Source organism: Wyeomyia smithii, chromosome 1, assembly GCF_029784165.1.
Source record: "Wyeomyia smithii strain HCP4-BCI-WySm-NY-G18 chromosome 1, ASM2978416v1, whole genome shotgun sequence".
In the NCBI taxonomy this organism is placed as follows: domain Eukaryota; kingdom Metazoa; phylum Arthropoda; class Insecta; order Diptera; family Culicidae; genus Wyeomyia; species Wyeomyia smithii.
In genome coordinates this window covers 89979879-90047378 of record NC_073694.1, presented here as the reverse complement: position 1 = coordinate 90047378, position 67500 = coordinate 89979879, and the positions used below count along the sequence as shown (strand labels likewise).

The 67500-nt window shown below is 36.8% G+C and overlaps 1 protein-coding gene across 1 annotated transcript; it reads left to right on the top strand.

The window, feature by feature from the left end:
• Positions 1-29777: 29777 nt before the first annotated feature.
• Positions 29778-57645, top strand: LOC129717686 (uncharacterized). The gene is made up of 2 exons (XM_055667780.1): positions 29778-30873; positions 57538-57645. Exons 1-2 carry the CDS (start codon positions 30329-30331, stop codon positions 57617-57619), a joined length of 627 nt encoding a protein of 208 aa, XP_055523755.1. The 5' UTR covers positions 29778-30328; the 3' UTR covers positions 57620-57645.
• Positions 57646-67500: the final 9855 nt, after the last annotated feature.

Here is a 67500-nt window from a genome sequence, read left to right as displayed (position 1 = left end):
GTTCGTAGTTTACTTCAGGCCCATAAAGAAGCCTCTAAATATAATTCAAATCGGCAAGGACCTGGCAAAACAGTTTTCGGACGTAACCGAAATTACAAAGGTTAGACCGAACAAACTGCGAGTTGTTGTGAGTAGCTTGAAGCAAGCAAACGCAATTGCTAGCTACGAGCTCTTCACGAGAGAGTACTGCGTTTACATCCCTGCCAAGGACGTGGAGATCGACGGTGTGGTTACCAAAGGAAGCCTCACGGTCGATGACATTTTGCGTCACGGGGTTGGCTGCTTCAAGAACCCCCTGATTCAAGATGTAAAGAAACTGGATGTCAAGCAATTGCATCCAGTATCCATCGAAGAAGGGAAGAAGAAATTCTTCCCTTCGGATTCCTTCCGTGTAACATTCGCCGGATCCGCACTGCCGAACTACATCTCTTTGGACAGGGTTCGTCTGCCTGTACGCCTGTTCGTACCGCGGGTCATGCATTGCCAAAACTGCAAGCAGTTAGGTCATACAGCCACCTACTGCTGCAACAAGGCACGCTGCAGCAAGTGCGGAGGCAATCATGCTGAGACCGCTTGCAGTGAGGATACTGAAAAGTGTCTTTACTGCGAGGGAACTCGGCATGACCTTTCGGCGTGTCCCGCGTACAAACAGCGCGAGGAAAAAATAAAGCGTTCCCTCAAAGAACGATCAAAGCGCTCTTTCGCAGAAATGCTGAAGAGTGCTGAGCCACCCTCGACAGGAAACATTTTTTCCTTTTTGCCAACCGATGAGGGTACATCTGACGATCCCGTCAAAGGGTGTTCTTGTGCCTTGCCAGAGGGATCTAGGAAGAGGAGAATGCTCAACTCTCCTAATCTTTCTCGTAAAGGTCGTAAGATAACCCCTAGCGGAATGACCAATAAGACAACACAAAAAGGAAGCGGTGAAGAGAAACCGAAGCAAGTACCCCCCGGTTTTAATTTCAAATCAAACCAGGAGTACCCACCGCTTCCTGGGGCACCAAAAACCCCTCGTGCACCCATTTCTCGATCAGAAGACATAAAAGAAACAGGGTTCATAAAATTCTCTGATATTGTGGACTGGATATTTAAAACATTCAACATACCAGATCCCCTTCAAAACATTCTTCTTGCCCTTCTCCCTACAGTGAAAACCTTTTTGAAGCAACTCACAGCAACTTGGCCCCTCTTTTCAGCTATCGTATCTTTCGATGACTAATACGTCGAAAGAGGTTAGGAATTTTGTCACTGTGTTACAGTGGAACTGCAGAAGTATCATCCCCAAATTTGATTTATTTTCACATTTGATAAACACATACAATTGTGATGCGTTCGCGCTCTGTGAAACTTTTCTCAATTCAAATGACCAACCTAATTTCCACGATTTTAACATCATTCGTCGAGATCGCGACTCACACGGTGGAGGGGTACTTTTAGGGATCAAAAAGTGCTATTCTTTTTCCAGAATCGACCTCCCCTCGATCTCGAATATTGAAGTTGTTGCTATTCAAACAAATATGAATGGAAAAGGCCTATGCCTTGTTTCGTTATATATTCCCCCATCCGCGCGGATTGAACAGAAGCAACTCCTTGATATAGCAGAGTTGCTTCCCGCACCTTTTTTGATTTTGGGAGATTTTAACTCTCACTGTTCGCTATGGGGGTCGCTGTACGACGACAACCGATCTTCTTTAATTTGTAACTTGATCGAGGACTTCAATATGACACTTTTGAATACTGGGGAAGCGACACGTGTACCTAATCCTCCAGCACTCGAAAGCGTGCTTGACCTATCCCTTTGCTCGACATCACTAGCGTTAGATTGCCAGTGGAAAGTAATCAATGATCCCCACGGTAGTGATCACCTACCAATCGTTATCTCAATTGCTAATGGGTCAACTGCAACGGATCCAATCAATATTGCGTATTACCTCACACGTAACATTGATTGGAAGTCCTATGAGACCATAATATCGCAAAGAATCGAGTCCTACGTGGAACTTCCTCCGGAGGAAGAATACGCGTTCTTAGCTGGCTTGATAATCGACGCCGCGACTCAAGCTCAGACGAAACCGATACCCGGGGTAACGATTAGACAGCGCCCTCCCAACAAATGGTGGGACAATGAGTGCTCTGCGCTGTACGCGCGAAGGTCCGCGGCGTATAAGGACTACCGGAAGTACGGCACTGTCAACCTACTTCGAAAGTACGAGGCACTGGGCAGGCAGATGAAGAGCTTAGTAAAGGCGAAAAAACGCGGGTACTGGCGGCGGTTCGTAAACGCGTTGTCGAGGGAAACAGCGATGAGCACTCTTTGGGATACCGCCAGGCGCATGCGGAACCGTGACGTTTCGAATGAGAGTGAGGAGCATTCAGATCGCTGGATACTTGATTTTGCCAAAAAGGTCTGTCCGGACTCTGTACCGGAACAGAAAACCTTTCGCGACGCGTTTATAGTAACTACGGAAGAGCCTCCATTTTCGATGTTGGAATTTTCAATGGCTCTCCTGTCTTGCAACAATAAGGCTCCAGGGTTAGATAGAGTAAAATTCAACCTGTTGAAGAATCTACCCGACTCTGCAAAAAGACGCTTGTTGAATTTGTTCAACAAGTTTCTTGAGCTAAATATTGTTCCGCATGGCTGGAGGGAGGTAAAAGTCATTGCTATTCGGAAACCCGGGAAACCTGCCTCTGATCACAATTCATATAGGCCGATTGCGATGCTCTCTTGCCTCCGGAAATTAATGGAGAAAATGATCCTCTTACGGTTAGACAAATGGGTCGAAACAAACGGTTTACTTTCAGATACTCAATTTGGCTTTCGCCGGGGCAAAGGGACGAACGATTGCCTAGCGTTGCTTTCTACTGAAATTCAACTCGCATTTGCTCGAAAAGAGCAACTTGCAAACGATAGCGTTGTATCCATTACTGGTAGCGAGGCTAGCGATCTGCAAGGACCATTGCAAGATACCTTAGAATGGGCTCTTAAGCTGGGTATCGAATTTTCTCCGGAGAAAACTGAGTTGGTCGTTTTTTCTAGGAAGCATAACCCAGCTCAGCTGCAGCTCCTACTAACGGGTAAAACGATCTCTCAGGTTTTAGTCGCTAAATATCTCGGGGTATGGTTCGACTCTAAATGCACCTGGGCTTGTCATATTAGGTATCTGACACGAAAACGCCAACAGAGGATTAATTTTCTTCTTACGATTACCAGAACCTGGTGGGGTGCCCACCCAGGAGACCTTTTAAGGTTATACCAAACAACGATATTGTCAGTTCTTGAGTACGGCTGTTTCTGCTTTCGCTCCGCCGCGAACACGCACATTTAAAATTAGAGAGAATACAATATCGTTGTTTGCGTATTGCCTTGGGTTGCATGCAGTCGACCCATACGATGAGTCTTGAAGTGTTAGCGGGTATTCTTCCGTTGAAACATCGTTTTTTGAATCTCTCTTACCGGTTGCTAATTCGATGCACAGTTATGAACCCATTAGTAATTGAAAATTTCGAGAGGTTGGTCGACCTTCAATCTCAATCCAGATTTATGACTTTATATTTTGACTATATGACTCAAGATATTAATCCTTCTTCATACGATTCCTCTAATGTCGCACTTTTAGATTCTTCTCATAATGCTATATTCTTCGACACCACCATGAAACAAGACATTTCTGGTATCCCGGATCAATTGCGACCCCAAGAGATCCCTAAGATTTTTTCCAATAAGTTTAAACATTTTTGTTATGATAAAAGGTTTTACACTGACGGATCTAATCTAGATGAGTCCACTGGCTTCGGTGTTTTCCACGAAAATTTTTTTGCCTCCAACAAACTCGATGCTCCTGCTTCCGTGTACGTCGCAGAACTTGCTGCTATTCAGTACCCTCTTGGAATCATCGAAACCCTACCCATAGACCACTACTTCATCTTTACAGATAGTCTCAGTGCCATTGAGGCTCTACGATCGATGAAGCCTGTGAAGCACACCCCGTATTTCCTGGCTGAAAAGGCTGACTCTTTAGCTAAGGTGGGTGCTATTGATGGCGATATTTATGTAAGACCAATTGCTTATGATGAATTTTATAGCATTTTGCGTCAGAGAACACTCAACAATTGGCAATCATCATGGAACTCAGATGAACTGGGACGGTGGCTACATTCCATTTTTCCTAAGGTATCGACGAAAGCATGGTTCAAGGGGTTGGATGTCGGTCGGGACTTCATTCGCGTGATGTCCAGACTTATGTCCAATCACTACACGTTAAACACGCATCTCTTTCGTATAGGGCTTGTAGACAGTAATCACTGCGTTTGTGGCGATGGCTACCATGACATCGAGCATGTTGTTTGGTCGTGTACCGAATACTGTGGTGTTAGGTCTGAGCTTATAGATTCCCTTCGGGCCCGAGGAAAACAACCGAACGTACCCGTTAGAGACATTCTGGGAAGCGGTGATCTCCAGTACATGACACAGCTATACGTGTTCATAAAACACGCTGGTATTAAAATATGAAACTCTTCTATCTATTTGTTAGATTACCATTCCCGCTACACGCTGAAAGAAGATGATACACTAAGCTGGAGACACTCAAACGAAGACTCGGCATCTTTATGTTCACGCAGACACCTCAGTCCAAACTGCTCAAATAGAACATCACTGCTTAGCCATGTACAAATAAATAAATCGTATAACTCAATATAGTTAAAATCAAAATTGTAACTCCCCTCCTCTCACCTTAAATCCCCACTAGCTCGTAGTCGGCCGCGAGAATAAAGAAAAGGCCTCCTTCTTTTCCCTGCTAATTTAGAATTTAAAAAAAATGTACTTGGCTCAGTTAAACATAAATTGTATCGTGCCGTGTCAAATAAACTATTTAAAAAAAAAAAGCAACTTGTGAGGACATGAGCTAAATTTGACGCTCATTCCAGCTTGTCAACTCACCATTTTAATCCCACCTTTTTCACACAGCATTTTAAAATAGCTTCTCATAAATGAGTCATGGCATCATTTTTTCCATAGAACGTCTATACAATGTTTCAGCTAAATCAAAAATGGTCTATTAAATTGTTTACCCGTTTTTTGTAGAATTGGACAGAGGAGTCGCACGCTATATTTCGATGCAGAAATGAAAATATTCCTTACACACAGGTTCCTTCGAAACATCCGGGTCGTTCCTGGAGTTGCCTGTATTCGGAAATATGTCTTTACAAAGATTCCCGATGTAAAATCCCAAAGATGTTGGATGGGCACCTTCAAGTTCTTCAAATAGGCATAACTGACCAGCATATGCGTATGTTCATGTATTCCTTGGGCGCTGAACGTATCGCTTGGGGTCCAGTTTTTGTTTTCGATTCCGGAGTCCGATGGTGTTCTTGCCGTTAATTTGGATGAAGGCGGAAGGAAATGGGACTAGATTGAGGCATAGATGGATTTCAGGAAAACATAAAAAGGGGGACATGTAGGGAAGATCAAGGCTGTGATAAACGGAAACAGCTAGCCATCTGCCTCTAGCCTGAAGGTAAACTACTGATTTAGTTTTAGAGTGTAGTGTCCGTTTTCTCATTGCCTGGTATCGAGCAGTGAGGAAGGACCCACACTACGGTAAACTTCACCGATTTTTCGGATAAAGCACTCAAATGTTCCCGTTATTTCCCCAGGAAATACGAAGAGTGCTAAACATTTTTCATCAAGACATGGGTGTACCAAAACTTGAGAAATTTTTTTACCCATCAATTGAATTGAAGTTGGAGTTGAGGGTCACGCTTCCTAGAAAAAAAAAACAACTACCTCAGTCTTCTCCAAAGAGAATTCAATACCTAATTGTAAATTATGTATTATAAATTGTCCAAGTTATCCAGCGACGGTTCTTCGCAAATCGGCAGCTCCAGCTTCTGTAACAGAGACCACGCTACAGTCTGCAAATTGTCTTATCGAGCACAAATTTTTAGGACATTTGTCAATGTCATTTGATTACAATTGTAAAAAAGGGGCTTAAGCAAATAATTGTTTAAAATAGATAAAAATCCTTGAAAATGAAGATTGCTCGAAAGAATGTCAAATAGAAACGGAATCGAAAGCTCCTTAATGTCCAAGAACGCAGACGCCATTTGTGCTTTGCAAGCATATGCCAGCTGAATATCAGCTGAAAGCAACGCACGACAATCATTCGTCCCTTTGGCAGAGCAGAAGCCAAATTAAGTATCTGATAGTATGCCAGTTGTTTCGAACCAATGGTATAAACGACGGAGCATCATTTTTTTCATCAATTTTCGGATTCAAGATAGCATTGTAATTGGACTATAAGAGTTGTGTTCAGAAGCTGTTTTTGCAGTTGCCTTCAGTCCCGCGGTATAATATTTTACTCCAGGAACTTATTGAACAAGTTCAATAAACAGTGCCCAGTAGGCCAAAATAGGCCAAAAATAGAAAATACAGTTGAAGGGTATGTGCTTGAGTGCACAAACGTAGGCTTGCCGTGGGACTATGGTGGGTGTAAAGATTTAATTCTGCCATAGCCATAGTATATAACACACACCAAACATACAAATACCATACACAATAATCCAAGAACATTCCACAAAAAAAAACACATACACCTGTCATAAACCACAGCATACAAATTCCAATACCCACATGAACTGCCCATAAATGCATAACAGTCCCATGTAATTTCTCATCACATTCTGCTTAAACCTCAAAAGTTTCTTCACATACCCAGTGCTCTCAAAAATCGCGAGAAAAAGCTTTTTGTTGCTAAATTGATTAGAAAAATATGAATTTTGGTCAGTCCCATGTTACAAATAAACGCAATACAAGCTCAGTGCTGAAAAAACTAGCATAAAATTATGGTCACTATCATAGAAATACCAATTGAAGTACTATTAGGAAAAATAATTAACTTGTTGACTATACAAGTATTCTGTCATAAATATATTTACCTCGGATAAATGCATTTTTGCACACACATGTTATACACACATACACACATATACGTAATACACACACAAACACACACACACTACTCACACACACACTACTCACGATACACGATACTCAGACACACTCACGCTACTTACACACACTCAGTGACACACACACATACAAACACATACATACATACACACACACACACACAAACACAGCCGCACACACAAACACAGACACACACACACAGACACACACACACACACACGCTTACACACTCACATACACACACACACTTACATACACACACTTACATACACACACATACACACATACACACATACATACACACATACACTCGTACATACACACACATACACACATACACATATACATAAACACATACACACACATACACGTACACACACATACACACACGTTACTTACACACACACGTTACTTACAAACACACATACGTTACTTACACACACACATACGCACACACGTTACTTACACACACACACACACACATACACACATACACACACGTTACCTACACACACATACACACACGCGTTACTTACACATACACAGATACGCGCACACGCCACTCACACATACACACACACACGCTATTCACACACCCACACATACACACCCACACGCTACTCAGACACACACGCTTGATATACGACACACTATACATACACTATTGGCAGCACCCAAACGGCTTCCAAGTCTTCCCATGGTCTCTTCCAACGGCTTCCAATGGTCCCCAGTGCCGTTCACGTCCAATTTCGGGCTGTATTCCAACAACGATATCTGAATTAGATTACCACTGGTGGGCAGGGATGCCACATATAAAGATTTTTCTTTATTTTACAGATTTTTTAACTGAAAAAGCAATACAGAATCTGTATTACAGAATTTGTCAAAAATACAGATTTTACAGATTTTTTTGTTATACCGACGAACTGAAATCAATTTCAAAGGTAAAATTCGATTATACGATTTTCAAAGTTTTGTAAAAAAACAACATTAGGATTATGTTGGTATCGATGCAGAAGAAGTGGAATGTGACTTGAACGATGCGCGAAAATGAACGTTTCGAAATATTTGTCAGTATTTCTATGCAAAGCTCGTAAAACAAATTGTAAAGAGGTGCGGTTTCAACGATGCTGTATTTAAAATGGCAGCTTTAGATAATCTTAAATTGTTCGTGAAACTGGAAAATTTAAATGATTTGATGCGACAATTCCCCAAATTCGTAACAGTAACTGACTGGCAAGGGTTGTCTAACGAATTTCGCACGCTTGAAAAAACCTTTTGACCGGAAGATTTAATGAAACAAATGACTTAACTTGGTCTGAGCTGTTGAACACCACTAGGCGGGATGGTAGCAGATCATTTGTGAGAATTTTTTTAATAAATTCACACTGTTTTGCTTGTTTAGAACGCATACTTTTAACATACAGTTGAAACCAGAAATTGCATGGCCCCTAAGCTAATGATCTTAATTTTAAAAGCTGAGAGCTACGTTGCAAACCAAGGAGGAGATAACACTAATATTAAGTTAACGAAAACTTTAAAAAATCAATTTAACAAAAACAAAAACTTTTGTTTTAATATATTCTGCAAGTAAAAATTTTTCGTTTTTTCGCTTTTTTCGCTTTCATTAGGCTCTTCATCTGCCTGGATTGAGGAGGCTGGCATCACGGCTAACTAATAATACGTGCCCCGAAAGCTATCCGTTTAATTTATTAATTCATAAGTGAATTAAGTGGCCAAACTTGTTAAAAAGTGTCAAGTTGTGATCTGTGATGCTTTGTCTAAGTGAGAAAAGTGAAGGTTTTGTGAAAAACACAGTGTTCCTTGCGTGAAAGTGATAATTTTTCCTCGAATTGCAATTGAAAATTGTAAGGCCAGCTAAGTTTCGTGAGTGTGAGTGCCTACTTTGTGCGTCGCGCTAACTAGCGGTGGAATGCATAGCGGTGTGAGCGAAGAGAACGATAATATCTGGAGAGAGAGCGAAGAGAGTAGTGTTGCGCTGTGCTTGTCGGTGTTTGTTTCGCTGGCATAGGCATAACCAAAATAAAACAGATGAGTATAAGTTTTTGTATCAAATATTTTAAGAATGCATAGGCTCTGTGTGTAGTGGTTTTTAGCGGGTTTTGGACTTTTTCAGAAGTGTAAATGTGTCATCTGTTGGGTGCACAAAGTGTGGTAGCTTTTCGGTTGCGGGTAGAGTTTATTTTTATATTTACAAACCAGATTGTGCGATGCACTCTCACAGGTCAAAATTGACAGTTTTACAATATAGTTTCAAAACTTATCATTCGAGCATGACAATGCGGCATGCGGTTGATGCATCGTCTACAATTCTGAGTCCTGGCAGGGCGGTGACATTTTTTTCAGTTCTATGTTCTTGTTTTATGATTTTCCTAGCTTTTGGACATATGTTGATATACATAAGTAACTTTTATTTAATTATGTTGAAATCGTTTTGGGCGTGAAAATAGTTCACGACAACTGAACTTTGATTGCAATTATTTTGGCATTTTAATAATAAACTTGGAACTCTGTTTTGTTTAATATGCTTATTTGCATTTTTTTGAGTTTTTGGGCTATGAATGCATGGAACTTTGTCAGTTTTCATACTCAGTAGGTCTTTGATGCGTAACGTCGTGTCGCATATGCGTCGGTAGGAGAAAATGGAGCGGTCGTGCATTATGCCCCGGTGAAACGCATCATCGGCCCGGGTGAGTTTTGTTTATCTAAGGGTTTCCGGAGTGTAGTGGGCACGCTATTGTTTGCTTCGGGGAGGTCAGCTCAGTTTCGCGCACGTTATTTTGACAGCGCTCAGTGTAACTATCTTAATACAGCGGTTTCGGAGTTCAATGACCATTACATCGTATAATGCTCGGGTGTGCCTTGTGGGTTTTTTTTTACTCGCTCTAACGGTTCTTTGAGCTGGTACCAGTAGTTTGCGTTCGGCGTGCGGTGCGTTTTACGAAATTCATTCGTTTCGAGGTAAATTTTAATAGTTCACGGGATGAAACGCGAAGTTTGGTGTGATACAGACTGTTAACGATTGGTTGCCGGTGATACCTAGAAACTTCGATTCTCCTATATGCCGATACAGCGATCGTGATGCGGTTCTATTTATATCGTCTTCTGATGGCCGGTTGCGCAGAGACCGAGAAATATCCATATCGGGCGCGAATTTGTGTAGAAAAGATCGCACCATCAACCTCGATGGATCCAGATCAATTCCTTTCCACTAACACTAATACCTTCCTTTGATACTTGTGGATGATGCAGAGGATTCCTCGGTCTCTAGTAGCAACAAGTATTAAACTAACACTCCCGATATCCCTTCCTCTATTGATCTGCATTGGGCGTGGCCAGCTACGTTATTGACCAGTGAAAAGAAAAATCACCAGGAATTGTACACTGAAAATGGCTTGCTACTCCTAGGCACCATTTTGACGGTTCTTTGTGCAATTCCAGCTGATTCTGGTCAATCGCGGGCAACACACGGGCGATCAAATATGCTATGCTATGCTATTAGGCTCTTCATCTGCCTGTTAAGTACCTCGTACCTTCGAAGCAGATTAACAGAGCCGTACTTTCGGTAGTCCTTATACGCCGAGGACCTTTGCGCGTACAGTTCAGAGCACTCTTTGTCCCACCATTTGGTAGGAGGACGCTGTCTTACCCCGAGTATCGGTTTCGTCTTAGCTTATTATAATAACAACATAACCACTTGATGGATAACAATAACCAATATGTTATTGGATAGATAAAATGTTAACCAATTTTGTAATACGCTAGTTACCATTGTTTTTTCATTGCAAAGCGGTAAAAATCCACTGGCTACGCCTATGGTTATAAACTCTATAATTTTCGTCTTACGGTGACAAACCTGCCTAAAGGATAAAAGCCACCTTTATAAAAAAATTCTGCAAATTTAATTGAGTTTACAAACTCCAATGAGTAGTAAGTAATGTACAGTCATACCACCTGAAAAAAGTTAACGATAAAAATTCGAAATTATTGAACCTTAGCATTTACACTAATTTGTGGTGAATTCACTGAAGTTTGATATTGACTATTCGATGACCTAAGCTGAATTTCAGGGGACCGACTTTTTACAACCATTCTTAGTACTTTTGGAATGCATGGTGCAGGTTTTAAAAAATTTAGACCCCTCAATGGATTCTAGACCTGACTGAATTCCCCAACATTATTAAGGAGTCTTGCGAAGGAACCTACAAGTCCTTCGTTTTAACTGCTCAATATGTCACTGAAAACTGGAGTTTTCCCAAAAATATGATAATGAATTTTTGGTTCCTGTTTCCAAATTTTGGCAGAAGTCTGACATACGTAATCATCATGGAATCGCTATTATCTTTTATTCCTAAACTTTTTGAAACAATTTTCAACGAATATTTCCTCGAGTCAAAAATCGAATAACAGACAACACACTTTTTTTTCAAAATTGAATTTGTGGATCAATTCCTGAATGCAATGGCTGATAGGAAACACGTTGAAGTTTTCTACACAGACTTTTGCAGAACATTTGACCGTATTGACATACCAATGCTACTTTTTAAACTGCAAAATATTGCAATTGAGCCTGATCTTCTTAAGTGGCTTAAATCATATTAAAAAAAACAGGCAACAAACAAAAATAATAGAAAGAAATCGAATTCCTTCCATGTTACTTCAGGTGTCCCTCAAGGCTCCCCTTTAGGAGCACTTATTTTTGTGCATAAACGACATGTCTTTCATCCTCAATTATCTGAAAGTACTTATATATGCCCACCACAAAAAGTTTCATTTGGAAAGATCGCAGCAAGCCACGATTGAGGTCGGACGTGAAATATTTTCACTCGCGTGATATTTTGGAACAAAATATATTTATACGATTTTGAGGAGTATCGTAATCGGAATTAAATGTTATTGAGTCAATTTAGTGCATTTTCTTGGTTAAAATGTGGTTATGTGTGCAAAAGAGAATTTGAAAATTAATGAAAAAAAAGTTGAAATCTAGTGATTGCTATTGTAAGTCATTAAATTACGTTGTAGTTATTGTGTATTAGGTGTAGACTCTTGAACCCGGGCTCTGCTGTACTGGAAGCGAAGGATTTAGCACCGGCTTCGGAACATCTTCGAGACCAATTTAGGGATTTTCTCACTCGTCCACTTAAAAGGCGTGTTGAGGGACGCGGGCTAGAGGATGATCAAGGCATGTGGTGTGTTTTCGTTTCGTTCACACGCGGATAAACGGATTAGTTGCTATGGAAAAGTTGGGCAGATCTGCACACTAATAGCAAACAATTTATTTATTCCATACTCAGATGTTTGAATGTCTAACAGAAGGAGGGGAGAAGAAGAAGTTGGTAAGATCGTTCTAAATTCTATTAGAGACATCAAAGCTCATATGATCAAGTAATATTAATTTTAGTTTGGAAGTGTAAATACAATGTTATGCCCAAAAGGTATAACAACGTATTCCTGCGGGGCTTAGTGTTTATGAAGGTGATCTCGGAATGTACGTGTATTACCAGACATTCTTGAAATGGGTCGTTGGATGAACACTAGAGCTGTCACCTTTCATTTCCAGGGCTAAAAATATTTGCATCCATATATTATGAAATATAATAAAAAATTAAAATATAAATCAGCTTCAATTAGAAATGGACGCAGATGGGTTTTTTCCATAAAAGCACTGCCGGCCAGTGGGAGATGAATTGTAAACACACACACACCAACTTTTTACAGCCATTTTTACTCTAACTGACTCTAACTCTAACTCTAAGAGCTTCGTATCAACAGGCTAAACGTCAAAATGAAAAATACATTTACTAGCGAAACTGTTGTTGAATTCGTTTTCGCGGTGTAGCTACACCGTCCCGGATTACACTTTGCAATTTGAAAAAAAAAAAACACTTTCAGGGTAGTTACATAGGTATGCGTAATAATAGGGATAGCTGTCAATTTGTTTTGTTTTGGTCATTATCGCCATCGTCTTTTTGTCTCGCTCCCATTTTATATTTCCATCTCGCAAATGTGCTGAAAACAAAAATTGCCTGACACTTTACCACGTGGAACTTGAACCATAACAAACCAGTTTTGACACATACGTGAGAATGTGTTGGCAACTCCCAAAAGTACACTCTGCTTCTCTCGGGTGTAGTCCGGGACAGAAAAAGTGTAGTCAGAGACGGAAAAAGTGTAGTCCGAAAAGTGAAAATAAAACCCAAATTAATCCACCTGGCGGTAAGACCCAGCCTTTCTCATTCGAACTTATTATTTGTTAAAATAGATTTACGCGAACACTTCAATTGTCAGGAAAAAAATACACCTTAAAGATATTTGCTGGATTTATTTTTCACTATGAATAACAATTTTTTGGTAGTAAACAGTGAAACTATACCGAATATATAAAACATAAAATTCACACACATATGAACATACACTAACACATACACAAGCGAATAACATGAAATAAATATATTTTAAATATATAACGCGATATTTTTTTATCGTGGTATAATCGAAATGTCACTGTACTCATACTTAGGTAAGACTCGATTATATATAGACTCTGGGTGATTTTTTAAGAATTTAGTTTTTCTTTAAAAAAAAACGCATAAAAATTACAAAACTGTATTAAATCTTTATTTGTACCGATAAATTGGTTTATGCCTTTTGCTTTTTAAAAATAATTTCATTCAAATGTTGACCACGGCTACGTTTTAAATGGTCCATACGAAAAGTCCAATTTTGGGGTGATTTTTCGAGCATTTCGGCTGGTATCTCGCGTATAACGCGTGTAATGTTGTCTTCCAAGGCTGGAATTGTTGTTGGGGAACATCCATAAATGACGTAGCTTTTTTAAGGGTTTGTTTGACACCCCCCTCCCCCATCGTAGCATTTCGTCGCAAAATCAGGACCCCCCTCTAGATAATTACGTAGCTTTATAACAACCCCCCTCCCCCACATGATAATTTTTTTTTGGAAATTTTACTATCACAAACATACCTTGTGCAAACCCCCTCCACCTCCCTCGAATGCTACGTCATTTATGAATGTTCCCTTGGCTTATCCGCATAGGCGAGAGACTCGACATAGCCCCACAAAAAATAATCTAGCGGTGTTAAATCGCATGATCTAGGCGGCCAATTCACTGGTCCATTTCGTAAGATGAATTGCTCACCGAACTCATTCCGCAATTCCGCGCCATTGACCGTAACGTTGCGATTTTGATCATATTTGAAGAAGTACGGACGAACGATGCCTCCAGCGTGTAAACCGCACCAAACCGTGCATTTTTCTGGGTGCATTGGCGATTCTTGTATTGCCTCTGGTTGCTCTTCGATCCAAATGCGGCAATTTTGCTTATTAACATACCCATTTAACCAGAAATGAGCTCGTCATTGAACACAATTTTTCGGTAAAAAAGTGGATTTTCGGCAAGTTGTTCTAAGGCCCATTCACATAAATTCGACGCTGCGGCAAGTCGTTCGGCTTCAATTCTTGTACGAGCAGTATTTTGTAAGGCTTTACGCCAAGATCCTGTCGTAAAATCTTCCATGTAGTCGAATAATACAAGCCCAATTGCTGCGAACGGCGTCGAATTGACATTTCACGGTCTTCCACTACACTGGCTGATACGGCAGCAATATTTTGTTCTGTACGCACTCTATGTATACGTGTTGGTGGGTTTATGTCCAACAGAGTACAGTGTGTTGGTGGGTTTATGTCCAACAGAGTAAAACTGGCTTGAAAATTCGTCACAATAGCTTGAATAGCTTGCTCAGTAGGTCGATTATGACGACCATGAAATGGTCGTAATGCGCGAAAAACATTTTTCATAGAGAAAAATTTTGGTAATAAAATTCGATTATTTGTAAGCGTTGTTCAGGCGTAAGTCTGTTCATGGTAAAATGGCAAACTAAACTTAGTACATTAGACTTTGACAGCTGTTAAAATTCCCGCGTGAACTGTCAAATCTGAATACACTAAGGTCGCTTTTTACGCGGTTTTTTTTTACGCGGGTTTTTTTACGCTGATTCCGGAATTTACGCGGTTTTTTTTTGCCCGGATTTCGGTTCCCTTTCACTCGGAATGCAAAATTAACGATGGTTTTTTTACGCGGATTCCGGAATTTACGCGGTTTTTTTACGCGGATTCCGGAATTTACGCGGTTTTTTTTTACGCGAATTCCGGAATTTACGCGGTTTTTTTACGCGGATTCCGGAATTTACGCGGTTTTTTATACGCGGTTTCTTTTTACGCGGCACGTATCCCCCGCGTAAAAAGCGACTTTACTGTACACGAAAAACCAAATAGCAAAAAAATCACCCTTTACATCATTCGATTAAATATCATTTTAGATTCGATTATTTATAGTAGGATTTTTTTCTATTTCAAATATGACTTCCTTTTCACAACTTTTGAACCACGTGCTGAATCATTACATTTCATCAGTTGACCCTTAATTAGTCCGTTCATCTGATACCAATATTGTTCAAATTGGTTGTGTAGTTTCTGAGATAATGAAGTTTCGTGGTTTTCACATTTTGATACATTACATTAACTTAGTACATTAGACTTTGACAGCTGTTAAAATTCCCGCGTGAACTGTCAAATCTGAATACACTAAGGTCGCTTTTTACGCGGTTTTTTTTACGCGGGTTTTTTTTCACGCGGATTCCGGAATTTACGCGGTTTTTTTTTGCCCGGATTTCGGTTCCCTTTCACTCGGAATGCAAAATTAACGATGGTTTTTTTACGCGGATTCCGGAATTTACGCGGTTTTTTTACGCGGATTCCGGAATTCACGCGGTTTTTTTTTACGCGGATTCCGGAATTTACGCGGTTTTTTTTACGCGGTTTCTTTTTACGCGGCACGTATCCCCCGCGTAAAAAGCGACTTTAGTGTACACGAAAAACCAAATAGCAAAAAAATCACCCTTTACATCATTCGATTAAATATCATTTTAGATTCGATTATTTATAGTAGGATTTTTTTCTATTTCAAATATGACTTCCTTTTCACAACTTTTGAACCACGTGCTGAATCATTACATTTCATCAGTTGACCCTTAATTAGTCCGTTCATCTGATACCAATATTGTTCAAATTGGTTGTGTAGTTTCTGAGATAATGAAGTTTCGTGGTTTTCACATTTTGATACATTACAGACGAAGTTACAGTCCGGTTACAATGAAATTCAATAGGATGTTATGAGGCAGCCAGACCTTTCATTTGACACGAATTTTGAGGAAATCGGCTCAGCCATCCCTGAGAAAAGTGAGTGAGTTTGAGAAGTCTTCGGAGAGTGTTTTTTAAATTTAAAACCAATTTTGTTAGAATCGGTGTAGTATTTTCTGAGATAATGATGTTTCGTGATTTTCACATTTTTAAACATAACCTCTAAACTAAAAATCCGATTACAATAAAATTTAATAGGGTCTTATGGGGCAACTAAACCTTTCATTTGCAATTAATTTAATGAAAGTCGGTGTGGCTACTTATGAGAAAATCGAGTGAGATTGAAAAGTGGCACAAAAACACACACATACTCACCTACACACACACTCATACAGAGTAGATATTTCCATGCTTATGTTCAAATTAAAAAAACTGAGATTTGAGTCAGGCCTACTTAAATGGATTGAATCTTATTTGACGAACAGGACACAAACGGTTAGGTTTAAGGGACACCTTTCTGTACCAGTAAAAGTGACATCTGGAGTTCCACAAGGCTCCCATTTAGGCCCTTTGCTCTTCATTTTATTTGTTAATGACGTTACCCTTGTGTTGAATCGTCTCAAAGTATTGATATATGCCGATGACATGAAACTGTACATGGAAATAAAACACAAATCAGACATCCAACAATTCCAACAAGAGGTTGACATTTTCTACATTTGGTGTAAAAAAAGTCTTCTTGATCTCAACGTAAAAAAATGTAATATTATATCCTACACAAGGAAAAGAAATCCTGAACATGCCAGTTGCACTCTTGCACATCAAGTTGTAGAAAGGTGTTATCAAATTAGAGATTTAGGAGTAATTATGGATTCTAAGTTAACATTCATTGATCACTACAATACGATCATCAATAGAGCCAACAGTATGCTAAGTTTTATAAAAAGGTTCAGTTATCATTTCGTAGACCCGTACACTATAAAAACTCTCTTTGTTACATATGTTAGATCTATCTTAGAATACTGTAGTGTTGTTTGGTCGCCTTATCAAGACGTCCATTCCAATAGAATCGAATCCGTACAAAAACAGTTTTTGTTATATGCACTAAGAAAACTAGGTTGGAATTCATTTCCTCTCCCTTGTTATGAATCGCGTTGCATGCTTATTAATATAGAAACGCTTGAAAAAAGAAGAGAAATTGCTTCGGTAACTCTTGTCAACGATTTAGTTTCACAACGCATAAGTTCGGAAAATCTGCTTGGAAAACTCAACTTTTATGCTCCGACACGCTCATTAAGAACGCGAAAAATTTTCGTATTAAATTCTTATAGAACAGAATATGCCATGGCCGGGCCAGTTAATAGTATGATGAGTCTTTACAATAAATATTGTGAAGTTATTGATTTAACGATGTCACGAAATGCTCTTAGAAAAATATTGAACACTAGAATTACATAACTATATTTGTGATGTTAGCAATAGTTTTTAAGATGTAGTCTACTATGATTGACGAAATAAATAAATAAATTTAAAACATACAGAAAATGCTCAGCTCGTCGAACTGAGTCGAGTGATATATGCCATTCGGCCCTTTGGAGCACTTTTATACCTTTGGTTTTGCAAGTGATTGCTATACCTTTCTAGGAGAAAGGCACAACGTTACAGGGTAAAAAGTGTAGTCCGAGTGTAGCTACCAGAGTTCGGAAAAGTGCCAGAACTGTGTGAAGGCGAATAATAAGAGCATTCAGAGTAAAATATTTCCACCTTTTCCATTCTGTTCTATCCCTCATACAGCATGCTCTGACAAAAATTTTTACCGTGCCGATAGCGTTGTGAATTTCTCGTTCACTCAAATATCAACTACGTTGCGCTTGCTTGACTGAAGCCTCTGATCAAAATTCTATCAATTCGCTGAATTGATAGTTATTTTCCAATTCCTGGTGCTGAAATAACTATTAGCCATTGGTTTCTTGTAAAATGGTTCTATAGTAACACTAATTTAAAGAATCATGCTTCATCCTGTACAGCACCCAATGCTTGCTGTAGCCTGACGAAACTAAATAGGCGCTATAAGTTTGATATTATTCATTACTTTCTTGAATGAATGAATGACAAAGCACGACAAAAAGTAACTCCAGCCGATTCAGTAAAACGTTCAATTTGGAGTAAGGGTTCAGTATCACTGCAAAGGGTGAAAGTGAGTGCACACATAGCTTCACTTCAGGTGTATTCCAAGCATTGAATGTGAGATTTCAGAGACCTGGTAGCTACACCCCTAAAACGAATTCGACATATGTATCTCCCGCTTAATTCCTTCAAATATTCAGCTTGCGATTCTTGAGTGTGCGATTATTTTCACGGGATTCAAAAAAATCTGCAATGAAACCTATAAGGAAAAGACGAAATGATCGGGTCATGTAAAATTTTGTCAATTTTTAAATGGCCTAAACTTCACGAAAAATGAATCAATTTTGTTGAAACATGTTTCATTTTACTGGAAAACAGTTCTGATTTTCCTATATTACCTGAGAACTAGACGTGGCCAACCGGAAATGTTTCGGATTTTAGAAGAGTGTTTTCAAATGTACATTTTTGCAACGCGTAGAACATCATTCTCGATACAGTGAAGAGAAATTAGTTATGGCGAATTATGGTCGATCATGGTTTCCCAACAACTAGTTTGGCTGATACGTGCCACCCTTCAAGGCTCTACATCATGCATCAGGATAGCCGGTGAGATATCCGACTCCTTCGTGACGTTAGATGGTTTGAAGCAGGGAGACGGGCTGTCAAACATATTGTTCAACACCGCATTGGAGGGTGCTATACGGAGGGCCGGCGTGCAAAGAAGCGGCACCATCATTACGAAGTCTCACATGCTTCTCGATTTTGCGGACGATATAGACATCATTGGTATCAACCGTAGAGCTGTGGAAGAGGCAGTAGGACCTCTCAGGAGGGAAGCTGCGAGAGTAGGGCTCATCATAAACTCTGCCAAAACGAAATACATGGTGGCTGGTAGAGAGCGTGGTAGTCCGACGAATGTTGGTGCTGAGGTGGTGTTAGATGGGAAAACTTTTGAAGTTGTCGACGAATTTATTTAACTGCGTACACTGGTGACATATGACAACGAGGTTAGCCGTGAGATCAAAAGGCGGATAGCAGCTGCAAACAGGGCTTTCTACGGATTGCGTAACCAGATGAGGTCCCGTTGTCTGCAAACCCGTACTAAACTTGTACTCTACAAAACACTAATTCTTCCCGTGACTCTCTACGACCATGAAGCATGGACGTTGAAAGAGGACGAACGGCGAGCTCTTGGTGTTTTTAAGCGTAGGGTTTTGCGTTCAATCCTTGGCGGCAAACTAGAAAATGGTGTTTGGCGCAGAAGCATAAACCATGAAGTGTACCAGGTGTACAAATCGGTGGATATAGTTAAGTGGATAAAACACGGCAGGTTGCAATGGGCTGGACATGTAGCTAGAATGCCGGAAGAACGACCAGCGAAGACTATATTTGGGAGAAATCCCGATAGAGGCCGTCGACTTCGAGGTAGACCTCGCACTTGTTGGATGTTTGCTATCGCGCCCGCGAAATAGGTGTTAGGGGAGATTGGAGGATATCAGCCCAAGACCGAGTGACATGGCGACGTATTCTGGATTCGGCATTGGATTGATAATCAAACTGTCGCCGTAAAAGTAAAGTTAGTAAGAACTTCATTCTTTCATTATGTTTCTAGTAGGGCTTCTGTTGCCAAAAAACTGTAATTTATTCCGAATTTTTCCGTCAAGGAGAAATGAATTATCTAAGTATGCTTATTACAGTTTTCTTGCTGCTGGGCACACGAAAAAGTTTTTAATAGAAAAACCTCTTTTCCTCAAGAATGCCCACTGTAGTTTGTTCCAAAGAATTTTAGGCAAATAGATTGTTTACCTGAAACTTCATTTGAAAAAAAAAGGATAAAACTTAGATAACAGTTATTTTTAAAATCACTTTTTGTTACTAAAATTATATTTTTTCAGTGTAGGGCAGAAGGAAACTGCCAAAGACAACACCCATACTTGAGTAATTCATATCTTGATGCGATGGCTTCTTGACGGATTTTCAATCAATGACCTCGAAATTAATTTTAGTTTATTAGCAAAATAAGTATAAACCTAAAACAAACAAGATGTCAGAAAAAGTTCTACGCGTTGCACAAATGTACATTTTGACACACTCTCCTAAAATCCGGAACATTTCCAGTATCTATTGCTCAGGCCAAGTTCTCAAGTAATACTAGAAAACTAGGATAGTTGTTTACTATAATGAAACCGGTTTCGCCAAATCGTTTTTTTTTCGTGCAGTTTTGGCCATTTAAAAATTGGCAAAATTCGGCCTGTCTTAATCATTTTGTCTACCCCCTGTAGCCCCCCACATCAGTCGAATATATCAGGATTATAACAAATCTTGATATTTTGTTACGAACTTTTTGTATCAACTTGTGTTCTACACTCGGTTTCGTTAATAGTCAAAATATCAAAATTTCTATCAAAATTATTCACTGATTATTACAAATTATAACAAGTTTTGTAAGGTTTTTGGCAGAAAAAGATCAAAATTAGTTAGAATGTACAATATTTTGTTATTTGAATGACAAATTTTGTTATAAATATGCCTTGAAAAAACGCTTTTGAATATTCAAATGTATGATAACAAAATTTGATATAATTCTGTGCTTTTTATTTTTCTGGCATATCAATAATATTACAGGCTTTGTAATTTCTATCAAGTTCAGATATATTTGTGTTACTCGTCTGTTATAATCGTTTGAGCGGGCCTCCTTTTCGCGAAGCGATTCGAGTGATTTAATATTCATTAAAAATTTATTACAAATGATCAAACCAGCAACAAAAGCAATGCAAGGTCGAATGATGGAATACAACGATTCTAAGGCACTAATTATAGTGCCTATACAGCAATCGAAAAACTAAGAACAGGTTGTTTTCTAGATTTGAAAAGTTCTACTCTAAAGCAACAAATATTTGGAAGGCATTACAGCGTTCGTCATTCAGATTCGAGAGTCGTCTCAATGAAAATCGATGTGAACCAAAGATACCAAGAGTACGGTGCCCCGCTGGACTCGAGAAATGTAGATTTTTAAGTTTTAGTTAATATATTTTTATTTCATTTTTTAAGTATTAGTTAATACATTTCTATTTATTTTTTTAAATGGTCCATACGAAAAGTCCAATTTTGGGGTGATTTTTCGAGCATTTCGGCTGGTATCTCGCGTATAACGCGTGTAATGTTGTCTTCCAAGGCTGGAATTGTTGTTGGGAAACATCCATAAATGACGTAGCTTTTTTAAGGGTTTGTTTGACACCCCCCTCCCCCATCGTAGCATTTCGTCGCAAAATCAGGACCCCCCTCTAGATAATTACGTAGCTTTATAACAACCCCCCTCCCCCACATGATAATTTTTTTTTGGAAATTTTATTATCACAAACATACCTTGTGCAAACCCCCTCCACCCCCCTCGAATGCTACGTCATTTATGAATGTTCCCTTGGCTTATCCGCATAGGCGAGAGACTCAACATAGCCCCACAAAAAATAATCTAGCGGTGTTAAATCGCATGATCTAGGCGGCCAATTCAATGGTCCATTTCGTAAGATGAATTGCTCACCGAACTCATTCCGCAATTCCGCGCCATTGACCGTAACGTTGCGATTTTGATCATATTTGAAGAAGTACGGACGAACGATGCCTCCAGCGTGTAAACCGCACCAAACCGTGCATTTTTCTGGGTGCATTGGCGATTCTTGTATTGCCTCTGGTTGCTCTTCGATCCAAATGCGGCAATTTTGCTTATTAACATACCCATTTAACCAGAAATGAGCTCGTCATTGAACACAATTTTTCGGTAAAAAAGTGGATTTTCGGCAAGTTGTTCTAAGGCCCATTCACATAAATTCGACGCTACGGCAAGTCGTTCGGCTTCAATTCTTGTACGAGCAGTATTTTGTAAGGCTTTACGCCAAGATCCTGTCGTAAAATCTTCCATGTAGTCGAATAATACAAGCCCAATTGCTGCGAACGGCGTCGAATTGACATTTCACGGTCTTCCACTACACTGGCTGATACGGCAGCAATATTTTGTTCTGTACGCACTCTATGTATACGTGTTGGTGGGTTTATGTCTAACAGAGTACAGTGTGTTGGTGGGTTTATGTCCAACAGAGTAAAACTGGCTTGAAAATTCGTCACAATAGCTTGAATAGCTTGCTCAGTAGGTCGATTATGACGACCATGAAATGGTCGTAATGCGCGAAAAACATTTTTCATAGAGAAAAATTTTGGTAATAAAATTCGATTATTTGTAAGCGTTGTTCAGGCGTAAGTCTGTTCATGGTAAAATGGCAAACTAAACTTAGTACATTAGACTTTGACAGCTGTTAAAATTCCCGCGTGAACTGTCAAATCTGAATACACTAAGGTCGCTTTTTACGCGGTTTTTTTTACGCGGGTTTTTTTACGCGGATTCCGGAATTTACGCGGTTTTTTTTTGCCCGGATTTCGGTTCCCTTTCACTCGGAATGCAAAATTAACGATGGTTTTTTTACGCGGATTCCGGAATTTACGCGGTTTTTTTACGCGGATTCCGGAATTTACGCGGTTTTTTTTTACGCGGATTCCGGAATTTACGCGGTTTTTTACGCGGATTCCGGAATTTACGCGGTTTTTTTTACGCGGTTTCTTTTTACGTGGCACGTATCCCCCGCGTAAAAAGCGACTTTAGTGTACACGAAAAACCAAATAGCAAAAAAATCACCCTTTACATCATTCGATTAAATATCATTTTAGATTCGATTATTTATAGTAGAATTTTTTTCTATTTCAAATATGACTTCCTTTTCACAACTTTTGAACCACGTGCTGAATCATTACATTTCATCAGTTGACCCTTAATTAGTCCGTTCATCTGATACCAATATTGTTCAAATTGGTTGTGTAGTTTCTGAGATAATGAAGTTTCGTGGTTTTCACATTTTGATACATTACAGACGAAGTTACAGTCCGGTTACAATGAAATTCAATAGGATGTTATGAGGCAGCCAGACCTTTCATTTGACACGAATTTTGAGGAAATCGGCTCAGCCATCCCTGAGAAAAGTGAGTGAGTTTGAGAAGTCTTCGGAGAGTGTTTTTTAAATTTAAAACCAATTTTGTTAGAATCGGTGTAGTATTTTCTGAGATAATGATGTTTCGTGATTTTCACATTTTTAAACATAACCTCTAAACTAAAAATCCGATTACAATAAAATTTAATAGGGTCTTATGGGGCAACTAAACCTTTCATTTGCAATTAATTTAATGAAAGTCGGTGTGGCTACTTATGAGAAAATCGAGTAAGATTGAAAAGTGGCACAAAAACACACACATACTCACCTACACACACACACACATACAGAAAATGCTCAGCTCGTCGAACTGAGTCGAGTGATATATGCCATTCGGCCCTTTGGAGCACTTTTATACCTTTGGTTTTGCAAGTGATTGCTATACCTTTCTAGGAGAAAGGCACAACGTTACAGGGTAAAAAGTGTAGTCCGAGTGTAGCTACCAGAGTTCGGAAAAGTGCCAGAACTGTGTGAAGGCGAATAATAAGAGCATTCAGAGTAAAATATTTCCACCTTTTCCATTCTGTTCTATCCCTCATACAGCATGCTCTGACAAAAATTTTTACCGTGCCGATAGCGTTGTGAATTTCTCGTTCGCTCAAATATCAACTACGTTGCGCTTGCTTGACTGAAGCCTCTGATCAAAATTCTATCAATTCGCTGGATTGATAGTTATTTTCCAATTCCTGGTGCTGAAATAACTATTAGCCATTGGTTTCTTGTAAAATGGTTCTATAGTAACACTAATTTAAAGAATCATGCTTCATCCTGTACAGCACCCAATGCTTGCTGTAGCCTGACGAAACTAAATAGGCGCTATAAGTTTGATATTATTCATTACTTTCTTGAATGAATGAATGACAAAGCACGACAAAAAGTAACTCCAGCCGATTCAGTAAAACGTTCAATTTGGAGTAAGGGTTCAGTATCACTGCAAAGGGTGAAAGTGAGTGCACACATAGCTTCACTTCAGGTGTATTGCAAGCATTGAATGTGAGATTTCAGAGACCTAGTAGCTACACCCCTAAAACGAATTCGACATATGTATCTCCCGCTTAATTCCTTCAAATATTCAGCTTGCGATTCTTGAGTGTGCGATTATTTTCACGGGATTCAAAAAAATCTGCAATGGAACCTATAAGGAAAAGACGAAATGATCGGGTCATGTAAAATTTTGTCAATTTTTAAATGGCCTAAACTTCACGAAAAATGAATCAATTTTGTTGAAACATGTTTCATTTTACTGGAAAACAGTTCTGATTTTCCTATATTACCTGAGAACTAGACGTGGCCAACCGGAAATGTTTCGGATTTTAGAAGAGTGTTTTCAAATGTACATCTTTGCAACGCGTAGAACATCATTCTCGATACAGTGAAGAGAAATTAGTTATGGCGAATTATGGTCGATCATGGTTTCCCAACAACTAGTTTGGCTGATACGTGCCACCCTTCAAGGCTCTACATCATGCATCAGGATAGCCGGTGAGATATCCGACTCCTTCGTGACGTTAGATGGTTTGAAGCAGGGAGACGGGCTGTCAAACATATTGTTCAACACCGCATTGGAGGGTGCTATACGGAGGGCCGGCGTGCAAAGAAGCGACACCATCATTACGAAGTCTCACATGCTTCTCGATTTTGCGGACGATATAGACATCATTGGTATCAACCGTAGAGCTGTGGAAGAGGCAGTCGGACCTCTCAGGAGGGAAGCTGCGAGAGTAGGGCTCATCATAAACTCTGCCAAAACGAAATACATGGTGGCTGGTAGAGAGCGTGGTAGTCCGACGGATGTTGGTGCTGAGGTGGTGTTAGATGGGAAAACTTTTGAAGTTGTCGACGAATTTATTTGACTGCGTACACTGTTGACATATGACAACGAGGTTAGCCGTGAGATCAAAAGGCGGATAGCAGCTGCAAACAGGGCCTTCTACGGATTGCGTAACCAGATGAGGTCCCGTTGTCTGCAAACCCGTACTAAACTTGTACTCTACAAAACACTAATTCTTCCCGTGGCCCTCTACGACCATGAAGCATGGACGTTGAAAGAGGACGAACGGCGAGCTCTTGGTGTTTTTAAGCGTAGGGTTTTGCGTTCAATCCTTGGCGGCAAACTAGAAAATGGTGTTTGGCGCAGACGCATAAACCATGAAGTGTACCAGGTGTACAAATCGGCGGATATAGTTAAGTGGATAAAACACGGCAGGTTGCAATGGGCTGGACATGTAGCTAGAATGCCGGAAGAACGACCAGCGAAGACTATATTTGGGAGAAATCCCGATAGAGGCCGTCGACTTCGAGGTAGACCTCGCACTTGTTGGATGTTTGCTATCGCGCCCGCGAAATAGGTGTTAGGGGAGATTGGAGGATATCAGCCCAAGACCGAGTGACATGGCGACGTATTCTTGATTCGGCATTGGATTGATAATCAAACTGTCGCCGTAAAAGTAAAGTAAGTAAGAACTTCATTCTTTCATTATGTTTCTAGTAGGGCTTCTGTTGCCAATAAACTGTAATTTATTCCGAATTTTTCCGTCAAGGAGAAATGAATTATCTAAGTATGCTTATTACAGTTTTCTTGCTGCTGGGTACACGAAAAAGTTTTTAATAGAAAAACCTCTTTTCCTCAAGAATGCCCACTGTAGTTTGTTCCAAAGAATTTTAGGCAAATAGATTGTTTACCTGAAACTTCATTTGAAAAAAAAAGGACTTAGATAACAGTTATTTTTAAAATCACTTTTTGTTTCTAAAATTATATTTTTTCAGTGTGGGGCAGAAGGAAACTGCCAAAGACAACACCCATACTTGAGTAATTCATATCTTGATGCGATGGCTTCTTGACGGATTTTCAATCAATGACCTCGAAATTAATTTTAGTTTATTAGCAAAATAAGTATAAACCTAAAACAAACAAGATGTCAGAAAAAGTTCTACGCGTTGCACAAATGTACATTTTGACACACTCTCCTAAAATCCGGAACATTTCCAGTATCTATTGCTCAGGCCAAGTTCTCAAGTAATACTAGAAAACTAGGATAGTTGTTTACTATAATGAAACCGGTTTCGCCAAATCGTTTTTTTTTTCGTGCAGTTTTGGCCATTTAAAAATTGGCAAAATTCGGCCTGTCTCAATCATTTTGTCTACCCCCTGTAGCCCCCCACATCAGTCGAATATATCAGGATTATAACAAATCTTGATATTTTGTTACGAACTTTTTGTATCAACTTGTGTTCTACACTCGGTTTCGTTAATAGTCAAAATATCAAAATTTCTATCAAAATTATTCACTGATTATTACAAATTATAACAAGTTTTGTAAGGTTTTTGGCAGAAAAAGATCAAAATTAGTTAGAATGTACAATATTTTGTTATTTGAATGACAAATTTTGTTATAAATATGCCTTAAAAAAACGCTTTTGAATATTCAAGTGTATGTTAACAAAATTTGATATAATTCTGTACTTTTTATTATTCTGGCATATCAATAATATTACAGGCTTTGTAATTTCTATCAAGTTCAGATATATTTGTGTTACTCGTCTGTTATAATCGTTTGAGCGGGCCTCCTTTTCGCGAAGCGATTCGAGTGATTTAATATTCATTAAAAATTTATTACAAATGATCAAACCAGCAACAAAAGCAATGCAAGGTCGAATGATGGAATACAACGATTCTAAGGCACTAATTATAGTGCCTATACAGCAATCGAAAAACTAAGAACAGGTTGTTTTCTAGATTTGAAAAGTTCTACTCTAAAGCAACAAATATTTGGAAGGCATTACAGCGTTCGTCATTCAGATTCGAGAGTCGTCTCAATGAAAATCGATGTGAACCAAAGATACCAAGAGTACGGTGCCCCGCTGGACTCGAGAAATGTAGATTTTTAAGTTTTAGTTAATATATTTTTATTTCATTTTTTAAGTATTAGTTAATACATTTCTATTTATTTTTTTTTAAATTGCAGTTAATAAATTCGCTCAATATCATCGAAAAACGTTCAAAAACCTATCCAAGTCATTCTCAACCAAAATGTATTTGTTGACGTTGTTACAATTATGATTATTTAACACTGGCTTAACTCTCCAAATTGACTTAAGTATGTTATTTGTATAGCTTAGTGGCTTTAGTTTAGTTCGGAATTGATTGATTAATGTTTGACATCAGACTGGGTAGAGTAGTTCCCGGTCCAAAGTTCGGTCATAAAAACGTGTGAGGGGACTAAGCTCCTCATTCCCCCCTCGTAGTTACGGGCCTGAGAACGTGCATTATGTCATAATATCGATTCACTGTTGAATATCATCACATAAATTGCAGCATAAATTATTGACTTAAAAAAAAATCCGGAGCATTTTCGATATTGATTCAAGCGTTATTGTTAACCCTAGAAAAATAGTCTAAGTCAATTTGACTCCTCGCTTTCAGCAATATTGTTCATTTTTTTCTAACAGTGCGTCGATTTTTTCTCGTTTTTGCCAAATCAATGAAGAAATATTTAAACTTAAATTCAATTTTTTTTTTTGTATTTATCACTGTAATTACCATTCATCGATAATTTATGTAGAACAGCTTGCATTTTCATTTATTTAACGCACCTCAAAATATGATTATCTATTCAGGGTTAATAAACAAAAACTAACGAAAGTATTCCAGCCGATAGGAAATTGGATTGACTCTTCGATTGAGTGTTTTCTCATTCTTGCAGGCCAGTCGCCATATGTTCGAATCCTGGCTTTGATAGTTTTAGTGTCAGTAGAATCGTAGCTCTAGCCTGGTAATTGTCCTGTACACCAATGTGAGCGTCTGTTAATGATAATAATCAACCTTTGGTTGTTTGTTTGTTTTGCTTTGCATTAGTCATGATGTATTCTTCTGTACCGATTAAATATAAAATGTACCATGTTTTGAGTTGATTGAAAACTATATAGGGTATAGTATTACTTCGACAGTTTTTTACAGCAGTCCAACGCAAAACCTGTCGAAGAAAATTACTACCGAAGAAGTTTGATACCATAGCCTTTCCTGATTAGTTATCTCCTTTCTCAATTATTCACGTGTACAGCAAAACGTTACTTTGAAACTATGCTTCTTTTAATAACACTAATTTCTTTTTGCGACACTTGTCGATTACGCAGAAGAACTTCTCTCTTTTGTGTGTCGTACGCATACAAATTTCCTTTTCCAACTGATTTTTAGTGAAAAAGACAAGTTGCTTCATGTATCATTATGAAAGTGATATCACCTGGATGAGGAATTTATAACTGAGTGTTTCAATTCGGTTGAACAAAGATATGGGAAATGGACAATCTAATGACACTAATTGTGTTTTGTGCACTTATGAGTTCAATTTCGAAAACTATCGATAGAACCAGCAATTGAATTCCTTATCGTATTAATCAGAGATTGCGTGTAAAAGACAGAGTGGAGTAAATTCAAATAGATATGTTTCTGTTAAAAGGGTCATGTGTATAGGTGCTTGTGCAGGACAAAGAGCAGTGCCTGGTGAAACAGATTGAATCCAAATTTTACCCACGTTGTAACATTACAGAATTATTTTTACGTCAACACACCAGACCAAATCGAAAAATGAATCAAAGTAAACATGGCGTGAAATTTACCGTGAGCAGCTCATAGTTACATCCCAACCACCAGTCGGTAGGTACAATCAGCCTGTTAGTCTATATTATGCTTCAGAGATAGTGCTCACGATAATAGAGTGTCATGATGCTGTCTCGCTTGTCGACGTGCTTAAACGGATAAAGGAAAATATGTGACGAACAGGAGGAAAAGATGTAAAATACTTGGGGCCGGTTTTCTTCCTATAAGGTGAATTTTCTTTTAGTGAACTTTCGTTAAAGAATTCAACTGTTGAAAGATATTATAACAGTGAGTGATATGGTTTTTTGAGTGATAACACTTCGTAGTGATGAAATTGTTATATTTGTAATGTCAGTCGATTGGCAAATATACAAAACAACCATATGTATTAACATATTTTGATATATATTCTTTTTGTTGCAAAAATATTTAAGATCTGGGCCTTTAGTCATTCAATAATATGAATGAGATATGAACAGAAAAAACCTTCCTATGCATAAGATATTGGAATGCTGAAGCATATCATTGATATGAAGTTGGCAACAAACCACAACTATAGACATACATACTATCATGTAAAGAAAGCTATAAAAAGTACAAGGTATGCTCAATACCATCTGAAATTTAAACTATATTAAAACATCGTCACCCCTTATCTGACGAAAATGTTCACAAATACTAGTTCAGAATATCTCACCGGTGCACAATAATGCTTGACTGCTACTGCACACCCTTCTGCTATAGGTCCAGTTTTACGGGGATGAAAAACTTGGCTCCACCCATTTTCGAACATCGACGCGCTTTTCGAAAGTGCTCGTTTCACTCACGCACCTTCTGCCCTGTCTCGTTCTTGCTTGCGCTAGAGAGGGTTGTTTAGTCCTGTCGCATGGTCTTGTTTGAGTGTTGCTCCTGCTACTGTTTGGAACATATGTTTGTGTATGCACGTTCGTTTGCAAAAAGCACAGAGGCAATCAAATCCATAACAAAACAAGCAAGCTATTCTCAAGTTGTTAGTTAAATGGGGTTTAATAATTTTGTTGTGTGTTAAACTCATTTTGTAATTTGAACGCTGCCGACGAGTAAACAACGTGTTTCCTGCATGAAACTGTAGCACTAGTAATCCATTTCCTGCCGATGAAAAGGAAGGGAGAAGTGTTAAGTGGATAAGTGATCGACTACGGTATCATTCACAGTGTGCCGTTCAAATGGAATTAGTTCAGCAGAAGCTTTTAAACTTGTGTGTAGTGTAATCAAAAACAAATATTGATTTTTGAATATTCAACCATTACTTCGTGTGATTGTGTTCAAAGTTCATAAATAAAAATAATGAAGTCTGATTATGCTCTATAATCAAGAAGCATAATAGTAGAGGCAGCCACGTGATATATTTTTGCTAATTATTCTCATATGTGAGAGAGTATGTCGTCACCTGAAGTGGATATTGACGTAAACGTAGTATCTAGTCCGGAACCTAGTCCTCACGGACCAGTAGGTTCCGAAAGTCCTAATGGGCAGCACACTGATGATGAGCAGATATCTTCGCTGGACAGTTCACTTTTCCATAACAGTCATCTAAATCATCAATCGCTGGTTAGTCATTTGCCACATAACGTTACTAATCAGCATAGTTATCATTCCATTGCAAGTGGCCTAAGCAATAACAATACGAGTTATTCCCATAGTCCAGAATCTCAGCTTAGTCCTCCAAAGACACCCCCACCATCAGATTCTCACCAGCAATCAACTGGAGTAAAAACTTCAACTTCGGGATATACTAGTTTTTCGATCTCCAGTATTTTAAACCGGCATGAACCTACTTCGAAAAGACATATTGGCGTGATAACGCCTATTCCATCACTACCACTTACGGCCGCGGCGGCTGCAGCTGCTGCGGTCGTTTCATCAAATGGAAATCTCGCATTGAATGGTACTACTAGTCCGCAGGATACAGCCATGCTTACCAGGTGCGAAATGAATTTATTATTTATGAGTTTGTATTATGTATTATGCAAGAAATTTTAAAATTTTACTTATCATAACGCTTTCACTACTCAGCAATCTTTTTATTCTGTATATTAAAAAAACATGAAATATATCACATGTTGAAGTTATGTAAGATAAACAGCCCACAGTCGTTGACAGATTTTTTGTCATTTTTGTAAAACCAAAATTTTGGGTCATTTTGCCTGTAGTATTATTTTGTAGAAAATAAATATTCCATTGAAGAATCTGAAAAAAAAAAACGCCTTTGTATGAAACATCGAAAATAATTGAGTATTAAGTAAAATCGCATTGTGATATACAACGTAGTTTTTTGAATCAGCCAGATTACATTCTATATTTTAAATTACTTTGTAGATACTATCTCATCATACTTTTTCCGTTGGCGTATTTCCATTTCATTTTGGGTCAATCACTGACGACTAGGGAGACAACTCTCCTAGGGATATTAACCCGCATTGTCATTCCGAAGATTTGCCTCCGAAAATTTGTCAGCGTCGGCTAGGATTGATTGAATCCTATCTTTAAACATATGATAGGTATTTATGAAAGTTGACTAAATTATAGCCCTTAACGGGAGAAATCGTTTTGTTTCTATCGTTTTCGGTGTACATACAATGTAATTTCGAACTAACATCATTTCCATTTACGACTCATCCTAAAAGCTAATATCGTCCATACGTTCACGAGCTTTGATAACTAGAAACGTTACCTTATGCGGGGCCCTACTCTGGAAGGTCGAAAAATAATGAATTTTCGTGATTTTTTCCGGACGTTTAACGTATAGTGAACGTTTCGGGTATTTTGTCAATTCATTGAGGTATATTTGACGATGTGTTTTGCATGTCGTGGATGCTAATATAGTGAGTATTACGCATTTTGCAGCTTGGAACGTGGATAATCTCTAAATTAGTACCTAACTGGCGGTAAGTTTTTCATAGCATCTAATAAACCGATTTGGCTGAAATTTTGTTTGAGCATGTAAAAATGGAATTTCTAACTTGTTACATAGCCGTTTTTGAAAATTCTAAAAGTAGTGAGTGGTGATTTCAAATGGGTAATGTTAAAAGTAGTTCACTTTTGAACGTAAAACTTCGATCAATTGTCGGGTGAATCCCATAGTGGGCATTTGAATCAGTAGAATGAATCAGTTCTCTGCGCTAGAAGATTGAGATTATTGAATTTTTGAGTGTTGATGCCCGGATGTTTTATCACATTTTAAGCTTTCTAGTTTGAAAGGTTTGTATTCTTTAAGAATACTAAGGTAAACAGATGAGAATCATGATTGGCTGATTGATTAACCCTCTAGTGCCCACCGAAGTCCATTTTAAAATAACTTGAGCACTAGAGGGTTAATTTAGAACATATGACGACTGCAGAACTTGGTCAGTGTTCATGCAACAGTAGTCTCAAGCCTAGTAATATTGACTAGATTTTGAACTCATTCCGTTCACATATTCTTGGTATAAAATAATATCGCAGAGCATATTCACATATATAGTGAATGAAATAATGTTGAAATAAATTATCTTTGAAAAAAAAAAAAAGTCATAAATAATACAATTCGAACTCACGACTTCTCAGACGGAAAAATAATTTGAATCTTTATAAATGGGCTATGACATACCGCCTTTACCAATCAATAATCGGTGGACACAATTATTTGTTTATCACAAAAATATAATTTGAGTTATATTAAGTTGAATAAAGTTGTTTAAAAAATACTAAGCGTAGTAATACCGAAAACTAATTGCCTGTAAGCGTTCTTTCAAATAAATTAATTAATTCAAATTTTATATATAATAAATGCATTCTGTTGTTGAAACGTACCAGGAACTACTTGAGGAATTATATATCTTCTTGCTTGAGAGACAAGAGGAAAGCCTGGAGTTATGTTGACGAGGGACTACGTCTTTGTTTTCTACACTGAAATGCATTCTGTAAAATTGGAAATGAAACTAGCAAATGTTCCGTCAGATTTCAAACGATAATAGCAGCATAACCTCATGATGGATAACAATAGCCAATATATTGTTGGATAGATAAAATATTGGACAATTTTGTAATACGCTAGTTATCATTATCATTTCATTGCTATGCGGCAAAAACTGATAAAAAGTTTCATAGATAAATTTACGCGAACAATGAACCAATCACATGCGAGCATTCCTAGCACAGATAACGTGAATGGACACCAACCATTTTGTTATATTCTCTGTATCAATATCAAAAAAGATTGACTGAGCTTCCCTCGCAGTGTATACTGATTTCTATAATTGACTGAGTTTCCCCTTATACAGTGTATAAGTCATAAATGTTACGGGTGCAGACAAACCTTCGAAGAAACCCGAGAAGCTTCTGGAACTTCGTCAACTCCAAAAGAAAATGCTCTTCTGTACCCGCGAATGTACATTTCGATAGTGATGAGTCAACATCGGAACCTGAGTCATGAGAGCTGTTCTCAAAGTTTTTCGCTTCCGTTATTGCTGATAGAGTTGCTTCTGACCACGAAGATCCACACTGCTTAAAGGCCCTATAAATAAAATAAAATAAATTATAGGAAATAAAAAAATAAATGCAAACAAATGAAGTTTAATAGTGAAACCTGTGAAATTTTTGACATTGTAATATGCAGAGCCGGATTTACGATTGTGGGGGCCCGGGGCCCAGTTTACAGTGGGGCCCCAAAATAAAACAAAACCGTTTTTTCATCGTACGAATTAAAAACATTTTTCTTCATGTAATCTTCTTTTTGGAGCTCCACTTTGATATACGCGGGGTTTTGTGGCGATCGCTTATTTTGAATAAATGTAATAATTAATACGGTTCTTGCTCACTGTTTACAGCCAGAACTAACTGTCGAATGATTTGGACCAGAGGTGCCAGATGTTTTCGAAAGATATCTGCAACTGCTCGAAATCCGGAAATTTTTTCTTGATATCTGAAAACAAAAACTTACCGCAATTTAAAAAAAAAGCGATCCACAGGCAAAAATTTGCACACAATTTGAGAAAGACTGCGCAAATATTAGGCTACGCTGGTAATAATCTACAGAAACTAGGAAAAAACTACACTCATCTGCAGGTCAATAAAATTTGCACACGAACTCTGAAAATCTGGATTTTGCAACGCAAATCTTGTATCTCTGATCCGGATAAGTACACTAAAACTTGTGGATTATTTTTTTTCCTGCTTAATCTCCCATGCGCGCTGGTTCGATTCAAATGGTGTGTTAATGTGTGTCATTCCAAGAGAATCGAAGGTAAACTCTTATGGATGTAGTTGTGATATTGGCGCTCGCGAAAAAATAACACTAAAAGAAAGTTTCAGATTGAAATGGTCTGTTCAAATTTTCTTGCTGTAGATTGAACTTTTGATTGAATCTCATTTTTGATAGGGAACAATTTGGAAAATTTGGCGCAGAAAAAAACAGTTTTTGCCTTTCTCCTAGAAAGGTATAGCAATCACTTGCAAAACCGAAGTCATAAAAGTGCTCCAAAGGGCCGAATGGCATATATCATTCGACTCAGCTCGACGAGCTGAGCATTTTTTGTATGTGTGTGTATGTGTGTGTATGTGTGTATATGTGTGTATATGTGTGTATATGTGTGTGTATGTGTGTGTGTATGTGTGTATATGTGTGTGTATGTGTGTATGTGTATGTATGTGTGTATATGTGTGCATATGTGTGTGTATGTGTGTGTATGTGTATGTATGTGTGTATGTGTGTGTATGAGCAGATTTTTATTCTCACTCACTTTCCTCAGAAATGGCTGGACTGATTTTCATGAAATTATTCTCAAATGAAAGGTCTAGTTGCCCCATAAGACCCTATTAAATTTCATTGCAATCGGATTTTTAGAGGTTATGTATCAAAATGTAAAAATCACGAAACATCATTATCATAATCATTACAACATCATTAAACAGGCTACCTGCTCTCCTAGCTAGTCTCCAGGTACGATGCTGGCCTAACAAGCCAGTCGTCGTAGGTTCGAGTCTCGGCTCGGGAGAGACTGTTAGTGTCAGTAGGATCGTAGCGCTAGCCCCACAATTGTCCTGTACACTAACCTGTCGGCTGCGAAGTCTGTGTATAAATAAACAGGAGGTCAAGTTCCGATTCGGAATGTAGCACCTAGGCTTTGCTTGCTTTTTGATCGGGCAACCTGAAATACCCTTAACTTTTGAATCTTATAAAGATTGAATTTGTGGTTCAAAAGTTATGAATAGAAACGTGTTCTGAAGGCTGTTTAATCTCACACATGTTTCTCAGAGATGGCTGGACCGATTTTCATAAAATCAGTGTCAAATGGAAGGTCTAGTGTTCCAATAAGACCCTATTTTTTTCTTCATCTATAGTTTATTTGATACGGCAAAAAATACAATTCAATGTTTAACGGCGCCAATTATATCTGGTAGCTTACTTTCTAAAGTATCCTAATAACTAAAAGCAAATTTTTTATCCTCGCTGCCGACTACGAGCTGAAACTAAATCTAACTTAAAGCTAGAATATTTTGCATTAAAAGCACAGGATGGTTTTCATTGCCATAGGTAAGCAGCATATTAAATTTGTTCCGCTGCTGGGCCAAGATATTACGGACTGGCATATTGGGTTGTTTCCATCGGGCCTTGAGAGTATCGTGCGGGTCTGATTGCTGTTTCCGGATCCGGGGTCTTAACGTGTTCTTGTCGTTTGGTTGGATGTAGGCGGAAGGGGATAGGACTAAACTGGGGCGTGGATGGATTTCAGGAAAACGTATATAAGGGACATGTAGGATAGGTCACGGCTCGCCAAGACATCACGAACGGGAACAGCCGGCTGCTTACCTTCGGCCTGCAGGGAAGCTATTAATCTAGACCTGGCATCGCGGTGTACAGGGCATGACCAAACAACGTGCTCTATGTCGTGATAACCTTCACCACAGGCACAGATACCACTTTCCCCGAGCCCAACACGACGGAGAGGCGCGTCAAATCTATAGTGATTGGACATAAGCCGGGACATCACGCAAATGAAATCCCGACCTACATCAAACCCCTTGAACCACGGGTTCGTCGATACCTTGGGGATTATGGAATGTAACCACCTTCCCAGTTCCCCCTTGGTCCAAGAATTTTGCCAACTGATGATCGTATTCTGACGTAAAAATGCGAAATATTCATTAAAGGCAATTGGTCTTTCATAAATATCACCGTTTGTTGCGCCCACCTTAGCCAAAGAGTCCGTTTTCTCATTACCCGGTATCGAGCAGTGAGAAGGGACCCACGCTTAGGTAATCTGAGTAGATTTTTCGGATAAAGCACTCAGATGTTCTCGTATTTTCCCCAGAAAATACGGAGAGTGCTTAACATCTTTCATCGATTGGAGAGCCTCAATGGAACTGAGACTGGAATGTGATGTGATGTTCCCCAGAAAATACGGAGAGTGCTTAACATCTTTCATCGATTGGAGAGCCTCAATGGAACTGAGACTGTCCGTAAAGATGAAATAATGGTCCGTGGGCATTTTTTCGATAATCCCTAGGGTGTACTGAATTGCAGCTAATTCTGCGACGTAAACAGAAGCAGGATTATCGAGCTTATGGGAGACGGTTAAATTGTTATTGAAGATACCGAAGCCAGTGGACCCATCAAGAAGTGATCCGTCAGTGTAGTACATATTGTCGCAGTTGATGTTTCGATATTTATTGGAAAAAATTTTAGGGATCTGCTGCACGCGTAAATGATCCGGGATTCCACGAGTTTCTTCTATCATGGTTGTATCGAAAAACACAGTAGAATCAGAAGTATTTGATAAGTTGACACGATTTGGAATATTCGAAGAAGGGTTAATATTTTGGGACATGTGATTGAAATACAATGTCATAAAACGGGTTTGAGAATTAAGTTCGATTAACCTTTCAAAATTTTCAATCACGGGACGGTTCAAGACCTCACATTTGATAAGAATACGAGAAGACAGGCTCCAGAAGCGGTTTTTCAATGGTAGTACTCCAGCTAAGAACTCCAAACTCATCGTATGGGTCGACTGCATGCAACCTAAGGCGATACGCAAACAACGATATTGTATTCGCTCCAGTTTGATCAGATGTGTGTTTGCTGCGGAGCGGAAGCAGAAACACCCATATTCAATAACAGACAATATCGTTGTTTGGTAAAGCCTTATAAGGTCTCCTAGATGGGCTCCCCACCATTGTCCGGTTATTGTACGAAGAAAATTCACTCTTTGTTGACATTTTTTCATCAGATACCTCACGTGACAACCCCAGGTGCCTTTAGAGTCGAACCAGATACCAAGATATTTGTGTACCAAAACCTGAGAAATCGTTTTACCCATTAATTGTGTTAGAAGCTGAGCAGGTTCAAGCTTCCTAGAAAAAACTACTATCTCAGTCTTCTCCGGAGAGAATTCGATACCTAGCTGTTAAGCCCAAGCAGACAAATTGTCCAAGGTATCTTGCAATGGTCCTTGCAAATCGGCTGCTTTGGCTCCTGTAACAGAGATTACACTGTCGTCTGCAAGTTGTCTTATCGTGTATGAATTTGCCAGACATTCGTCGATGTCATTTACATAAAAGTTGTAAAGAAGGGGGCTTAAACATGAGCCCTGGGGAAGACCCATGTAGCTAATGCGAAAAGTTGCTAAATCGCCGTGCGTAAAATGCATGTGCTTTTCGGACAACAAATTGTGTAAAAAATTGTTTAAAATTGGAGAAAATCCTTGTCGGTGAAGTTTGCCCGAAAGAATGTCAATATAGAAATAATAGATAATAAATAACAAATTGATATACCATAATAATCATAAGTACAAAACTATTCCAAATTCTGTTAGGCTTCTCTTTTTGATAAATAGTAAGATTGTTTAACCGTTTGCTAATGAATGACTTTCGTTATTTTTTAAATCGTAATCTTATATAAAGAAACCCGTTCATCTATTTCGTTCTGTTGAATGTTCAACAGATGGCACGACAATATCAGTTTACTGCATCACCTTGAACCGGAAGAAAAACTGTCAGAGCCACTCTGCGATGTACCTTAGAAATGTGACACATTATTTTTGTTTTCAAAATATACTTTTTCAGTTAGGCTCCCAAATTCACTTTTTTCAATATTTTTAAATGAAAGTCAATGAAACAACTCACTAGAAGCTATCCCCTGGAAAATATATTTACTATATCTTGTAGTTATTCAGTTATACAAATTTATAAAAATAAGTTCAGACCTTCTAAAATGTTAGTACAGATAAATTTAAAAAACCCCAATTAATCCACCTAGCGGTGAGATCCAGCCTTTTTCATTCGAACTTATTATTTTTTTAAATAGATTCACATGAACACATCAATTATTAAAAAAAAATACCCCTTTATAATTTCTGCTGGGTTTATTTTCCACTCTAAATTACAAATTTTTGGTAGCAAACAGCACAACTATACCGAACATATAAAACATAACATTCACACACATATGAACATATCTTAACACATACACATGAAAATAACATGAAATAGAAATGTTTCAAATGTATGACGTGATTTTTTTCTGATTGTGGTATAAACGAAACGTCACTGTACTCATATATAGGTCGGACCCAACTATATATAGACTCGATTATATAAGCCGTTGAGAGCAAAAGTGGTACATGTGCCATTAAGTAAATGTTGTTTCGTAATTTTTAATTATTTAATTTTTATATATTTATATATTTATATTTTTATAAGGGCATGATGAACATATAAAACATAACATTCACACACATATGAACATTCCTTAACACATACACATGAAAATAACATGAAATGAAATTGTTTCAAATACATGACGTGATTTTTTTCTGATCGTGGTATAATCGAAACGTCACTGTACTCATATATAGGTCGGACCCAACTATATATAGACTCGATTATATAAGCCGTTGAGAGCAAAAGTGGTACATGTGCCATTAAGTAAATGATGTTTCGTAATTTATAATATATATATATATATATATATATATATATATATATATATATATATATATATATATATATATATATATATATATATATATATATATATATATATATATATATATATATATATATATATATATAATTTATAATAATAATGTAATAATTAATTTATAATGTAATTTATAATATATATATATATATATATATATATATATATATATATATATATATATATATATATATATATATATATATATATATATATATATATATATATATATATATATATATATATATATATATATATTTTTTTTTTAAGGATTTGGTTTTTCTTTAAAAAAACGCATAAAAATTACAAAACTGTATGAAATCTTCATTTGAGCCGATAAATTGGTTAATGCCATTTACTTTTTAAAGATAATTTCATTCCCAGTTGGCCACGGCTACGTTTTAAATGGCCACGGCTACGTTTTAAATGGTCCATAAGAAAAGTCCAATTTTGTGGTATTTTTTCGAGCTTTTCGGCTGGTATCTCGCGAATAACGCGTGTAATGTTGTCTTCCAAGGCTAGAATTGTTGTTGGCTTATCCGCATAGGCGAGAGACTCAACGTAGCCCCACAAAAAATAATCTAGCGGTGTTAAATCGCATGATCTAGGCGGCCAATTCATCGGTCCATTTCGTAAGATGAATTGCTCACCGAACTCATTCCGCAATTCCGCGCCATTGACCGTAAGGTTGCGATTTTGATCATATTTGAAGAAGTACGGACCAATGATGCCTCCAGCGTGTAAACCGCACCAAACCGTGCATTTTTCTTCATGCATTGGCGATTCTTGTATTGCCTCTGGTTGCTCTTCGATCCAAATGCGGCAATTTTACTTAATCACATACCCATTTAACCAGAAATGAGCTTCGTCACTGAACACAATTTTTTGGTAAAAAAATTGTTCTAAGGCCCATTCACCAGAAATGAGCTTCGTCACTGAACACAATTTTTTGGTAAAAAAATTGTTCTAAGGCCCATTCACGAAAAATTCGACGCTGCGGCAAGTCGTTCGGCTTCAATTCTTGTACGAGCTGTATTTTGTAAGGCTTTACACCAAGATCCTTTTGTAAAATCTTCCATGTAGTCGAATAACACAAGCCTAATTGCTGCGAACGGCGTCGAATTGACATTTCACGGTCTTCCACTACACTGGCTGATACGGCAGCAATATTTTACTTTGTACGCACTCTATGTATACGTGTTGGTGGGTTTATGTCCAACAGAGTAAAACTGGTTTGAAATTTCGTCACAATAGCTTGAATAGCTTGCTCAGTAGGTCGATTATGACGACCATAAAATGGTCGTAATGCGCGAAAAACATTTTTCATGGAGGACGAATTTTGGTAATAAAATTCGATTATTTGTAACCGTTGTTTAGGCGTAAGTCTGTTCATGGTGAAATGGCAAACCAAACTGTGTACATTAGACTTTGACAGCTGTCAGAATTCCCGCGTGAACTGTCAAATCTGAATACACGAAAAACCAAATAGCAAATAAAATCACCCTTTATATGCCCCTGCCCCTCAGTCGATTTGGCGCGCAATCCTTCAATTTTCAGCTCCAATCAAAATAGGGTAATCACTTTTACATTCATCTCATCACTCTAATTTGTTCATTCTAATGTCAAGTTTCTCAAATTTTGAGTTAGATGTTTTTACCTCTCGATTTAGTCGGATGGTCGAAAGTTTTACTTAGAAAATATGGTAAAATTTAATAGCAATATGAAATGTAGTGCAAAAATATCTACATTTTTTCATAGAAATGCACCAGCTTTTAGTTAATGGGAAGTAAATCTCAAAAGTATGAATGAAACATGAAATTTAAACTGTTTCACTTGTTAGGCATATGCTCGAATGTCCACAGGGGTATTGTGTTGTGTTGTATATTCCGATGATAGTCTCATACACTTTTGAATTCGGTTGAAGGGCTTTGAATTGCATCTTCAAAACAAATATTTAAATCTCACTTCTGGATTTATTTTATTAACAATCTCTACAAGCACATTTTAAGGCTGCTGATCGAATTCCGGTACAGCGTTGTCTGTGTGTTTAAATTGATCGAAATTTAATCCTCATTCACAACATCGGACGTCTGACAAAATGGCTCCTCTTTTGGCAGTTGAAATTTATTTACTCATCAGTAATACTTCATCAAATACATGCCGGATCGTTGTTATACGGTAACTGAAATGAAAATTATACGCACGGTAGAAAATGCTCTCCTATTACTCTCGTGTCACTCCCATTTGAGCTGGTATATATATTTGGCTAACTCTGATTCCATCGGTGCAATCGCATATTGGTGAGGGGTAATAGGGTACGTTCATGATTGTAGCAGCAGTCATTAGTAGGTTTTTATTCGGAATGGGTAGTTTCTGCCTTCTAACGGTTGCTATTGGTATATATTCTGTAGAACAAAGCGGCATCGCATATACATATGTATCTCAAATGCCGTCGGATGAGTTTAACTTACAATGTAATGCTAAATTTAAGTTTCCTCTTAATGAAGTATGTTGAAAAAATTATGATTAATGCAAATCAGTTGCCATTCATAAAACTTCAATATTAAAAAGAGAATGAAATATAGATTTTTCTGCTTGTGAATAAGCTGACAAGTTTTCATGGAGTTTCTGTTATCTATTACTTTTATTTTTCTTTGGTTTTGAGTTTTGAATATTTTTAGCACGATTGTATAACCCCCATAAGTAAAATCAGACTTAAACATCTATTCAACAAACTAGGCAAATCTAGCGTAACAAGAAACTAAAATCATAAGACAGTAAGTTGTATTTTAGCACAATATATTTAATTAATGGTAGCAGCTGTCATGAGCTCCTGCAAGAAAAATATTGTATTACTCATATAAACTTACATATATATTGGCTAAATCACCAAATTGAAGTACGAGTAAACTTCGATGTAGAAATTTTCAACCTACAAGCATGATCGGTTCAAAAAGAGGTAAGCAAACTACTGTCAAAGTTCCTGTAACGATTGCGAATATTTTTTTCTTTCACTGACTTCACATCAGTGGCTTGAAAGCTAGAAATAGGATTGCTTGTTTTTCTACGGATTGAAATCTTGAAAATTCGATCCTAGCCCCACTTTGCCCTAATATATATTAATCTTAGTGGCAGAGTAGAGCAGCAGAAAGAATCATAAAACATTTCAATTCACATCTATACGTGTTTTGCAAACGTAATATTGGACATTGTGTATATGTTAACATGCATTCTGGCAATTCTTTCACGGAATATGATGTTTTCATGATGATGTTTTTGATGCTGGTTAACCCGAAAAAAAATTTACGATGTATTTTGTGGTGAGAACAGTGAGTGGACAATATTTTTTATTGTAACCATAAAAAACATGGTATTTTTACTGTAAGCTTGCGAACGTTTTCTGTTATTACTATGTTTTAACAATGTTTTTGTTGTTGAATCTACCACCGACAATAATTTGACCGTGAAAAACATTGTCAGTGACTTCTAAATGTATTAGAAAAGTGCCTGGAAAAATGCTGTTAAGATACATAACAACCCTCCTTTTTCATGGTGAAAATGGCAAAAACAATGTTTTTCATTGTTCTGGACAATGATATTTAATGTAAAAATGATGTATTTGCAATGAAAAACATAGTTAAATTATGGTAAAACCATGTACAATTACAGAAGCTTTTAAGGTTTTTTTGATGTTATTTTTTTTCGGGTATGTATCGACATGTTATTTTTCACAGTTATGAACAAATCAAGAATTGGAATTTATTTATTTTGTTAATTACAATGTTTGGAATGATTATATTTAAAATTTTGCATGTTTGTTTTAGTTGGGTACACCGCGATTTTACCAAGCAGGCATATCAACAATTTAAAATTTCGAAGGTTTTGACAGGCCTAGCATGCTTCAACGTGTGCTTCATTCGGACAATCGTGGCCGTAGAGGCGATTTAAAACTTTGCATTGATGGTTTAAGGAATCTGTACTGCAAACTGATTTAGAAGCATGAGCGGCAAGTTTCTATTATAATATAAAATAATATTGCCTATTTCAATCGGTAGGGGGTCTAACAGTACAACAGGCGTAATAATCCGACCGTGTTTGTTTGTGCTTCCGAAGAGCCCTTACATTATATTGCAAAAAGCTGGATTGCGCTTGAGTACAGTGGGATAATCGCTAAGGTGGAACAAAGCAAAGCAAAATGCGACGACAAATAGAGAGTTCTAGGAGCTAATTGGGTGTAATTTATTTAAATAAACAGCGAAAAGATAAATGTGGTGCGGGGTGTTCTCGAGAGCAGATGTTCTGGATTCTCTAGTTTTACATGATGAGAATTGAGGGGGAAAGTCCGTGTACCCCACCTGTAAATCCAAGTAATGAACAAAAAACGATAGTCAATTGTCGGAAGTTGTGTAAAACACGCTAATTTTTAATCACCATTTTACCTCAAAACCAACGTCTTCGCCAACAAAGGTACAAACAAAAAATAGCGGTATCATGTTTCTGCGTCGTTCAATGTCGCCTTTATCTTCATATTTGTTTGTCTTGTCTCAAGAAAGAAATCTGTCAAGGAAAAGCCACCCCTAATTTATTTTCGTTACTTTTTAGTTGACTTGACCGAAGGGAACACGAGGAAGTATTTAGTCATGTTATTAAATATGTATGAAGAGGTTTTATCGTTGCTAATTTATTTTAATGCTTTCAGTTTTGCATTATAATTTCATAACCAATTTTTTTGCACAAAACATCCTATCTATCCTGGAAAAATAAAACAGTTGGCATCAGTCTACTTTAAAGCAAGTTGTACAATTTCTGTTTAACTATTCACGTATTGACACGAATAAATAACACGATACCGCAAAACGACACGATCCAGATTTGGAAGCACCCAACCATCATAACATAAATTGGAATATTTGTCGATCGTACCTAAAACAAACACACTAATATCAAGATACAGTTGAGGGCGCGAAGCATACTGGCAAAATAACGTTAGCGCAGCCTTTAGACATTTTTGATAGTTGAATTATTATCGCTCGTAGTCGATTTTATCTCACTGTGTATATTCGTATATTACATTACGTGGAATTTGGCGATTTTCAGTTCCCCCATCCTCATGTAACTCAATTTTGCATGGTGCAGTGTAACGCTTCGCTAAATACCGCCTCCCCTGAGGGCGTTACGTAATTTACGAACGTTCCCTAAGACGAAATGTATTAGTTCGTTCTTCTATGTCAACTGGAAGACTAAAAATGTAGATAGATTAGATCACTATTTAGTCATATTTCCATATTTCCGTTTTATTATCTATTACTAGCTGACCCGGCAAACTTCGTCCCGCCTTTTTTTTGTGTTTTAATAATTTTAAACATTCCAAATCCATTGATTTCTTACGATTAGTTTATATCGTTTAAAATGATTGGTTTTATCGGAATGACAACATCCTCGATTTTAGCCGTTAGTACATCCCCTCTATTCTGGAAATACTCATATTGGGTGGTATTCAGTTATTTTCGTTGTTTTCCAGAAACCGAAAGTGGTCATCTTTGAATTAAAAATTATGTCCAGAATCAATGCTTGGCTTCTATACATTATTTCGATTACGGAAATATCCATATGTAGTAGTATTCGGCTGTTTCCCAGAAGTTGCCATCTTACGATTTAAAATAGTGTCTGAGGTCAATTTTTAGCTCCTTGCATCATGCTGGTTAAAGAAACATTCATAATGGGTGGTATTTGGTCACTTTAGGGGCCATACACATACCACGTGGACAGTTTTTCAACGGTTTTAACCCTCCCCCACCCTGTGGACAACTGCCCATATAAATTCTAAAAATGTTGTATGGATCGTAAACATCACACAGAAACCCTCTCCACCCCCCAAAGCTGTCCAAGTGGTATAAGGATGGCCGCTTAGGCTATTTTTCATAAACCGGAAGTCGCCATCCTGGATTTGAAAATGACATTCGGAGACAATTTTTGGCCCCTGAGCGTCATTCTGGTTCAAGAAACACCCATAATTTGGTGTTATTTGGTCTTTTCGGCTGTTTTCCAGTCACCGGAGTTCACCATCTTACAATTCGCAATATTGTCTGAGGTCGATTTATGGTTTCAGTACATCATAAAAATTCCGGAAATACCCATATTGGGTGGTTTTTGGTCATTTGCCGCTGTTTTTCAGAAACCGGAAGTTGCCATCTTGAATTTCAAAATGGCATTTGGAGGCAATTTCTGGCCTCCAAGCGTCATTCTGGTTAAATAAACACTCATATTGGGTGGTATTTGGTCATTTTCGACTGTTTACCAGACACCGGAAGTTGCCATCTTACAATTCAAAATGTTGTCCGAGATCGATTTGTGGCTTCAGTGCATCATAACAATTCTTAAAAAACCCACAGCAAAGCATAGCAAAGCCTTGGTGCTACATTCCGTATCGGAATTCGACCTTCTGTTTACTACACACAGACTTCGCAGCCGACTGTTAAGTGTACAGGACAATTGCGAGGCTAGCGCTACGATCCTACTGACACTAACAGTCTCTCCCGAGCCGGAATTCGAACATACGACGACTGGCTTGTTAGACCAGCATCGTACCTCGAGACCAGCTGGGAGATTGAAAATACCCATATTGGGAAGTATTTGGTCATTTTCGGCTGTTTTTCAGAAACCGGAAGTCGCCATCTTGGATTTCAAAATGGCATTAGAAGACGATTTCTTATCTCTGAGCGTCATTCTCGTTCAAGAAACACTCATATTGGGTTGTTTTTGGTCATTTGCCACTGTTTTTCAGAAATCGGAAATTGCCATATTGGATTTTAAAATGGCGTTTGGAGACAACTTTTGGCCTCTGAGCGTCATTATGGTTAAAAAAAAACACTCATATTGGGTGGTATTTGCCCATTCTCGGCTGTTTTACAGACACCAGAAGTCGCCATCTTACAATTTAAAATGTTGTCTGAGTTAGATTTGTGGTTTCAGTGCATCATCACAATTCCGGAAATACCCTTATTGGTTGGTATTTGGTCATTTGCCGCTGTTTTTCAGAAACCGGAAGTCGCCATCTTGAATTTCAAAATGGCATTTGGTGACAATTTCTGGCCTCTGAACGTCATTCTGGTTAAATAAACACTCATATTGGGTGGTATTTGCTCATTCTCGGCTGTTCTCCAGACACCAGAAGTCGCCATCTTACAATTTAAAATGTTGTCTGAGTTAGATTTGTGGTTTCAGTGCATCATAACAATTCCGGAAATACCCATATTGGGTGGTATTTGGTCATTTGCCGCTGTTTTTCAGAAACCGGAAGTCGCCATCTTGAATTTCAAAATGGCATTTGGTGAGAAATTTCTGGCCTCTGAGCGTCATTATGGTTGAAGAAACACTCATATTGGGTGGTATTTGGTCATTTTCGGCTGTTTTCCAAAAACCGGAAGTCGCCATCTTACAATTCAATATGTTGTCTCAGGTCGATTTGTGGCATTCATAACAATTCCGGAAATACTCATGTTGGGTGATATTTGGTCATTTGCCGCTGTTTTTAGAAACCGGAAGTCGCCATCTTGGATTTCAAAATGGTTTTGTATTTGGAGACATGCCAGAAAAAGAAAGGATGTCGAACCATTATGGACATGTTTGTTACACCTAAAAACATTCACCTGTCAAATTTGGTTGTATTTGCTTGATTGGTTCCTGAGCTGTGCGAAAAGGGAAATGTGTCGAACCAATATGGAGATATTTTTCGCTCCTTGAAACATCCACATTCCAAATTTGGTTCCATTCGTTCGGCTAGTTTTCTGGATGTGCATGAATTAGTGTTTCATTTGTATGGTACCCCTCCCTTCCAGATTAGGGAGGGGTCTCAAACTATCTTAGTCACCTTTCTCGGCCCCTAGAACCCCTATATACAAAATTTCACGCCGATCGGTTCAGTAGTTTCCAAGCCTATATGAATCAGCCAGACAGAGCTGCATTTTTATATGTTTAGATAGATACATACAAAAGCAGGGCCGGATTAAGATTTGTGGGGGCCTGGGGGCCAGTAACATGGGCCCTTTTCAGCTTTATTCACTTCTGTTCGAGCGTCTTGATAGAATATTTTCACTACACATTACACTTTTTATCCACTTTCTCTATTTAATTCTATCACTTTTCACTTATCACTTGCATATACGTATTTCAACACTTACTTAGTGCCTTCGTCAGTGCTTATTTGGACTGTGGAGAAAATAGCGAAGCCCCTAAATTTTTATACCTAAGTAGGTAAACGAATGGGGCAAATTTTAACTCGGAGAACGTAAACAACTTGAGTTAGGTAGAGAAATGTGCGGCCTGGTGATCCATGTCTTGTCGGGGAGTTTTAGGTAGAAATTTAAAAAGCCAAGAGAAATGATTACCCTTAAGGAGGGTAGCTGGGTTTTGTTTGAAAATTTCTAAATTTTTCTGCGACATCTAATTTCCAAGGGGATGTTACTAATCGAACTAGACTAATGTTGTCGGTAGTCATAGCGTGATCTTCATGAAATGTATGTTCGGCTATTTTGGATCTGAAACGGTGAGTTATTCCTTTTTCTGAGTCTTTTTTAGCCTTTACAAGTTCTGAAGCATGTTCCTTAAACCGGATGTTCAAATTTCATTTAGTTTGGCCAATGTAAACCTTATCACAATGTGGACATGCAATTTTATAAACACCCGCCCTATGCAATTTGCAAATATCTTAAAATAACAATATAGTTCACTCTCGAATTTCCCATATATTCCAGTGAAGACAGACAGGCAACACCCCCTCTTGTGGTGAAAAAGGTAACTAAACTCATTGCACAGTGGTACAGTAAGGCAATTTAGGCGGACATAGGCTTTTCGTTGCGGTTTTGGTTTGCGGTTTAAAGCCATAGTTTTTGTAAAAAGTTGTTTCTTATAAATAGTCCTCTATTCATGTGCGAATGAAAATTAGGGTGGTCCTAAAATCAACGAAATAAAACATTCTTTGGCAAACTTGTAGACCAACTAATTCTAAGTAACTTTGTAAAAAAACTTTTTTGTAGACATGAAATTTGGTTTCCAAAAACAGTCTTTTCGCTCTATTTTTTCAATTCAAATTTAAAAACAAAGTTTTCTTCGGTAACTTTAATCAAAAATACGCCAATTTTGACGAAAAAACATTGTCGATATATTATACAGATGAAGAGTTTTCACTATTTCTAGTCTAAAAATAGGCCCTTTTGATATATTGATGTCTCCGTTTAGGGCAAACATAAATAATATTTTTTGGTATCATTTGATAGAACAAATATTGTAAAGAGATACCGAAAGTTGCTTAAAATTAGTTGATCTACAACTGTGCCGATGAATGTATACATTTATTTATGCAAATAAAAAGTTAGTTTTTTCATTTAGTCGATTTCAGGACCACCCTAATTTTCATTTGCACATAAAAAATAGACTAAATATAAGAAAAAAAAATTTTACTCTAAAACCACAAAATCGCATCGAAAAACTCGTGTCCGCCTACATTGCCTTACTGTATCACTGTGCATTGTTGTTGAATTTCTGTGAGCGTGTGACATTCTCACACACGAAACTGAATTTACTCAATTTTAGATTTAGTTGACTCAATTTCATACTTTCACAGAAAAAATATGTTGCAGATTTCGTGCGTATATTTTTTGTATGTAAAACTAACGCCGTTCCGGGAGTTGAATATTGATAATATAATAGATGTAGCTTATCGAGGCACGAAGAAGAAATATTCAAATAATCAGGCCACGACGTGTAAATGGTAAACTAATCCCAAGTTGCTATATACGTGGTTCCCTGTGTAACTTCACTAGCTCAGATCCATCACGGGAAGCAACTACGAAATGTGCGGCCGTCAAGCTCAAGCTCAATAATCAGGCCACGATGTGTACAATTAAATGAATATTTCAATTACCTCGTGAAAAAGATAAAAGGAGAAACCGCACAATGGTTGTCAATAGTCGTATATGGTTGTTGTGCAACTTTTAGCTTAGATAACACTTGAATGTTCTATCAATTTAACAATTTAAGTATGGATACATATCATGTTGTAATTGGTTTAAAAGCTTGATTATATTATATATAAAAGATATTCAACAAAACAAACATAATTAGTGATAACAACTGTTATGCAAAAACTATTATTTAATGTTTAGTTTTCTTCGTTTTGAAAGTATTTTCTGTTTTTTTATCCCTCCGAATTTTTTGCTCTCGAGTTCTAATCTTCATATTCATCACTTGCAGCTTTGCTTTAACCAGCATATTTATGTATTTACTAGCTGACCCGGCAAACTTCGTCCCGCCTATTTTTGTGTTTAATTCAATAATTTTCAACATTCCAAATTCATTGATTTCTTGCGATTTGTTTATATCGTTTGAAATTATTAGTTTTATCGGAATGACAACATCCTCGACTTTTGCCTTTAGTACATCACCTCTATTACGAAAACACTCATGTTAGGTGGTATTCAGTTATTTTCGTTGTTTTCCAGAAACTGCAAGTGGTCAATTTCGAATTCATTATGGTGTCCAGGGTCAATGCTTGGCTTCTATACATTATTTCGATTACGGAAATATTCATATGCAGTAGTATTCGGCTGTTTCCCAGAGGTTGCCATCTTACAATTCAAAATGGTGTCTGAGGTCAAATTATAGCTCCATGCATCATGCTGGTTAAAGAAACACTCATATTGGGCGGTATTTGGTCCCTTTAGGTTATTTTTTTGGAGACAATTTCTGGCCCCTGAGCGTCATTCTGGTTTAAGAAACACCAATGATAGGTGTTATTTAGTCATTTTCGGCTGTTCTACAGAAACCGGAAGTCACCATCTTAGAATTCAAAATGTTGTCTGTGGTCGATTCTAGCTCCTGTGTATCATTCTGGTATCGAAACATCTCATATTGGATGGAAATCGGCCGGTTGAAGAAATACCCATATTGGGTGTTATTTGGTTATTTTCAGCAGTTTCCCATTTACCGGAAGTCGTCATTTTACAATTCATAATGTTATCTGAGGTCGATTCGTAGCTTCAGTGCATCATAAAAATTCCGGAAATACCCATAATGAGTGTTATTTGGTCTTTTGCCACTGTTGTTTAGGAACCGGAAGTCGCCATATTGGATTTCAAAATGGCATTTGGAGACAATTTCTGGCCTCTGAGCATCATTCTGGTTAAAGAAACACCCATATTTGGTTGTTTTTGGGTCATTTTCGGCAGTTTTCCAGTCACCAAAAGTCGCCATTTTACTACTCAAATTGTTGTCTGAGGTCGATTTGTGGTTTCAGTGCATCATCACGATTTCGGAAATACCCATATTGGATGGTATTTGGTCATATCTCGCTGTTTCTCAGAAACCGGAAGTCGCCATCTTGGATTTCAAAATGGTATTCAGAGACAATTTCTGGCCTCTGAGCGTCATTCTAGTTAAAGAAACATCCATATTGGTGGTATTTGGTCATTTTCCTCTTTTTTCCAATCACTGGAAGTCGCCATCTTACAATTCAAAATTTTGTCTGATTTTTCAAAAACCGGAAGTCGCCATCTTGGATTTCAAACTGGCATTTCGAGACAATTTCTGGCCTCTGAGCGTCATTCTAGTTAAAAAAAACCCATATTAGGTGGTATTTGGTCATTTTCGGCAGTCGCCATTTTACAACTCAAAATATTGTCGGAGGTCGACAAACGTACAAACCGTGGAACACCACCCATGGATTGCCTTATGCATAGGCGAACTTTATTATTATAAAATATTCGGCCGAGTCCACTTCACAATAAAATGTGAATTTTTTTCAGTGTACCCATTAGGGTAACATTATTGTCAAAAGTTGCTCTATTTCGCATGTCGTGTAGAACAAAATCAGAAGTGGCGCACCTAGCGGTCGAAAAGGTGACTAACGCTTCTGTCATTTTCAATTTGTCTTCATAATTTCACGAAAGTGAACTATATTGGTATTTAATATATTTGCAATTTGTCAATAGTGTCTTTAGTAGACCCCAACCTTGTTTCAATTTGATTATATCTACTACTGTAGATAATATCGATACCAAATTTTCCAAAATTTTTACGAAGTTGACATGTAAAATTGACGTCATATTCAACCAATACTCTCTTCCGATCTTCTGTTAGCGGTGTGAGTGTTGTGTGAGATTTCCTATGTTGGATTCGTTTCTTTTTATCATAAATGGCTTGTATGGTTCTTCTACTATATCCATTCTGCTCACCAATATCAAAAATATATTCCATTTCGTTTTTCTTATCTTCATTACTGAGAGGCAAAGATTCCATACGGTGGATCCTATGGTAGAAAGAAGCCATTTTATGCTGGGAGGAGTGGTTAGAAGTGTTAGGTATTACCCGCTTAATATGTGTGGGTTTCCTTTTCAGCTGTCAAAATTTCAATTACCTAACATGTCATACAAAAATCTAAGGAAGCAAATATCTCCCTGAGAACACAATGGAATTTTTGGTAAAAATTTTCAATAGCTGTTTCAAAATTGCATGTTTTCTGAATTATGGTAAAATTAAAAAATTTATTCTTAACAGGATGATGTCGCACATCAATGAAAATTTAATTTTTGCAGATGAAAAGTTTGGATTTCGCCATGGGCATTCCACTAGTCATCAATTGCTCAGAGTTACTAATATGATACGAGCTAATAAATCTGAAGGTTATCCCACTGGAGCTGCTCTTTTAGACATAGAAAAAGCATTCCACAGTGTTTGGCATGAAGGTTTGATTGCGAAATTGCAAACTTTTAATTTTCCAATTTTTCTAATCAAAATTTTAGAAAATTATCTAACTGATGCAGACTGTTTATCAGAATTCAAAATCTTATAGATTTCCCCTCAGAGCAGGTGTGCCTCAAGGTTCAGTCTTGGGTCCAGTCCAGCACAACATATCTACTTCTGATCTTCCTGATTCACCTCTAGGATGCACGAGGCTTCTTTCCTCAAGCCCAATAATAATCACGTTGTCGTCAAGATAAATGTTTTTTTTTTTTAATTTGGTGTGACAAGGTTAAGTACTTGGGACTAATTTACGATAAGAAAAGCTAGCTATTGCTTTTCATGAGAGATTATCTTAGACCAAAGCAGTTATAAGAAACAAATCAAAGTTTGCATATCTTATTTTTTTTCTTTGAAAGCATTTTAAGTTTGATTTTTAGGTTGAGGAATGTTAATCTAACTTCAATGAATCTTCAGATTTTAACTATTTATAATGTCTTTCCCGGTTGTCCCAGCTGGCCTCGAGGTACAATCATGGTATAAAAAGCCAGTTATGGTAGGTTCGAGTCTCGGTCCGGAAGAGACTGTTAGTGTCAGTAAGATCAAAGCGCTAGCCTCGCTGTTGTTCTGTGTATTTTAGCCAGAGGTGTAAGGGGCCATCGACATTCCACGTGGACAAATTTTTAGTGATCTTCCTAACTTAAAAAGGAGAATATGTCAAAAAATATCCGTGATCGCAGTGACGAAAATACCTAACACGAAAAAACAGAAGGTCGAGTTCATAACTGGAATATAGCACCAAGGCTATGCTTTCCTTATAGGTTAGCTGTAGCTCTCTCGAATTAGTAAAGGTCGAATTACCACTAATCTACATTAACGATTACTTATTGATATCATTTTTCAGAGAAAATGGTTATTTATCTCTTGCAGGCTCAATGCGAGCTATCTGTTGCTATACTGATTGGAATTATAAAAGAAAATCGATAAATAAATAGCTCTGTTATATTTAAAATATTAACAATACTGCCCAAAAGCTATATGAGAAGATAAAAAAAGAAATCATGCTAATTGCTTCCCGTTTCACAAATAAACCACAATTTAATTCGCGAAACAGTGAACTGAGCTTCATTATGCTATATGTTTATTTGTGGATGTTGGCAATCGGGTAGCGACCCTTTTGTTTGTGGGAGCGGAACAATTAGAGGAAATTAATTTCAAAACATAATTTTTGTTTTCTACTGTTATGCCTGCAGCAGGAAATGTGCGTTCAAAATGTATTTATGCATGCATAGGTGTAGCATCTAATACAACATGTACAGGGATCGTGATCCCTTTTAAAAATAGGCTGCATGTTTAGGTTCCGAATTAGTCACAATCTTATCCCATGATCTTATCGATGATTTAGTCGGTTTTATTCGCGTGCTGGAGCTGATGCATTTACTTGGTTTTAAAACGTCATATGGTATGTTTCGGCGATATCTTGATCTAATGTTTACTTTAGGGTTATTAAATTCTGAAGCGTGCTTCTTTGAGTTTAACACGTTTGGAAATAGAGGACGTGTGACCCGGATGGAGGACTTCTAGGATGTTTTCACCCAATAAAAAACCTAAATTAATCCACCTAGCAGTGAGTCCCAGCCTTTCTAATTCGAACTTATTTTTTGTTAAAATAGATTTACACGAACACTTCAATTTTCAGAAAAAAATAATATATACTAGATTTATTTTTTACTTTTTACTAAAAAACATTTGGTAGTCAACAGTGAAACTATACCGAAAATTGAAAACATAACATTCACACACATATGAACATACATCAACACATGCAAATAACATGAAATAAATATGTTCTAAATACATGACGTGATTTATTTTTGATAGTGGTATAATTGAAACGTCATTGTACTCATATTAAGGGCATCTTCAGCGGTGGTCTATTTTTGAAACAACTTTATACTAGATTTACACCAGCGAAATCTGAATAGAACCAGCTAATATAGACCAACTTTTCGTTCTCCGCACCGGTGTTGTATATCTTGTTGTTTTAAACCGCTGACATCTGTCACACTGTCAACAATTTAATACCCCATGCTATCAGTTTATGAGACTTGTTATAATAAAAAGCATTTAATATTTAACAAACGGAAATTCGATAAGTTTTACGCACATTTAACGATTACTTTGGCAAGACACTTTAAATCCACAAGACTTTATGGATTTGACGGTTTGACCCTAGCGTCAGTGACATTTTTCAGGATGGATTGGTAGGATCTAAAACTTTCTGCTACAAATAGGGCTTCGGAGGATAGCGAAAAATGTTTTATCGCGTAGATGTTCATCTTCCGTTTTCGTGTCATCAATCTTTCAGAATCTTGCAGTTCTCTAAACTTGTGTTCGGTGTTGAGGATATTGAAACAAGCCTGTATTTTGAACGTTTTCTAGTCCCGCTATAATTAGGGCGATTAACGAATAGCCAACATATTTGGCTTCCTGGTGGCTGATGGTTGCAAACCAAGTAGTTAAACCTACGGTTATGAATCCAGAATTCTCCCTTTTGCTAGTCGGTTTCCTTAAAGCCAAGAACGACAAACATGTTCATTTTCTTCTTCAGAAAAACCACAAAAATCAATTGTGAATAATCATGAAAAATCTTTGTTTTATTTATCCCCCAACTCAGGCAAAATGCTTATATGTAAATAGCTAAAAATGAGGTATTCGATTAAAATATGACATTTTACCCACCTATTAGTAGCGTACAAAGGGTTTTAGAACGATCTATTTCTTGTTCCAAAAAGTGACACAAATAGATCAAAACGTATACCAGTTTCAAATTTTTTCAATTTAGATCTGGTATAAAACAAAATTTACACCACCGGTGCAGCAATGAATTTGAGTTTGTTCCAAAAAAATAGAACAAAACAACGATTTGGACCACCGCTGAAGATGCCCTAAGGTTGAACTTGATTATATATCATTTGATTAAATATCGTTTTAGTTTCGATTATTTATAGTAAGATCTTTTTTTTCTATTTCAAATATGACTTTCTTTTCACAACTTTTGAACCACGTGTTCAATCATTATAATTCATCAGTTAACCCTTATCTAGTCCGTTCATATGATATCAATATTGTTTAAGTAGGTTGTGTAGTTTCTGAGATAACGAAGTTTCGTAATTTTGATACATTACAGACGAAGTTACATTCCGATTACAGAGACATTCAATAGTTGTAGTTATTATAGTGTTATGAGGCAACTAGACCTTTCATTTGACACTAATTTTGTGAGCATCTGTTCAGCCATCTCTGAGAAAAGTGAGTGAGTTTAAGGAGTCTTCGGAATAAGTTTCTTTTCATAGCTGGATTTCAAGTAAAAGTCCGATAGCAAAAAAAATCAATAGGGTCTTATGGGGCAACTAGACTGTTTTCAAAAGATGACGAGTCATTTACTTTTGATGTATATAAACATAAGGTGAAACTAGTTCTGTAAAGTATCTATGTCTTAAAAAAATATGTTTCTAAGATAACAAAACTCGAAAATAAATATTTGATTCTTTTATATATATATATATATATATATATATATATATATATATATATATATATATATATATATATATATATATATATATATATATATATATATATATATATATATATATATATATATATATATATATATATATATATATATATATATATATATATATATATATATATATATATATATATATATATATATATATATATATATATATATATATATATATATATATAACACTTGAAAAATTTTAACTCTTCTTGAGAACCGTTCGCCTAATCGTCTTGTTGTCAAAGAATGAATTGTATTTTTTTGATGAGAAACACGGAAAAATTAGGAAAAATGTGTATTTTCCTAAATAATAATAATTTTTCGAGCTTAAATTAGAAATAACTCGAAAACCGATGCCTTTAGAATGTTAACTACCAAGAGCTTTTTGATTCAAAATGACTCTCTGCATCTTTTAAAATCATCAGAATACAAATATTTTGAAAAATGTTTGAATTAAAATTTTCATAAAAAAATTAATCTACCACACATTTTTTTTTATAGCCTCCCCAGCTGGTCTCGAGGTACGATGGTGGCCTAACAAGCCAGTTGTCGTAGGTTCGAGTCTCGGCTCAGGAGAGACTGTTAGTGTCAGTAGGATCGTAGCGCTAGCCCCGCAATTGTCCTGTACACTCAAACAGTTGGCTGCGAAGTCTGTGTATAGTAAACAGAAGGTCAAGTTCCAAATCGGAATGTAGCGCCAAGGCTTTGCTTTGCTTTTACTTTTTTTTTCCTTTCTCCTTTCTGGACTTTTTTTTAAAAGTTGCGTATTAACGTCAAGTTTCTTAAAAAAAATAAAAAAACATTCAACTCTTTTTTTTTAATTGAAATTTAATGTTTATTTTAAATTTTTTTTGTTAAAATTTTTTTTTTGTACAGTGTATATTTTTTGTATGATGCATTTTTTATTCCCTACAACTCATTCTCAGACAGTTTTTCTATACAACCAACAATTTCTGGGCTACAATGCTTCGAATAAAACCTATACCAAAAGGCATACGCCCTTTCAGAATGTAACTCATGGGTGTAAAAAATCTCTCCATCTGTGAAAAATGCTCAGTTTGCTAAGCCAAATACGTGTGCAAAGTTTCATTCAAATCAGAAATGGTCGATTAAATTTCCGCGTATTTCCAGGTGATTTGAAATGATTTTGCTCAATTGCCTTAGCAACACATTTGCGCATGCGCTTCGTAGTGTCGAATTCTGACCCTTAGTATACAGTCAGAGTTTTTATGCGGGTTGCTTTCATCAATAACTCAAAAGCGTTACAAGATATCGACCACATTCCAATCACGTGTTCCGTTTTAGGACATAAGCAATCTTATTTCAGTTTTCAAAAAAAAATTACAATTTTTGGTATAAATACTGAAAATTTATAATATTGCATTTTGGCCTTTAGACATATTATTATCATATTCAGTCAAAGGTTAAACGCATCATGTTTCGTAAAACTATAAAAAAAGTTTTGCAATTGGCTAGAGCACAGCGTTGCAATTTCAGCGCGTGCAATGAGGTTTTTTATTTGTTTGGAAGTAGGGTGAGTTGCTATATTCAAGATTTTCACGATGCTTGGTGCTATTTATTGTTAACTTTTGTTGATGTTAACTCTTTCAATTAGTTAAGTGAACTCAACGTTATACTTCCGCACAAAACGCGAACATTAAATGTTACGATTCAATTCAAATCAGTACTTTTCTGCCGTGAAACGCATATCAGTCCCATCTGAATTTTCGTCGATTTTGAGTTATGATCACCAGAGGTTATATTCGGCAATGCCTTACAAAACAAATGTGGAAAATAATGTAGTTTGTTCTGAAAAATTTTCAAAAATATCAGGTCAGTTCGTCCCATCTTGGAAGTAATCGCATACCAGTTCCACAATGAATATTATGAAAAATGGAACTGATATGCATTTCACGGCAGTTTTAACAATACGAACTGTGGACTTATATTGAACGTCCCGGCAAACTATGTACTATCACATTGAACTGCATGTTGTATTATAAATTCCGGTAGAACTGCAAAATTTATTGCTCCACAGAATAAGTAATATACTCAAGGTATTTTCTGGCTTTGGTTTATTCATATTTTGTTTGCCATTTTTATGATGGAACACATCGCATTTATTTTCTTGGATATTTTATTAAATATCATCAATTTATCAAATAATTTTGCTCTATTCCTAGATATCAACAAAGTAATTGGCTCGTAGTGGTTAGCCACTTTTGAAATGCATGTTGGACTATTAAATTCACTACCAATGCTGGTATTTAATCAAAACTGATGAATTTTCCTTTAAAAATCTAGTTTGGAATCAAGATTCAACTATGACAACATCGACAATCTGATGCAGATGGCCAACGCTAGTTTACGCAACTGTCAACTGTAAACTGATAAACTTCCTTCGGTTAGTATATCATGAAAACACATGGATTGATTGTTTGCTTGAAAATGAATCTCCACCTTTTCTCAATTATCAATTTTTCAATTATAAACAGAAGGTCAGTTGACAAACCGGTGTGCAATTTGGCTAATATCCATACGATGTGAATTATATCGTGCTCGTTGGTGATGACATCAAGTATTCTTCGTGAAAAAGTCAAATTTGATGCAAGGGCCTTACGATCGCTTAACTGTCGCCTGTAACCACCAGACTACAACAAACTTTCGAAAGTTAGACTAAACATAATACAGTAATTATACACTGGTTCGTGAACATGCCACAGGTAGAAATTGCATATTAGCCAACTTCTCAATTATTTTGGATATTAGCCAAAATTGTTTCACATTTGCTGCCTTCCCAAATGCATTTTTTGACAATCGGCTTCCGTGGGGACCTTGTTTAAAGTGAGTACCATTACGAGAAACTGTTTTCTCGATTTCGGTAAAAATGGCATATTAGCCAATTTTTGAATTATGGGCAGTATTGAATTTTCTGTAATCGGAATGTAACTTCGTCTGTAATGTATCAAAATGTGAAAATCACGAAACTTCATTGTCTCAGAAACTACACAACCGCTTTGAACAATACTGATAACAGATGAACGGGCAAATAAAGGGTAAATGATGAATAATTATGATTGAACTCGTGGTTCAAAAGTTATAAAAAGAAAGTCATATTTTAAATACAAAAAAATCCTACCATAAATAATTGAATCTAAAATGATATTTTATCGAATGATATTTAGTCAAGTCCATATATAATCAAGTTCAACCTAAATATGAGTACAGTGACCTTCCGATTATGCCACGATTAACAAAAATTTCGCGTCATATATATGAAACATATTTATTTCATGTTATTTGCATGTGTTAAGTATGTTTATATGTGTTTGAATGTTATGTTTTATATGTGCGGTATAATTTTACTATTGGCTCCCAAATCTTGTCTTTTAAAGTGATAAATAAATTCTGCAAATATTATTAAGGTGTATTTTTTCCTGAAAATTTAGGTATTGAAACAAATTATAAGTTTAAATGAGAAAGGCTGGGTCTCACCGCTAAGTGGAGTAATTAGGGTTTTTGAGTTGATATCAAACTCACCCAGTTGGTCAGGGTGTGGGGTATATTGACCATTTTTATTTCGAAAGTTACTGCATTTGCGGCGGCCTGTAGCGTCTCAGCGCAAGTAATTCCTCTTCAGGTTTTTATTTCAAATGTCAGCATTCCAAAATTCCAAACCATTTTTTCCTGATGTGGTTTTTATAAAAAAAATAGATTTTTGAAAAAATGAGCTCTTTTAGATAATCACATTTTAATTTTTCTTTTAATTTTCTTTCGAAAGGGAAAAAAAAAAAATTATTTTCTTAGCGTGTATTGAAAAGACAAGATATTATCTGCAACTTTGCCGAAGACGTTACACCGATCAAACAAACCGTTGACACATCCGCATCTGCAATCACAAGCAGAAAACTATAGCCACATCTTGTTTTCTTTTGTTTATGCACGAAATGCACCGTACCAGAAATTGCATATACTTTGTTATTCGTCTTCATTGAACAACTAGCCCCTCATGTATTAAATATGAAAATTACGTAAAATAGGAGAAATTTAAATTTTAGTGAAAGTTTGCATTATACAACTTAAAACTAATAAAAAAAATTTCCTTATGCGTTGAACCAGATTTATTTCAATGTGGCTAGCCACGGCTTACTACACCCGTATTCGTACGCTTTGTACTTTATTTTGAATGCTCACTTGAAAATATTATAGATTATAACAGGTGACATCATAAAAAAAAAATAAATCAAAACAACGAAACATGTTGTTCAGCAACACTGCCAGCAAGCCTGATGATAAATTTTATCGCACTCCGGGTTTTCTATTTCAACCAATCAGCGAGTGGTTCCCAAAGTTGATGCAAATCTGTACCCAATTGTCCTCCCTTAGGTTCTTTAGAGTGTAAACAGAAAAAGCAATGACGCAATCGTAATGGGCTCATGTGTATGTTAATGTGAGCTGTGTACTATTGCACCTACAGTGCAAATTTTCACTAACCGGCACTTTATTCGCAACGAATCTTTACGGCAAAACCTGTGTTACCAGTAATATGTATTGCATTTGATATGATCAACATTCCAGAATGGCTTAACGATTTTAGTCATTTTCATCGCAGTAGCTATGATTTGTTTATTTCAAAGATTCATATGACGTCACTGAAAATTACGTTCCAAAGTAGCTAGCCTTGTTTCTGTGAGCCGTGGTGCTAGCTATGTATCAACTTGATAACCGAGTAGAATTTATGACCAATTTTGTACCAATCTGTATTTATTATACGTCCTAGTTAAAACTGCACTTCATTTTGTCATTTAGTGTCTTCTGTTATCTGCTACATGTCACCCATATAACATGATTTTTTGATGCGTAGATTTGAAGATATTCTCATTGATCATTTTACCCTGTAATTAACTAACCCCGATCTACCCTACGCTAATATATCAACTTTTTTTTTCCCTTGTAGAAGACTGAACCACTGCGACCATTGTTTGATCTATTGTGGTATTAATATATCAATTTGATTTAGACGTTTTCTTTTGTGAAAAACTAATTTAGTTTAACTTGAAACTGTTTTATTCCACATGTGTATTGAAACACGCCTTTAACGCATTTGATTCACGTTTCATTATATACGGTACTACGGTGCTATCAATGATTACGATTTTTCGTTTCAATATACTTAACCTTCCAAAATAACAATGACTATGTATAACAGCTATTATCATATTTAGACGAAGTGCTACGGTTATGTTCAATCGCTAATTGTGATCGATTTAAAACATTATTTCCGAGGTGCTATTCATTTAATCATTATCACATCTGTCATCATCATCATCATTCGCATTGCCACCAGGCACCTATTGTGTCACCATTGGCGCTTCCGCTGCTGTCAGCTATGTTCTTACCTATTCAGGCCGTATGTAGCTACATGCGAATAAACCACTGAGATCAACAGCAGCGCCCGGGGGATATTATGCGAACACCAAAGGACTCGACACGCAATGGCGCGTTCTCGCTTGCTTTGTCATTTTTAATACCGGCCAATATCCATTAAACTGAGCTCTAGTCCATTGAAAAATAGCCATAGGGCCGCAATGAAGTTGCGACATCGATTAAACAAGGAGTTGACGAGTTTTCTCTACAGAGAAACAGGAAACGGGAAAATGTAATTGTCGCCGGATCAATATACTGTATATATAAAAGCTGGCATTTATCTACTGGTTTCCACAACGTTTCTGCTTCGTTTACACTAATCGACCCTGGTTTGCCTACGGTAAAAATGGTTAGCGATGGTGTTGCGCTTTCCTCGCCGCCATAGTGCTCCCATAGAAACGTTACGATCATGTTTCAGGTACTGTAAACAAGCGATACAGAATGTGATTCGTTATCTGTCAAAGTGTAAGTGGACGCTATAGTATCACAATGTCACGTGCTTTCGATGCAATTTTGTGACAAAATACTAGTAATTATAGTAATTCTTTATACTACATTGTAGTATTGCAGTAGGAATAAAACGTGTTCTTGTTTATGTATTAACCTAATTGGATGTAAATTAGATTTATATTTCGGAACCTTTTTGTAAACGTACACACTCAATCAGATAATAAAAGTTCGGTAATTATTATTACAATTTCGATCGGTACGTTTGAGAAAATACAGAGTAGTTTGTAAAATTGATATAATTTTACATATTTTCTGTATTCAACAAATAGTTGTACTGAATACTGCTACACTTTCTACGGAACTGTTCGGTAAATTGAACTTTTACCGAATATTGGTAAAAACTACCGTACCAACTATAGCGCTGTCAAATTTCCTCTATTCCTTGTTCTCCTTCTGGTTGTCAAGTCACATTCTCGGTTCGTTTGAACATTGAAGTTCCTGCGTAAGAAAAAAAATGGAGGACGTTTTCCAACAACTTCAGCAAGAAAATGATCGCATAGAACAAATTTTTCGTAAGTATATGATGATAAAATTTGTGAATATTTTAGGCATCAAACCATCACAATTTTTGCTTCTACTCTCGAGCATTTGTTGCATACTACGTAAATAGTTTACACCGCCATGTTAATGGACACATCCGGAAGATCCTCGGCTTTGAAACTATGAGCACAACTGGCATGAAGTTCATGCACAGTCCACAGCAGTAAAAAACGTTTGATTTTCACTCATGCAAATTCGGTAGGGCGAACGACGATTTTTGATTTTTTTTAGTTTTCAATAGTTAAAATTTTTAATAACATTTGAATAAAAATAATAATATAAATTTACGTCATATTTTTGGTTTTCTTAAATAATTAAAAGTTAACAAAAAACAAACATCACAGATCTTTCGGTATTGTCTTATACACAGCTTACAGATTTGATCGGTGGTTTTGGCAACTAATTGCATTCGCCGTTTTCACAAATTAGGTCGGTAATAATGACAGAAAGTAATAACAATTTGATTACTGATCGGTTGGTAGTGGTTTATATTACCGAACGTTTTACCGAGCGCTCAGCTGTTGAAAAGTCGGTGAAAAAAACGAATTCGGTGATTAAATGTAAGTGTGTATATTCAGAATTTACCTAGGATATGCAACATCTCCGGCAGTGGTTTTCTCTGTTAGATTTTCTGCAGCAGTCTTATGCAACAATCTGCCGAAGAAAATCACTGCCGAAGACGTTCGATACCCTATGTCAAACCTATATGCTAAAGTATCTATGAGAAGAAAAAAACGAATTTCTTCAATAAAAATGTATGTGTATATGCCAGTGACGACGTTTGTAATTTGCATGCAAGTGAATGTTGAAAATAATACATTATTATTATTTTTTTTAATATTATTATTATTATTATTATTATTATTATTATTATTAATTTATTAACTATTTGAAATGCTTTTAAATGGCACTCTCATTGTCACTGGACTCGTTCATTGCTAAATTGAATAAAATAAAATGAATACGGAATTTTTAACGTCCTTATGACTGAAAAAAAAATGATAAATTCGCTCGGTATGACAACAAAAACAAAGTTAGTTATCGTGAACTAATGTAAATATATTTGTTATTGTATATTTTTCCAAGTCGGTTTAATATTTTTGATTTCGCTTATATTTCGCTTTCCTAACCCTCCCAACTGACAGCATAAATTTCTGTTTGACGAGAACGGATGTAATGCAATGTTCAAATTATTATGATTAGATAATTTACATTAATAATGTGTTCGATTTACTGTAAGTAAACTAAATCTAAAAGAGGTTGGTAGAGGTAGGTGTTTAATGAAAATCAAATATCTACACTAACGACTAGCAACATTTTTCGTACCTTCTTTTTAGCAGTACAAAAACGTACAAACAGAGATTACTGTAGGTTGTTTTAAATCTTTATTTGACGTAGGACTACGTCTAACCGCACTATATTGAGATACATTCTGCGGAAACTAAAACCAAGGTGTAACGTTGGAATGAAAGATTTCAAATGGTAATACTGATGTAACCACATGATGGATCACAATAATCAATATGTCGTTGGATTGATAAAATGATGGACATTTTTGTTATACTTCAGTTATCATTATCACTTAAATATTAAACAGTGAAAATTGAATAAAAGTTTCAAGGTCGAATTTTCACGAACAATGCACCAATCACATGCGAGCATGCCTGGCACAGACTTCACGAGTAGACACCAACTGCCTGCTGTGATATCCTGTATAGCAGTGGCAAAAAAAAAATTGACAGAATCTCCCCGTCCCAATAGGTCAACTATTGTTTGCTTCAATGAGCCTAGACTATTTTGATGTCTTGAAGGTGAAGCTTTTTCAGAAAGTCCGTAACCACCTCCACTAACAGACAGTTCTGCTGTTAGAATGTCATTAAAACTGATGTCTTGAAGGTAAACAATGCCTGTGCCAGCTTCAATACTGCACCGAGCAATGTATGAATAGAGCGCTGGTCACTCGTCGTCTATCAGTGCAGAAAAACTCGATATTCATTTGTGTGCAGCCAAGCCAAGTGAAGACTACATTGCCGCTGACGAGCACAGTGAGGCGATCTGGAACACAATCGAAATACCGTTTGAATTGTCTTCTTCTTCTTCTTGCTTCGAATAGCAGCAAATATCAGTATTCAATATTATTCGGCTGCCGCAAAATAAGCTGCGCCTCCGGGGACAACAAAATAATGTGCGTGTCGTTAGAGGCAGACAGCAGGGTATTTAAATTTGGTGCATTGTAGGGATAAAATACGTTGTTCATTTTTAAGCTCTACACTTTGTTTTTCTCAGATTTATTATAATAACTTTATATAAAGTATTTCAAAGACAATATGAAACCAAAAAGCTCCGGACAGATCTTTGAATAGGTAAATAATAAATGAATTCAATATGACAATCCTAGTTGCATCCCGCAGTGGTGGTTGAAGACCAAATTTATTTCATTTTGATATTAGAGTTCCAACATTTGTATTTATATTTTTCAATTTTTTTTTACATTAGCATTTTCAAGATATTATTACTCTCCATAACCTTACTTGTAATTGAACTATGCAAACAATTATTGTTGAGGCTAATGTTGTTTATCATTGTAGCCCGGTTTATTTTTGAAGATAACTGACATATGACTTTCAAATATGGTATCTTCGTTGTTTTTTGGTTTCTTGAAACTGTCTTTTTTTTTAATTTTGTTTACTGATAAAATGTCTAAGTTGATCTGAATTGAAGTTAACATGTTCATAAAATACTCTGCTAATTTTAAATTATCTGTAAATATACATTTTCGTCTAATAACTGTTATTTTTTTATCGCTTTTATTCTACGAACTTGTAACTGCAGGAAATTTTTTTTATGTGACATCTTTGGCGCTTTACGATCGGTAAGCGAGCCATCTTTCACAAGACAAATAAAAACAGAAGAAAGTTTAATTTCTACTAAATCGTACTCAATTTAGGAGGTTGCCTTTTTGCGTATTGAAGAAAATTGACTGTATTATAATGAAAGGTATTCATCGACATTTATGAGAATATTTTCACTTTTAAAATAGAGTGCTACAAATTAATCATTAAAAATACAGACCCCGTTCGATTTTGGAAACACGCCAGAATTTTTTCTGTTGCCAAAATCGAACCATGCCAAAAATGAACGATTCTCTTTTCGTAATTTTTTTACTTTTGCGGTCAAAGACGACATCAACGGTAGAATTGGCCACCAATAAACTAGTTTTAGTTCCAAGTCGTTTGAGGTGTCGCTTGATGAATTTAGGCTGACGACCTAGATACTTGATATTACCACCCGAGTAATTAGAGGTATAGTACTGCTTCGATCATGATCATTATATTACAGGAACATGTTCCGGTCATTTCTCAGGAACCGTTTTAACGATTCCGGTCATCCGCTTCGGCAACATAAAGAACTAACATATCTCTCTTTGGAGGATGTTGAGCTTAAGTTGGTTAAAAAAATCAAGAAATCTAAAAACATGTGATTAAACATAATCGCTCGTTTTTTGGCATCAAACAGAGCCTCAAAAGTAAATATAAAACTATTGTAGTCCTACGTCAACTATGCGGTCGTGTCTTGGATACCACCCTCCTACTTTTTCCATCTATTCAATTTATTCACAACTTTAAAAGAATACAGAATTGAAGATTTGAACAAACTATTTGAAACTACTATAGTTTAACAATACAACAGTGTTATATCACGATTGCAACACGTGTAAACCGCATGCAACTTCTATCAGTTTTCAAAGGGCAGATTGCAAAAACTATTTGAAACTGGTTGAATAAGCAGATATTCAATCGATAATTGTGAATAAGTCTCCTTTATCAAACGGTATAATTATGTTCATTATTTCACAGCGATACTTCCAAAATTGTTCTAGGCCAGCGGTTCTCAACCTTTTTTTGTACCTTCTGGCTTGGTTTGTTTTCGCAGAGAGGGTGAGAGTAGTGGTAGATCGCGTCATGTAGTTTAGTTCAGGTTTTAAATTAAACTATGGTTTGTTTAATTGCAACAACCATGTTTTAAGAACAAGATTGAAAAACAAATTTAATAATATAACGAAAAATTGTTTCGTCCGCCATTGCTGATTTTTATTTTGCGTACCCCCTAAAGGCTGTCGCGTACCCCTAGGGGTACGCCTACCTCAGGTTGAGAACCGCTGTTCTAGGCTATGGAACGCCTTCGCCAGTGGTTTTCTTCGGCAGGTTTTCTGCAGCAAACTTATACTAAAACCTGCCGAAGAAAACCACTGACGAAGACGTTCGATACTCTATATCTTATAGTTTATGAACGAGCGATTTTTTTAAAAATTACTGTTACTATATTTCAACTAGAAAGAAAACACTTTAATTTTATGTCATCTGTACAACCCGCTTCTAAGGCTCTTACTATTCCCTCATGGCGTAAACGTAACAGAATGAATTCACAATTCAATCAGATTTCGAGAACATTGGAAGAAAAGAAATGCTCCGAAACACATTGCATAGAACATGAAAAGGCAGATGGTTATCAAAAGAATCCCGCGTGGTGCGCTTTTGAAATTTCGCACACGCATAGGGTGTGCGAAGGTAAAGAATGACGATGGCGTTGTGCTTCTTTGCCTTTTAAAAGGATGGTTATCGCTTTTTAATCAAACCAAATGCGCTCATCATAACCAAGAGGGAGGTGATGGTTGAGCAACAGTACGCTATTGCAATTGCTGTGATTGTTCGATGCTGGATTAATGAAGAAAATGATCACGAGTAACTTTTGTAGTGTGTTGACCGACTTGTACAATGGCTAGGTTAATACAAATTTGCGAATAACGATTTTGAAAAGCGCACTGAACAAAGCGGTTCACATAATTGATATTTTATCATTTTAACCCATTCCCGGAAGAGAGAAATCAGATTTTGCCTCGAAAATAACCAAACTCGTATTAATCAAACGTGAAATTGCGTTAAAAAGTCTAAAAAATTAGATATAAACTCAAATAACTTAACATGTTTTATTGATATTAGAACAAACCTGTATATATTTGAAAGCTCCATTTGTCTTCTTTCTAAAACTGCTTAAATATTGAAAATCGGTTGATAAATGACTAACTTAAAAAATATTATATGCGCTGAGGTCCAAAAAACCGTATTTTGACCATAACTTTAGATTTTGGGGGTGTTTGGAAAATTTCTAGTATGAGCGAATGTTACACTCAACAAGACCTACAACCTACACTAGGTCACTTCAGAAGTTCTTGCATTTTTTTCTCATTTTTAGCACAGTGTAATAATTCTGACAAGATATGGTAATAAAACCTGAAACATCTCTTTCTTAGCACGGTGTTGCTAACAATGGTTGTTATTTATCAGATCTATGTGCTATTTTGTTAGAAAGTTGATACGTTAGCTACAAAGTTTGATATGGGTTTGATAAAAGTAGGATCATTTTTGTTATAATTTCTGTTATTCTTGTCCGAAAGCATTGAAAATTGGAAACACAACCTAAAAGATTTTTAAAATACTCAACTAACTAACTTCGTGCTACATATTTTTTGATCGGGTATCCCGGGATTCCGATTGTTAATTGAAGAGCATGTCCAGAAAGCAAACTTACAACGCATTTTATTTCGTTTGAGATTTGCCCTTCTCGCTCGAAACAACATATTTAATACCAAACGCTCCCGTAATTAACCAATAGAAACGAATAATAATTTCTAGCGATAGCCCCCTTTCTAATGAGTTGTAGCAAGAGCTGGAATAACAATATCCATGAGTTCAAGCACCTGCGGCAGAATCATCGGACTTTAGCCAAGTT

Bases quoted from the DNA above. Each gene is read 5' to 3' on its own strand.
- LOC129717686 (XM_055667780.1), top strand. From the start codon at position 30,329: ATGTCGTCACCTGAAGTGGATATTGACGTAAACGTAGTATCTAGTCCG. The intron at 30,874-57,537 runs GTGCGAAATGAA...TTAAAAATCTAG, and splicing joins GATACAGCCATGCTTACCAG to TTTGGAATCAAGATTCAACT.